This window comes from Vulpes vulpes, chromosome 1 (assembly GCF_048418805.1).
Source record: "Vulpes vulpes isolate BD-2025 chromosome 1, VulVul3, whole genome shotgun sequence".
NCBI lineage: Eukaryota > Metazoa > Chordata > Mammalia > Carnivora > Canidae > Vulpes > Vulpes vulpes.
The window spans coordinates 130850465-130922553 of NC_132780.1; the positions used below are offsets into that span (position 1 = coordinate 130850465).

Genomic DNA, 72089 nt, shown 5'->3' on the forward strand with positions numbered 1-72089 from the left:
TCCTGAAGGAGACTTCCCACCTATGAAGCTGTCACTTTTCATTACTTCCTTTCCTCAACCCTCGGAAACCACTTATCTGTTTCTTGTCTGTATGGCTTGACCTATTCCAGATATTTTATATAAATTTCATTGTACCATATGTGACCTCTTGTGTCTGGCTTTTTTTACTCAGCACACTGTTTTTGCTGGGCATATAATTCATTCCACTCCCCTGATGGATTCCTTTTTTTTTTTTTTTTTTTTTAAATTTTTATTTATTTATGATAGTCACACAGAGAGAGAGAGAGAGAGGCAGACACAGGCAGAGGGAGAAGCAGGCTCCATGCACCGGGAGCCTGACGTGGGATTCGATCCCGGGTCTCCAGGATCGCGCCCTGGGCCAAAGGCAGGCGCCAAACCGCTGCGCCACCCAGGGATCCCCCCTGATGGATTCCAATTCAGTCTCTACCTTTTCTTGCTTACATGGTTTCTGACAAGAAGTTGACTGCAATTCTAATCTTCATCCCTCCATGGGCAATATGTTTTTCTCCCGTAACTTCCTTTGAGATTTTCCATTTGTCTTTGGTTTCATGCAGTTTGAATATAATGTGCTTAGGTGTAATACTTTTAGTGTTTATCCTTTTTTGGTATTCTCTGAGCTTCTGGGATCTGTGCTTCCATATCTGTCAAATAGTTTAGGATGTTCTCAGCCATTATAATTTCAAATATTTCTTCTGCTTTCTCTCTTCTTCTGGTATTCCAATTGCACAGATGTTACATCTTTAGATAGTGTCCCATAGTTTTTGAATGTTTATATTTTGTTCTCTTTTTGTCATTCTTTCTTTTTTTTTTTTAACATTTTAGTTTAGGAAATTTCTGTTCATCTCTTTTCAGGGTCACTAACTCTTTCTTGGCCATTTTGAGTTCACAGACAAAAAAAATAATGCTGTCAAATTTCTGTGTCTGCTTATGTGGCTTATCTGGTCTTGCATGTTTCCTTTTTTATTTCTAGTGGAGATCTTTTCATATTATTCATAATTATTTTAAATTTCCTGCCTGATAACTACAACTTCTGTGTCATATCTGAATTTCATTCTGATGCTGAATTTGCTTCTTCAGTTGTTTTCTGTGTGTGTGTGTGTTTTGTTTTTGCCTTTGGCATGCCTTGTAATTTTTTGCTGAAAGTCATAAATGTTGGATGAGGTAATAGAAACTAAAGCAATTAGGCCTTTAATAGAAGGATTTACATAAATCTGATTAAGAGTTGGGCTGTATTTAATGTTTTCCACAGCATAGGCACTAAAGGCTTTAACTTCCTCTACTGTCTTTGTTTTTGTCCTCCACTTGACATTGGGGTTTCACTATGTACTGTTTTTTAAAGTTTAATTCTAATTTCCTTTTTTATTGCTTGTTTGACCCAAGGTTTATAGAAGCATGTTCTTTAGTTTCCATATATGTGGGGATTTTTGCAGATATCTTCCTGGGTTGCTTTCTAACTTAAGTTTACTGTGAACAGAGAAGATACTTCTTATAATGTATCTTATAATGAATCTTTTTTAATTTATTGAGATACAGTTTGTGGCTCAGAAGATGGTCTCTCTTTGTAAATATTCTGCATGAACTTGAATAGAATGTGCTTTCTTAAGGGGAAAGGAGAGAAAATGAGTGGGAAATATCAGTGAGGGTGACAGAACATGAGAGACTCCTAACTCTGGGAAATGAACAAGGGGTAGTGGAAGGGGAGGTCGGCGGGGGGTTGGGGTGACTGGGTGACGGGCACTGAGGGGGGCACTTGATGGAATGAGCACTGGGTGTTACGCTATATACTGGCAAATCGAACTCCAATAAAAAAAAGCATATCATTTATGTTTATTGTAAATGATTATTGTTATATAAACATTTAGTATTATAACGTTCTTATGATGAATGATCCCTTTATTGTTATAGAATGACCTTCTCTATCCTGGATAATATTCTTTCTTTGTTCTATAATCTACTGTGATGCTAATAGAGCCATTTCAGCTATCTTTTCATTAATGTTTGTATAATATGTCTTTTTCCATCCTTTTAATCTTAACCTATTTGTATTTTTGCATTTAAAGTATTTTTCTTGTGGGCAGCATATATTTGGCTATTTATTTTCTTAACCAATCCAACAGTCTGCCTTTGCATTTAATGTCATTATTGATATAGTTCAAGTCTATCATCTGTTTATTTTCTGTTCTATCTATACTATCTTAACTTTTTCCTCTTTTTCTGTTTTAATTCATTGATTATTTTTGATGATCCATTTTCTTGCCTTTTCTGGCCTATTAGCTGTAATTTTATTGTTATTTTAGTGGTTGTTCACAGTTTATAGCATTCACATTTAACTTACAACATTTTAAGCTTGACTGCTGTTACATTATTTCATGTCTAGTAGGAGACTCACAGCAGTATATTTTCATGTTTTCTTCCTGGTCTTTGTGCTATTGTTGTCATACATTACATTTTTTTCTTCTGTTATAAATCCCATTCTTCATTGTTACTATTTTTGTTTAAAAAGTCTCTTATCTTTTAAATTTTTGAAACAATAAAAAGATATCCTTCTATAATTACCCATACAGATATCCGTTCCCAGTGCTCTTCACTCCTTTGCATAGATACAAATTTCCATTAGTTACCATTTTCCTTCTGCCTAAAGGGACTGTTTTAAACAGTTTCATTCATTTCATTTCATTTATTTCATTTCATTTCATTTCATTTCTTGTAGTGTAGGTGTACTGGTGATGACAAGTTTTTTTTCTGCTTGTCTATAAATAAAAACATTTTTAAAAAGATTTTATTTATTTATTCATGAAAGACACAAAAGAGAGGCAGAGACAGAGGGAGTAGCAGGTTCCTGAAAGCATCTTTATTTCACCTTTGCTTATGAAAAATTTTCACTATGTATTAAATTCTATTCTGATGATATATGTTTATTCCAGTACTTTATGATATTCCTCCACAGTTTTCTCTGTTTCACTGCTTACAATGAAAAATATTCTGTCATCTTTACTTTTGTTCTTCTATACAGAATTTAATTTTTTTACTCTGGTTTCTTTAAATCTCTGGGCTATTATTTTAAAAATTTACTTATTTATTCATGAAAGACACACAGAGAGAGAGGCAGAGACACAGGCAGAGGGAGAAGCAGGCTCCTCGCAGGGAGCCCAATGCAGGACTCTATCCCGGATCCTGGGATCATGCCCTTAGCCACCCAGGTGTCCCTAAATCTCTGGTTTTAAGTAATTTAATTTTCATGTGCTATGTGTTTTCTTTACTACTGTGCTTTGAGTTCATTGAATTTTGCTACAGAGTGAATGTTTGTGTGTTCCCAAAATACATATGTTGAAGCCTAATCCCCAAAGTGATGATATTTGGTATTTCCACATTTGGGAAGTAATTAAGAGATAACAATGGAGCCCTTAGAAATGGAACTAGTGTCCTTGTAAAGGAGACCCCACAGAACTCCATCAACCCTTCAGCCATGTGAAGACACAGTGAAAAGACAACCATCTACAAACCAGGAAACTAGCTCTCACTGGACACCAAATCTGAAGACAACTTCTCAGCCTCCAGAATCATGAGAAATAAATTTCTGTAGTTTATATACCACTGAGTATATGGTATTTTTGTTAGAGGAGCCCAAACAGACTAAGACAGTTTTTTGGGTCTGGAGTTTATAATGATCAAATTTAGAATATATTTTTGGTTCTTATTTTCTCAAATCTTTTTTCTGTCCACTCTCCTCTTCTTTTCAAGGACTTCAGCTGCCTTTGTATTGGGCCATTTGAAGTTTTCCCATGAATATTGATAGGCTTTATTTTTTTTCAATTCTTTTTTTTTTTTTTTTTTTTTTTTTTTTTGCATGTGTGTTTTATTTTGGATAGTTTCTGTTTCTATGTCTTCCAAGTTCACTGATCACTTATTTCTGCAATGGTTAATCTACTGCTAGCCATATTCAATATAATTTTCATCTCACACATTGTCATTTCCATCTAAAGAAGTTAAATTTGTTTTTTTTTAAATGGATATCTCTAGTGAATTTTTTGAGTATCTGAAATATAGTTATAACTTTTGTTTTCATGTCCTTGTTTGTTAAATCTAACACCTGTATCAGTTCTGTGTCAATTTCAATTTATTGATTTTTCTGTTCAATTTGAGTTGGGTTTTCCTGCTTCTTTTCAAATCTGTTAATTTTTTATTGGATGTCAGACACTGTGAATTTTATCATGTTGAGCTCTGCTCTGGAATGAAGGTAGATACTTGTAAATAAATTGATCCTTTTGAGTCTTGCTTTTAAGATTTGTTCATCCGTATTGGATATTGGATCAGTTTTTAGTGTAGTGCTAATTATTCTCTGCTACTAGGGCAAGATTTTTCTGGGTATTCTACCCTATATCCACAGAATTTACCAGGTTTTTCAGTCTAGCTCATGAAAGTACATTCTCTTCTTACCCCTGTTTAAACCTTAAGTACTATTTCCTCTAATCATCTTATTAGAGGGGGAAGAAGGGCCTTTCCTTACTTCTACTGGTGAATATACTTAGAATTCCCCAAAGTAGTCATTTCCCTTATTAATATCTTTGGCAAAGCAATAAAATGTCTTTCTTTAAATACTTCAATATATTCTCTCCTCTTTGGTTTTCCTAGACCTCTACCATGTTGACGTCATCATATTTGTTAGAACTGGTTTGTGCTTAGATATTTGTCTTTTTTAAATTTTTTTTTTTTAAGATTTTTATTTATTTATTCTTGAGAGATAGAAGGAGAGACAGAGCCAGAGACACAGGCAGAGACAGAGCCAGAGACACAGGCAGAGGGAGAAGCAGGCTCCATGCACCGGGAGCCCGATGTGGGATTCGATCCCGGGTCTCCAGGATCGCGCCCTGGGCCAAAGGCAGGCGCCAAACCGCTGCGCCACCCAGGGATCCCCTTTGTCTTTTTCTTTCCTCAAATTATCCTTGTATTTAAGATATAGCTTAGCATGTATCAAATTATAACTTTTCTCCAACATTTGAAAATAGCACTATTTTGTCGCTTTTATTTAGCATTGCTATGGAGAATTGGGAGGAGGCTTTTCTAATTTTTACTCCTTTGAATACTGCTTTAACAGTGCTACTCAAAGTGTTGTTCACAGACCAGTGAGCTATATTAACTATTTCTTACCAGTTCTTTATGAGACAAATACAGAAATAGAATATTACAGATGTTTTCGAACAAATCAACAGAGAAATTTTAAACATATTGAATCTAACAATAAAATAAATACAACTTGTAATTGTATGCATGTTTTTTATTAACTTCATATTTCTAGTAATTTATTTTAGAAAATAATCAGTCTTTGGGGATCCCTGGGTGGCTCCACGGTTTAGCGCCTGCCTTCAGCCCAGGGCATGATCCTGGGGTCACGGGATCAAGTCCCACATTGGGCTCCCTGCGTGGAGCCTGCTTCTCCCTCTGCCTGTGTCTCTGCCCCTCTCTGTGTCTCTCATGAATAAATAAAATCTTAAAAAAAAAAGGAAAATTATCAGTCTGTGATATATTAAATATAAAGCAAGAAACAGCATTTATAACAATAGCAACTACAGCATAAAAATTCTTCTCTGCAATTAAGAAATACTGCTTAATATAGTCAGGAACTGTGTTCCTGAGGACTTATGGAGCCTCAGCCCGAGAGGCCTCATAACCAGTGAGGCTGAGGTCACCGATTAGAACTGGCATGCTAGGGTTTACCGAGAATGGGCTATTGTCTTCACAGTATAGATTCTTCCTGTAAGTCACTTAATATTGCAGAGATGGGAATGCTCCATGCATTTAAGGTTGAAGTAAGGATAGACTGACCCAGAGAAGTTTGTCTGGGTGAAGGAAAAGATGTGGGTACCCTCAGTCATGTCATAGAAAGAAATGTCATTGTCTTCATAATCCAAAAAAATCACAATCTTTTGTGGACACTTTCCTATCTGGAGACAGTCATCCTGGGAAATGTTTGGGGGGCAACAGGTGAGAGTCCGGTATTCACTTCCTTTCTTCTCTAAGACTCTGAATTTCTTGTTTTGTAGATCTGTGGATAGCTCACTCTTGTCTGTGAGTTTCTCATAAACACCGAGAGTCCACTCATCAATGTCTTTAATAATTACTTCCCAGTAGTGTTTTCCTGAAGTGAAGTCTTCCTGATTAAGTGTGATAAGGTTGCAGTCTCCTTGCTTATCACTAAGAGACAGATCCTGTGTTTCCACTCTAAAGTTCTCATTTCTCTCTGAGTCAGAATTATTCTGATGAATGAATTCCATGTTCACAGTCACATTGGCTGGGGAGAAAGAAAAGGGAAAGGAAGGGTCAGTATTATATATTATATATGTTATATATATATTTCAGAAAGCTGTTGTGCTGGTGAAACCTTAAATAAATTAATCAAGTAGTGAAAGAACCCCTGTCCTCTGAATGTGTGTGTAATGGGAAAGGTGGAGCTGTGGAGTGCTCTCACCATGGGTTCATGCTACTTAGCTCATTTTATCTTACCTATGCTATTATCAGTGTCTTGGCAGAGTATCAGAGTGAGCTGGGACTTGCAGTATTTACTTGAGAATAGTGTTCTTCCCAAATTCTCTACAAATTCCGACTATGTTCTTCAATTAGTAAAGGCTCCATGTCAGCTGGCCTCTTTTAAAAGAGCAGCTGTGTTACTCATCATTTTGAGCACTTTTTACTCAGTTGGAGATCTCCTCAACTGAGGGGCTATAATTTCTGTTCAGAACCAAGTGCCCCCACCATCACAGGTGAAAAAGCATGGCCAATATGTGAAGGTGGAAATATAACCAGAGTAGCTAATCCTAGCAGCAATTTTCATTTGAGGCCAACAATTAATGATCTTCACGTTCTTTCCTTTCTTTGCCTCTGTCTTTTTAACTAGGAGATAATGTTGAGAGGGAAAAATGGGATAACAGAAGGCAGGTTAGAAAGGGGTCAAAAAGATTAAAAAAAAAAAAAAAAGAGCTACTCACCACACTGGAAGTGTTTCTTCCTCCAGTCTGAAAAAGAGCAATACAAATTGAACCTGTGATGGAAGCATGCCCACAGAATGAAAAGGAGGGACACACTTCCTTTCCTATCTCTTCTCAGCTCTCTTTTCCTCCTCCTTTGAGCCCTTTGAACTCTGCAGTGTCCAGAAACTACAAGACAAAGGGTATACTACCTGCATGTGTCTCAATTAGAAATGATCCCCTCATTGGGCAGATGCTGAAGGAGTAAGTCTGGAGAACATCTAGAACAGGGTCTAGTGTTCTAGGCACCTATGCTTTTAATACTTTTGTGGCACTCCTCATTGAGGATGAAAGCCATACGATGTCCTTTCATTTTATTTTATTATTTTATTTTATTTCAGGGTTTTCCCAGCCAGTGACCACCTCAGAGTAGAGTTTAAGCTTATAACCAGGGCTTTTAAACGGTCCTTGTAATCACATTTTTAATATTTTTCTCCAGAAATTTCTTCATGAGGAATAGAACTACATCTGCTTCTGCCTGGACCCACTTTTCTTATGACAGAACTTGTGACTTTATTTAAAGACTGGATATTCTCTTAATGTCTTGGGGCAATAGGCAGTAAGAATTTATCCATAGGGATGTCTGGGTGGCTCAGCGGTTGAGTGTCTGCCTTTGGCTCAGGGCGTGATTCTAGAATTCTAGAATGGAGTCCCACATCGGGCTCCCTGTAGGAAGCCTACTTCTCCCTCTGCCTATGTCTCTGCCTCTCTCTGGGTCTCTTATGAATAAATAAATAAATAAATAAATAAATAAATAAATAAATAAATCTTAAAAAAAAGAATTTATCCATAATTCTTGATGGTCTTTCACTGAGATGCTTCTTCAAAGAAGGGTAGCCCTCTATACATAGAATTGATGAATATATAAGGAGGCTGAGATCAGGAAAGCAAAAAATGATTAAATTCTTCAGCTGTGATGGAGCTAAAACTAAAATCTGTATGTCCTCATCCTTACTATACTTTGTTCTCTCCTCTAGAATCATGGGAACATTTTTAAGCATCTTCTGAAAGAAAACTCTTAGTAGAAATTGCATACTGACTTTAACCCTTGGGAGGGGCACCTTGACCTATCTTATCAAAGTACTTATCACGCTGTGAGCAGTTGGCTGGTTCTTACCTTACTTCTTCCAATGGATCTTAATTTCTACACAGTCAGAGATTATGGTTTATGCCATCAACATCTAGAACAATAGTGAGCTTATAAAAATTTCACAACTATATATTTAAGGAAAGACCTAGTATGCTTTTGAGGTCTAACTCTGTATTGCACATGCACACACACTGTCTTAAACACACACAGTACATGGACCAGAGATTAGAATACATAAAATAGCCAATTCCCTCTACCATCAGACAAATATATCTTTACAGTGGTAGTAAAATACTTTGAAAGATTGTTTTTCAAACTTTTGCAAATATAAACCTTGTTCCTGTATATTGAACTTTCCCTTCCTTATTTCAAATAGGTAAAATAAATAAAATAATAATTAATATATTTTCCCAAATAGAAAATATAATATATTATCTGCTTTTTAAAACTTTATTGAGAGTATAGCAATGCTGATATAATATAGCGTATTCTTTAGTCTTCTTAAATCTCATCAAAATCACTCTGAGTTCATTCCTTCCCTTCTCCATAGTGGATGGGTTAACAATTGATGTTGAGTCATACTCAATAATATAGAATTTATAAGTCAACAGTTATTTCTCCTTTAACCATAGCTATAAAAAACAACTGAATATTTGAGCTTCCAAATACAAAATACTATAGATTGATACCAAATAAATCTTTACAACTTGCAAGTAGATGTGTGTATGTGTGCTTATATCTCTATTTATTGCACTCAGAATATCAGAGACACATAGCAAGATCTAAGTTACTTACCAGGATACAGCAGGGCCTTCTTCCAATCTAAAACATAACAGATCCAGTTCAGACAAGGCAAGACATCCAGAGCCTCACATTCTCCTCCCTCCCCCTTATTTTTTTTCACTAGTCAATCTTAAATCTTTCAGTCTTTCCCTTTGAAGAGAGGGAGCTAAGAAAGTGCTAGACATCAAAACCTTGAGTGGTGAGGAAAACCCAGTCTCTTACCTTCAAGGTATAGTGCCTTTCGCTGTTCTGAAAGAAAGAACATTCAGTGAGTCCCAGAACAGATGTAGAAAGGGGAGAAAATTCTACACAGGGCATGAGAAGAAGTAAGACTCACCAAGCTCTGCCTTGAGTTTCTCTGAAAGAAACGATATAAAATCCATCAAATTGGGTTTTGGCTTCTCTTGAGTTCATGGAGTAGCTGAATGAATTCAATGTGGCCCTCCCTCAGAGGTCCCATAGTTAAGTAGGTGAGAACAATTAGCAAACACACATTCAGAATCTAAAATGACAAGTGCTAGGAAAAGTTACATGGGAAACGTCATAAACTCATTGAGGAAGGAGTGCCCATGCTTCAATGGGAATTCAAGATTTCTTAGGTGTTTAAGAAGCTTATTCTTGAAGGAAGAATAGGAGGAGAAGACAGGGGAAGACATTTCTACAAGGAGACATAACAGCACAGTTTGGGTACAGACGTATGAAGGCCATGGTGTGGTTTGAAGAGCTCCACCTTAGAGGCCTGATAGCCACTGTCCACAACTATCCAAGCTTCTCACATGGTTTCCTCCTTTTCATAGGGCTCCAGCTTTATGGAATTTGAATTTATGAAACAAGGGTACTCCATGTTTCCCTTGGGGTCCTTTGGCAACCTTTTATTTCCTCGTCTGCCTTATACAACCTGTACCCCCAGCTTTTCCATGAACCCTATTTGCTCTGCTTCCTCGATTTACCTGTGGCCTTCTGTGCCATTTCCTTTTCATTTTTCATCTGATCTCTTTCATTAAATTCTCTCTTCTTTTTCTTTATTTCCTTTTCTTTGGCTTGATGTTCTCTCCAGCCAGTGTAGCTGATTCCAATGAGGAGGAGCATCAGCACAGGGACTGTCCCAGCCAGAGCTGCCTTCCATGGGTCCATCTTGGGGAAGAAAGGCTCTGACACAGGCATGTGAAGACACAGTGAGGACTAGCCTGGAGGCCATCCTGCCCTTTCCCCAAAGCTTCCTGAGCCCTCTTTCCCTCTTCCCTTCCCTCATCACACTCCCAACTCTGCTTTTGGGGTTTGTACCTCATTCACCTGGGAGGAAGATGCATGATACTTTCTCTTGTCCAGAGAGGGGATTCTGGATGGAACAGGTCACATTGCCCAGAGAGCTGTCCATGACCACAAGAGATGCTTCCACATGGAAGAGCCCATCTTCATCTTGGGTCTGAGACTCAGAGAGGGACTGTAGATTCACTCCCAACATGTCATTCCACTGTACCTTGGGTTTTGGAAACCAGCCATCTGAAGAGCATAGCACTCGGATCCCACCATCCTCAGGTCCCATCATGTGAACCTGAGGCACAGAGCCCAACCCTGAGGAGATAAGGCATGTGTTTAAGGACTGTGGTCCTTGGGGCTTAGGAGTCCCTGAGGCTGAAGGTTGAAGTGCCCTCACTATACTGATAAGTAAACTGAAGCTCAGAGGTCAATAAACCTCTCACAGTAAATGTTAGGACAACCTGTGATTCAATTTTGAAATCTTGAAAACTTGATGTCTTTGCACTATACTTAGACTAAGAGAGCTTGGGGTCATTTCAAGGAGAGGAAAAAAACAGGTACAATTAAAGTTAGAAAAAGAAGCTTAATTCTATAAATTGTCTTTCTCTACTGATTGGGTGAAAACTAATGTCTGAGGGTGTCAGTACCTGTCTGAATTAATACTAGTCAATTAATTTTCTGGGGTCTTTTAGGATACCAAAACATATTCAGAAATATTGCCTTTTTTGGTGTTTAAAGTGAATAGAGTATATAGTCTTATCCTCACTGCACAGCTTAGAAAATTGATATTCTGCAAGGTAAATTAAGAATATAAGGATGATCATAAGAAATGCCAAGGTAGGAATCCAGACATCCTCATTTTTCTTTTTGCTTTATACCATGATATATACATTCTATGCCAAGTTAACATACCTATGACATGCAGCTCCACAATAGCCTCTTGGGAGCTCTGACCATCCTTAAAATGACACTGGTACTGGCCATGATCAGAGGCACGAACATGTTGGATCAGCAGGGCCACACCTCCTCTGTTGATGGAGTCCCTCACCAACTCTGTCCTGCCATGGTACTCCAGCATTTGCTCCCCACCGTGTTCCTGTCCATTCTGGTACACAAACACAGCTGGAGAGAATTGAGTTCGGTACCACCGAATGTGCATGTCAGCTGCACTCTGCTCTGGGGACAGCTGGCAGGGCAGAGTGGCATTTGCCCCTAGCAGAACCATGATGGGCTCAGCTGGTCCCTTCACAGAAAACCCAGACACTGCATGAAAATCAAAGACAGATTAGGGAAATGAGTGAGGGGGATAAGACAAAAACACCCATCTTAATTTCTTTCTTATTTGCATTGTTTCCCAAAAAAGTTATATATGTCATATATATATATATATATATATATATATATAAAACCTAACTTCTTTAACTATATTCTCCAGAAGTAACAACTACTGATAGTTTGGCATTTGAAAGGACAATTTTTCTATGCGTTTACAGATAGTATTTGTATGTAAATTATGTAAAACCTATATAAAAGAGATTTATTTAGAATTAAATGTGGCAAAGTAGTTCATTAAGCAATTATCCCTTCTTTTGGTAGGAGAGGAGTAGAAGGTACTTCTCTCCACACCCATCTCTTTCTCTCCCAAACTCTGCTCCTAGGAGGATAATTAGTCATTTCTGATCTGAAGATTTAGGTTACTCTGTGCTGAGGAGGGAAAGGATTAGCAGTGTTTTTCATCTCAAAGTGAAAGGTAGAATTTATAAGGTTAAGTTGCTTTTTTTCTTAATAACTGAATGCTTGGAATCTTAAAGAATAATTTTTCATAAAAATTATTTTTTTGAGAGGACTTAGAAGCCAGTAGTTCCAGGTGGTAAGAGCAGAGCAGTCTTTACCAGAGAGGATGGTTGGATTCCCTGGGGCAGGGAAGGAGGATGCTGCAAGCTGAAAATGAAGACTTTGCTTAATTATGGAATAAGCTCCTTTGTCAAGTCACTTAAGGCATCTGCTTGAAAATTACTTTATTTTTAAAAAAAGATTTTTATTTACTTATTTGAGAGAGAGAACACAAGTAGGGTAGAGGGTCAGAGGGAGAGAGAGAAGAAGACTCCCTCTGAACAGGGAACCTGATGATGTGGGGCTCCATCCCAGAACCCTGGAATAATGACCTGAGCCAAAGGCAGACACTCAATGGACTGAGACTCCCAGCTGCCCCTGAAAATTACTTTAGTACAGAAATCAATCATAACTAAAAGGTGACTGATGTCCCCTGGGCAAAACTCGTACTGGCAGAGGCCAAAGATGTGGCTTTTTTCTATGGTTAAAGCTTAAAGGCCCACAAATACGGTGACTCTGGAGTGGGAAGAATTCAGAAAGGCATGGCTATGAGGGGACCCAGGAGTGTTGAGCACCAATGGCAAGGCCACATGAGCTTAAAGGAAAAATCCCATGGCCAATCTGTCTTAGAGAGGGTGGACTAGGCTAGGCAAGGAGCATGACATTGGCCATCAGGCTGGATGAAGGCCATGGTCTCCCTTCTCTCCCATTCCTATGTAAAACCCAGAGTACTCAACAGATACGTGTTCTTAGTTAACACAGAGCTACTGGCTGTACATGTTGTATGAGTCATTTAATTTAGGGAAAGATATTTGACATTACTCATAGCCACAATGTAGTGTAAAAGTTATTTTATTTCTCTTAAATAGAGTCATTACATACCAGTTTCTGTAATAAGGAACATCTAATAATTTTAGTACAGATAGTTTAGCTCTACCTATTGTTTTTGACATAGCATATAGCATCATGTTTAAGTTTTTCCTGTATCAGTGTAAATATTTATGTTGCTTCCAATTTATTATTACTATAAACAGTCCCACAATAAACATTTAATACATATGTACATATACACATGGGAGAACCTTTTTTTTTTAAGATTTTATTTATTTATTCATGAGAGACACAGAGAGAGAGAGAGACAGAGACAGACAGAGACAGAGACAGAGGTGGAGGGAGAAGCAGGCTCCATGCAGGGAGCCTGACGTGGGACTCAATCCTGGGTGTCCAGGATCACGCCCTGGACTGAAGGCGGCGCTAAACCTCTGAGCCACATGGGCTGCTCCAAGGAGAACCTTTTTTATGATAAATTGTTGTATAATTACTGAGTCAACATGTATGGACATCAAACATTTTAATACTCCCTGCTAACTGACATCAGATTAAAGAGATTTTAATTTAAAAATCTCATTACTGTAATCTCATGGTTGATTTCTCTCCAAACTCTAGTCTGAAAACTTTATCCTGAGGGTCCTTTCTATTTTATGAAAGAAGGACTCAAATCCCAGAGGAAAACAAAAATTATTTTTCAAAGATCATAGCCAGATAGAGCCCAGGGTTTCCAAATTCTTTGTGCTCAGACTTGGGTTTTCCTCGCAGTGGGGAATGTTATAAAGTATATTTAACTGATAATATTACATTGAAATTAAGCAGGTTTAAATCACCCGAAATCAATAAATAAAGATTTAGATAAACATTGTAGCTATGAGTTTTATAAGATCTATCCAGAGTAATAAGGGGTGTTGATATAAAGACCACTCCCATTCTTGGCCAGAACCTTCCAGTCTGGAAACACAGTCACAGTTTTCTCCAATATAAGTGCCTTGGAGAGGAGGTACATGACAACTGATACATGATCTGAGTTTTGTCATCATCTAAGAAGAACCATTAAAAACAAGCCAATAAAAAAAGAGGAGAGAGAACACTGACCTGCTGAGTACCATGTAGACACCTCAAGAAGGAGGAGAGGGAGGAGGAAGCCAGCAGGAGAATAACCAGGAGAACCCACCATCTTCTTCAGAGCAGAAAGTGAAAGGACAAAATGTTTCCTCTGACAAGGAAGTACTGTGTAAGACAAGGTGGTGAGAAAGCCACAAGAGTGAAAACTTTCAAGAAAAAAAAATCCCCTGTTCAAAAATTTACTTTTATACACAGTTTTGGCCTGTTCTTCACAGACCACTACCAACTTCAACCTCTCCCAATGCATTTTCCTTCCTTCTTTCTGAAAACCAACTATTTCCCCAGCAGGTATAGAAAACTATAAACCATTGTCTTGTGACCCACGGGCTCTCTTGAAATTGAAAAGCTCGAGTTCATTTTGAGAAATAAAGGCAGACACAAAATTAACTCCTATTAGCCAATCTAACTTCCTCTTTCTTGCATTCATTCATTGATTCATTCATACATTCACATGTTTATTTTGACCACAAACACTCTTGTGGCTTAACTCCAGAAAGAGAAGGGAGTTTTTTTTTACCATGTGACCAGGATCCCAAGCCTTTTTGTTTTTACGACCTACATCTCCCACAGACACATCTCCACATCACCACACATTTCTCTCTCACCATTCAGATTGAGCCAAGAGACTTCCTGGAAGTTTCTGATCTCCTCAGACTACAAGGTCCAGCTCCAGACACAATTGGTACCTGGTTGCTCTTGTGGTCAGCATCCAAAGATATGGCTGGAAGGGTTGGGAATAGTAGGTTTCTAACCCATTCCTAGACTGGAAAAATGTCCTTAGGAAGGGGGTTACAGGCACTGACATGTGAATGCCTCTCCTAGAATGGATCCAGTGAAAAAGTCACAACCTGTCTGCAGTTCTTGCAGCTACTTTGAAAGTGGAGGTAAGAAAGGTCATCCTAGGGGACTTTGGACTGGTGGGGCTATAGAACAATAGTGTGCCTTGGTTAAAAAAAAAAAAAAAAAAAAAAAAAAGCTCAGTGTAGCTTCCTCCTCCTACCTGCAAAGGGCTGAAATCACATTATTCAGGAAGAGAGAATCCTCTTCCTGTGTGATATTCAAGGATGTTGGTCATCCCAATGTTGAACTCACAAAGTTAACCGATTGAGGGAACAAGAATAAGAGATACAGGCTTCTTCCTACCATACCCTAACTGGCACTGAAAGCTGTGCAGGGAAAAATAAGAGTTGGAAAATAGAGGACTTTGTGCTCTGTAAAGCTTAGGGCTGTATTTCCAAAATCTTTAGGGCTCCCCAAAGTAAAATGGGAATAATAATACGGTTATATGGTCTTAGACATGGAATGGGCTCAAAAGGCATTTCTTACTACTTCAATTCTTTCCACATCCAAGTCATGTTTTTTCATGTCACACAAGGCTTACAGATAATTAAGGACACAAATAGCAGTTGCATAAATATTAGTATGAAAACCACTAACAGAAAGATGAATGGATAAAGAAGATGTGGTCTATGTATACAATGGAATATTACTCAGCCATTAAAAACGACAAATACCCACCATTTGCTTCAATGTGGATGGAACTGGAGGGTATTATGCTGAGTGAAATAAGTCAGTCAGAGAAGGACAAACATTATATGGTCTCATTCATTTGGGGAATATAAAAAATAGTGAAAGGGAATAAAGGGGAAAGGAGAAAAAATGAGTGGGAAATATAAGAAAGGGAGACAGAACATGAGAGACTCCTAACTGGGAAACGAACAAGGGGTTGTGGAAAAGGAGGTGGGCAGGGGTGGGGGTGACTGGGTGATGGGCACTGAGGGGGGCACTTGATGGGATGAGCACTGGGTGTTATGCTATATGTTGGCAAATTGAATTCCAATTTAAAAACATATGTAAAAAAAAAAGGAAAAGAAAAAAAATAAAAAGAAAAATTCAAAAAAAAAAAAAAGAAGAAAGAAAGAAAGAAAGAAAGAAAGAAAGAAAGAAAGAAAGAAAGAAAGCCACTAACAATCTGGCCAAAGGAATACCAAGATCCTAAATAAATATTCTCTAGAAACAGTGAGGTACATCTGACCTTTTAGAAATCAAATTTATGGAGATATAATTTGCATACAGTGGAATGCATGGTTTTGAAATGTACATTTCAATGAAGTTTACAAATGTTTACACTCATGTAACTACCACTTCCCTCAAAATATGGAACATGTCCGGGCATTTGGGTGGTTCAGTGGCTGAGTGTCTGCTTTTGGCTCAGGTTATGATCCTGAGGTCATGGGATCCTGTCCCACTTCAGGCTCCCTACAGGGGGCCTGCTTCTCCCTCTGCCTGTGTCTTTGCCTCTCTCTCTGTGTCTCCCATGAATAAATAACTAAAAACTTAAAAATATATATATGGAATATGTCTGTCTCTTGCAAATTTCCCTCATCTCCTTTGTCAATTCATTCCAGGAAAAACAAACAGTACTCTGATATAAATCATGATAGTTTAACCTTGCCTATTCTAAAACTTCAAAAAAAAACAACAACAAAAAAGAAATTATACAGTATGTCTACTTCTATGTTTGGCTTTTTGGGAAAAACAATGTTTTTTGAGATTCAACCATGTTATGTTTATCAATACATGTAAAAGTTTTTTTATTGCTGTATAATATGGCATTTTTTGACTATAGTACAATATATTCTTCTGCAGTTGTTTTCAGGACTGACTCCCCACCTCACTCATGCCCTCCTGGCCCAATCAGCCCTCCCCACTGAGGCCCTCTGTCTCACTTGGCCTCTGACATCCACTTAATAGTTTAGGTCTGAAGTATTTGGGAATGGGAAGAGAACACTGAAATAAGAAATGTAAGGATTAAAGTTACTACTTGCCTCTTGTTTACTTTGAAATTTGTGAATATGCATGTGGGTATATTCTATTCCAAAATGTAAATAGTTTAATATGCATTTCCAGTAAAGCTAGAAATATAAATGTGAAAAATTCATATAAAAATCTTAGATAGTTTTCCCAATGATAGAGAATTATTTGAGGAAAGTCCATTAATTTGTGGAGAATACTTTAAGGGAATTATGTCTATAAGAATGCTCACACGTTTAAGGAGGAAGAGGAGAGGAAGGGAAAAAGCACTACAAGATATTATTGATTTCAAAAAGTAGTTTGATTAAAAAATTTTTTATTGTTTCAATATTATTCTTTATTGTTTTTTTCCCTCTCTAGATCCCAGCCCAGGATCACATGTTTCAACTAGTCATTATTGTCTCTCTTGATACAGGAACAGATTTCTAAGTTTTAGTTGTCATTAGTGGCATTGACAATTTTGAAGAATAAAGGACAGCTATTTTTAGAATATTCATCACTTTGGATTTGTCTGATACTGTCAAAAAGCAGTTTTAAAATGGTATGAACAGTATAATCTTATTTGTGTAAGAAGTACGAAAGGATAGACATCAAAATCACAAAAAATGATATGGTGTGATATGACATTTTTTTCTGAGTGATATGATGTTGATGTTTCTGTTGTTTTTGCTTATGTCAAAAATTTAGATTTCTCTCATGAAAAAGTAAAGACTAATATGTATATGAAGATTTTTTTAAATACAAATGTGAAACACAATAAGAAGGATTCATTTGTAGAAAATGCAGGACTAGGGATCCCTGGGTGGCGCAGTGGTTTGGCGCCTGCCTTTGGCCCAGGGCGCGATCCTGGAGACCCGGGATCGAATCCCACATCAGGCTCCCGGTGCATGGAGCCTGCTTCTCCCTCCGCCTGTGTCTCTGCCTCTCTCTCTCTCTCTGTGACTATCATAAATAAATAAAAAAAAAAATTAAAAAAAAAAAAAAGAAAATGCAGGACTAAAGAAATAATTTGCATTCTTGGGAGTGGATAACTGACTTAAAATAGAAACCAACTAGCACAGTCAGATATTAGAGTAGACACGTCTAAAGTCAAAATATTGGGGTAGAGCACTGAGTGTTGCATGAAAGTGTTTAATCACTAAATCATACACCTGAAACTCACATTACATGTTAACTAAGTGGGATTTAAATTAAAACTTTAAAAATATATATTTTTGGGGCTAGAAAAATGGAGTTACTGGATTCTTCAAGAATATGATATTTTAAATCAAAGAGATAATATCTAAGAAACATAAGTTCAAATAAGCACATCAGATCCAGAACTTCAACATTCATCTAATAGGTAGGTTTTCTAAACTGGGAAGCATATTAGGAGCAGAATCAGAAGAAAGGGCACTTTATAAAGAGTTCAATTATTGGAAGAAAAAAATGCCATTTATTTGTGAATTTTTTTAAAGTTTTAGAACTACAAACAAACAAAAGCCTCAAAGCTTCTACAGTCCAAAATACCTGTTATGTACAAAAGAAAAAAGAATCAGCTTCCATCGTACATTTGTCACGTTGAATGTAGTCTTTACATTTCCTAGTAGAAATAAGAATGATCTAAGCAACAAAATGAACATCTAAATGTCGGGGCATAGGAAAGAAGTTTCTGAACAGGCAAAGAATTAGAAGTTTCTGCCTCAAAACTTTTCATATTTAAAGAGTAAGTGTTGCAGGTTTTGAATGCAGGGGCTTGGAGCAGGGAGAAGGTTTTGGAGCTACATCCCAAATTCCATTTATTCCACTTTGGGTGGCCACTGTTATTTGAGTTGGAGTAAGGTGGAAGGATAGATTTGGTAGATATTGTCTATTAAAGTTAGTTACCTAGGAATGGAGAAGCCACATGCTGACTATATCTGTTTTCCTTTTTCTGGTAGCCTTTCTCAATAGAGTAGACCCCTCCAAGGGAGATTATGTGGTTTTCCTTGTGGTAGTGATTTACTTCATGAATTTAAATTCAAGTATCATTCATATGCATGTCAAATCCCTGACTGTTTAGAAAATGTGAATCCAAATCTCTATTGAGATTAAATACTTAAGCAAGTTGCAAAAAGAATCCTCGAAATAAGAAGATAATTTTGGTATTTATTTATAAAAGAACACCTGGGAAAGGTCTGGCACTCCCAACACAGTGTAGGAAGGGGTTAGGTAAGTGTCACACTGGGTCATTTCTACTAATCCATCTTAATTACCTGCAGTGGATGTATATTAATAAAAAATTAAGAGAAATTATTGGATCTCATAAAGTCACAAAGATTTGGCATAGCATAGTTTATATAATTTAAAACTTCTATAACTTCATTTATATGTTCTATAATGATTCTGTTCATTTCTGACTATGACTATAACTTTCTTTTGGAGTTCCCAATTGATTTTGCATTATTCAATCCATCTGTATGTCATTAGCACCACTTGAAAGTCCATGTTGTTAATAAAGGTATCTATTTGAAACGGCAATTCTGTTTCTTTGAATTATTTCTCTCTGAATGTTACTTTTATTTTAAAGTTAATAGTACCATATCTACAATTGTATAGAATATGTATGGTTTGTATTTGTTTACTTCTTGTTTTGCTATGTCTCTTATAAACCATATATAGATATTCAATCTTAGATTCAGAATTTCAAAAATGTAGATTAGAATTTTTAAAATTTTTTCAGTCTCTAACTCAGAATTTCTTTCGGTCATTCTAAGCAAGAAACAATTATTCTAGAATTCATAGAACTTGAAGGCTCTTTGAAACAAAAATAATTTATGTAGATAGGGGACAGTAATCTCATCCTTACTCCTTCCATTATTTGCAGCACCGAAGGAAGATGAGAGTCTCAGAATAATTTGGGGAATTTTATATGGTTTTTCTTTTATCCTGGTTGAGATGGATAAAAGCCAGATGTCAGTGGGGAAAATTTCCGTCTGGGAGAAGAGTCAGAGAGTGTGAATGTGCCCATGTCTTCTCAGTTCATTGCCTAATGGAATAAGGGGTCCAACTGGGAAATGAAGATTCATCATCAGAATGGCAGATATATTGTGGTAAGGAAGACATTAAAATAAAAATTGCTAATGGCCTACACACAATTTATAAGTTATTGATACTCTTCTAAGTGCTTTAAATACATTCATATGCTCTTCACCCAAAACTTAAGGTAGATACTATTATTCAACCCATTCTCACATGAGGAAACTGAGGCACAGAGAGGTTGTATAACTGACTCAAAATCTTAAGTTGTAAATAGCCTCACCAGCATTTTAACTCATATTTAACTCTTCTATATCTATGCTATTAATCTAGACAATATACTTCTCAGAAAGAAAGAAATCACTTGCTTTTGATCCTCTCTATACTTTATTAAGTATGTAATTATTAAATAGACTTATTATACATGACAGGTCAAAGTTTGCTTTCTTTAACTTATTTTACTTTCAGTTTTGAGTGTGTCAGGGTGGCCAAAGAGACGTGTACTGCTGGGAGATTCCCGTGCCGTGGGGTGTCTTTCTCTCAGTTGTTTGAACTACCTTAAAAAACTACCCCAGGCTTCCTCCTGGGCTCCATGTTTTGTAAAGTCTGATATCCTGTGGGCATTTTGGAGAAAGTCTCACGGGAGACACCTGTGGGCAGCCAAGAACAGGTAAGTGGGAGGAATGGCAGAGAGTATTTATCCCTGGTGCCTGTGGCCATAAGTCTAGGAAGTTTCAGGATGCCTTCATCTCTGTAAGAAGAATTTAAAAGATGTGAGTGTTGCATTTTATGGGTGATGGGCAAGAGAGAGAGAAGTGAGAGCATTTGGGCAAGGATCCTAGGGGTTGGCACAGAAGAGGCCACGTTATATATGCTCACATTCTAGAATTCTAGGAAAGTGGGGAGAGTGGAATTCATTGAGGCCAAATTAATGTTTGTGCTAAAGTCATCTGTTTCTGTGATTGTTCACTGCCTCCTCACTGTCTCTTTGTCTCTTTATCCCCTGGACAAAGTGTTCTTGAGTTAGAAAAAGAGTTCAGGGAAATTGTGGACAGATTTATCACTGTAGAACATGGCTGTTGAGATGAAGACTGTTTCCTTGAGAAAGGGAAACAAAATGTATTTTTTTGTGACTGTTAAAACTTCTGTAATATTCCCTGGGAGAGACACACAACAGATGTTTGAGAGCTTCTGGAAGCCATTTCCTAGAATCACTGTGAACTGCCTGAACTGTGATTGTTTTTACTTTATGAATCCCATTTTTGTCTTCAGTCCAGCTATTTTCAGACCTTACTCTGTGTCATACTGTTGTCTACTCTGGGAAAGATGGTGAATTCCCTGGACTCCTCTCTGCTAAGAGATTTCTTCTCTATCCTACTTCTCCAGGTATCCATGTGGGGCTCCGGTAAGAATATTTAGGATTTTATATTATTAGATTCTCTTATTCTTAAACAGAAGGATTAAATTACTCCAGCACTACTCATATATGCCTAGGTTAATTCTAAATCCTTTATTTTGGTATAATGATTTATCTGCCCACACACGAGGGCAAATAAGTCATTATATGGTTACTTTAGAGAGAAGGAGGAGGTGGAATTATTTCACTAATTTCTTCTAATTCACTCAGGTCTCTGCTTCATGGAGAATGCATTTTCTGATGCCCAAGACCTAATTAAAAACTCTGGTTTCATGATTTCCCAGCATTATTTCCTCCTCCTTCATAGAATTTATCACCATTGCAATTTAAAAAATCATTTGTCTAACAAGAGGTTACCCTATTGACTGGGTGGAGATCCTTTTTGTCTTGTTCGCTGCCATCTTCAGCCTGAATGTGTGCTGCAGAGAAGTGGCGAATGAATGGCAGAATGTCTACGGGGTTTACTGGGCCAGTAATGCTGCTGTGTTCCAAAATGCCTGGGCAGTTCATTGATATTCTTTTCACTGTGGCTCTATTCCACAGATTCATTCTTGGTTATTGGCCCCTCCGAGCCAATTGTGGCCATGCTGGGCACTGACACGGTGCTGCCCTGTCGTGTGTCCCCAGCCCTGAATTTGGAGAGCATGGAGCTGAGGTGGTTCCGCTCCCAGTTCTCCGAGGCTGTGTATGTGTATAGGAATGGAATGGAGCAGGCTGGAGAGCAGCTGGTAGATTTCAAGGGGAGAGCAGAGCTGGTGAAAGATTACATCACTGAAGGAAGAGTAGCTGTGAGAATCTACAGTCTCCGGATCTCAGACAATGGAATGTACAAGTGTTTTTTTAAAAAAGACAGTGACTTTGAAGTAGCCACTTTGGAGCTGAAGGTGATTGGTGAGTAATTACCAGAGAATACTGATCACTCTACAGGAATGTAAGTGTTCTGCATTTGATTTCAAGGGAAAATGATGAATAGGACAGAGATGAAAAGGCAGATATTCTTGGAGCTGGTCAACATCCTTGACATGGGATTTAACCTGAAATTCTCCTAATCTATTTATACATTTATTGTACTGTAGTTTAAAATTCAACGACTTCCATAAATATCTACCATAAAAATAGATCATTTATTTCCCTGGTATGTCTCTCCCTGCACATTTTGAAGGAAGGCACCATGATTACCAAAATGTACCATTACTCTCAGAGACCGGAATCCCAGTTGGCTGCTGTGATGGACAGAGGTTCAGCTGGGAATGTCAATGGTAGAGTCTTGAATGCACTGTTTGAAGGAAGTGACTGTGGTGGTTGTGACAGAGTGGACTGGGATTGCAGAGAACAAAAGTTGTCATCAGAGGATTGAGGCCAGAAAATAACCAATGCACAGTGGCTAAGTGAAGCAGGAGTAGCTTTTGGGGAATAGAAAGGTTCTTGAAGAGAATGGCCAGTGTGAAAAGCTGGAATGGACTGAGATTGGTCCACAGGACACTGACTTGGCCACTCTAAGGTTTATCATCATTGGTATTGTTTCATTTTTAATTATAATAAAATTATAACTCATTGGCTTGAACTCAAACAATTCAGAAACATGAAATATAAATTGATAATCCTTCATTTCCCTTCAGTATTCCTTTTTCTACTCCAAAGTAACTATTAATACCAAATTGTTCTATGTCCTTTCAATTATCTCTCTTTTTAATATATTTATATAAAGATATCAATAATTGTGTATTATAATATAATAAACATATAATATTATTATATATTACATAATATCTTGATATATAATATATATCAATATCATAATATTATGTATTTATGTAGCAGACCTTAATCACTGTCCTAAATCCATCTTTAAAATGCTTATATTAACTTGTTTAAAGACAAAATTGAGTCTTTGAGCCCTCAGCCAATCAGGCTAGGGTGAATTTTTGTCTTAGTTCTTACTGGAGCTTCCAGATCCTCTCCCCATGAGTAATAACTGTGCAAAGGTCCTATGTAGCCCAAAGCATTCAGGAGTTAGCTCCAGTCTTCGGCCCTCTCTGGTTGGTCCTAGGAGGCTCATCGTCCCAGGTTTTGTTACATCTCTCCCGTTGACTCCAAAGATTAAGTCACAGATATTATTAGACTTACAAAAAAAAGATTTTATTTATTTATTCAGAGAGAAGAGCCCAATGCAGGGTGCCATCTCAGATCATGACCTGAACTGAAATCAAGAGTCAGATGTTTAACTGACTGAGCCACCAAGACACCCCTATTAAAGACTTAGATGCAACACATCAAGAAGCACCTGAGGATCTCTATCTCTTTATTAGGTTTTGAGAAATGTCTCATTGTTATCAAAGCTTCCTTCATTGACATGATTTCCCCACCTGTATTACACAATTGCTTTCACTAATTTGTACCTCAAAAAAAAAAAAAACAACATAAAGACACTAGAGAATCCCTTATTACAGAGATAAAAGAACTAAAATCATGTCAAGCTGAAATTAAAAATATTATAACCAAGATGCAAACAAAAATGGAGGCCATAAAAACAAGGGTGGAGCAGAGGTTCGAATAGGTGATATAGAAGATGAAATTAAGGAAAATAATGAAGCGAAAAAGAAGAGGGAAAGAAAGGTAATGGATTATGAAGGTAGACATAGGGGACACAATGACTTCGTAAAAGATAATAATATTTGTATTATAGGAGTCCCAGAAGATGAAGAGGGAGATAAAGAGACAGAAGGTTTATTTCCACAGATTATAGCTGAAAACTGCCCTAATCTGGGGAAAGGTACAGACATCAAAATCCAAGAAGCACAGAGAACACCCACTAAATTCAACAAAAGCTGGCCATTGCCAATAAACACCATAGTCAAATTCATAAAATAAACAGACAAATAAAGAATTCTGAAAGCAGCAAGGAAAAACAGATGCTTACTCTAAAAGGTAAGGCAGATGAGATTAGCAGCTAATCTCTCCACAGAGATTTGGCAGGCCAGAAAAGAGTAGAAGGGAATATTCAATATGATAAGTGGGAAAAATATGACACCAAGAATTCTTTATCTAGAAGGCTGTCATTCAGAATAGAAGGAGAGATAAAGAGTTTTCCAGACAAACAAAAACTAAAGGAGTTTGTGACCAGTAAACCAGCCTTGCAAGAAATTTTAACAGGGGCTCTTTGGAGAAAAAAACAAAAACAAAAACAACAAAGATAGAAAGGACCAGACAACATCACTAGAAACACTAATTCTATAGGTAAAACAATGGCACTAAATTCATATCTTTTAAAAAATACATGCAAGTAAATGCAAATGAAAGCATGACAGTCCAAAACCAAAACCAATGCTATTTTGGGATACAGCAAAAGTAGTCCCAAGAGGGAAGTATATTATAATATAAGCCTATCTCAAGAAGCAAAAGCATCTCAAATACACAAACTAACTTTACGCCCAAAGGAGCTAGAAAAGGAGCAAATGAAGCCTAAAGTCAGCTAAAGAAGAGAAATAATAAAGATTAGAGCAGAAATAAATTATATAGACACAAACAAAAACCAGTAAAACAGATAAATGAAACTAAGAGCTGCTTCCTCAAAAGAATTAATAAAATTTATAAACTCCTACCCAGACTTATCAAAAAGAAAAGAGAAATGACCCACATAGATAAAATCACCTATGAAAAAGGATAGATCATGACCAACACCAAAGGAATATAAACAAATAAAATATTATGAAAAATTATATGCCAACAAACTGGGCAATCTGGAAAAAATGGACAAAGTCCTAGAAGCTTGCAAACTACTAAAACTGAAACAGGAAGAAATAAAAAATCTGAACAGACCCATAACCAACAGAGAAATTGAGTCAGTAATAAAAAATAAAATCTCCCAATAAAAAGAAGTCAAATGGCTTCCCAGGGGAATTCTACCAAACATTTAAAGAGGGGTTAGTGCCAATTCTTCTGAAACAGCTCCCAAAAAATAAAAATGGAGGGAAAACTTCCAAACTCATTTTATGAAGCCAGTATTACCTTGATTCCAAAACCAAAGACCCACTACAAAGGAAAATTACAGATGAATATCCCTGGTGGACATGGATACAAAAATTCTCAGTAAAATGCTAGCAAATCAAATTCAACAGTACCTGGAAAGTATTCACCATGATCAAGTGGGATTTATTCCTAGACTGCAAGGGTGGTTCAACATTTGCAAATCAATACTGTACTATACCATATTAATAAAAGAAAGGATAACAACCATATGATCTTTCAATAGATATAGAAAAAAAACATTTGACAAAATACAGCATCCTTTCTTGGTAAAAATCCTCAACAAAGTAGTAATAGAGGGAGCATACCTTACCATCATAAAGTCCATATGTGTAAGACCCACAGCTAATTTCATTCTCAATGGGGAAAAACTGAGAGACTTCCCATACAGGCAGGAACAAAACAAGGGTGTCCACTATCACCATTACTATATAACATAGTACTGGAAATTCTCAGCAATCAGACAATAAAAGGGGAAAAGAGCATCCAAATTGTCAAATAAAAGGTCAAACTTTCACTATCTCCAGACAACATGATACCCTATGTATCATGAAAGACCTACCTGAAAGACTCTACCAAAATATTGCTAGAACTCATACATGAATTCAAGAAAGTCACAGGATATAAAATCAATGTGCAGAAATCTATTACTTTTTTATACAACAATAATGAAGCCACAGAAGAAGAAATCAAGGAATCAATCCCACTGTTTTTGATTTGCACCAAAAAACAATAAGAAACCTAGGAATAAATCTAACTAAAGAAGCAAAAGTTTTGTACTATGAAAACTCCAGAACACTAAAGAGGACACACACACAAAAATGGAAAAACATTCCATGTTCATGGATTGGAAGAACAAACATTATTAAAATGCCTATACTGCCCAAAGCAACCTACACATTTAATGCAACCCTATAAAAACACCACCAACATTTTTCACAGAGCTAGAACAAACAATCCTAAAATTGGGATGGAACCACAAAAGACCCCAAATAGCCAAAGCAATTCTAAAAAAGAAAAACAAAACTGGAGGCATCACTATCCCAGATTTCAAGCTATATTACAAAGCTGTAGTCATCAAGACAGTATGGTGCTGGCATTAAAAAAAAAAAAAAAAAAAAAAAAAAAAAAAAGACTCGTAGATCAATGGAACAGAAAAGAAAACCCAGAAATGGTCAACTAACCTTCAACAGAGCAGAAAAGAATTTCCAGTGGAGAAAAGATAGTCTCTCCAACAAACGGTGTTGGGAAAATTGGACAGCAACATGCAGAAGAATGAAACTGGACCACATTCTCACACCATACACAAAACTAAATTAAAAATGGATTAAAGTTCTAAATGTGAGACAAGAAACCATCAGAATTCTAGAGAACACAGGCAGAAACTCTTTGACCTTGGCCTGAACAACTTATTAGACACATTACCACAGACAAGGGGAACAAAGGAAAATGAACTAATTGGGACCTCATCAAGATAAAAAGCTTCCTCATAGCAAAGGTAGCAATCAATGAAACTAAAAAGCAGTCTATGGAATGGGAGAAGATATTTGCAAATGACATATCTGATAAAAGATTAGCATCCAAAATCTACAAAGAACTTATCAAACTCAACACCCAAAAAACAAACAACCCAGATAAAAAAAAAATGGGCAGAAGAAATAAGTACATACCTTTTCAAAGAAAGCATCCAGACAGCAACAGACACATAAAAAGATGCTCAGCATGACTCATCATCAGGGAAATACAAATCAAAACCACAATGAAATTCCAACTCACACCTCTCAGAATGGCTAAAATTAACAACACAAGGAACAATAGGTTTTGGTGAGAATATGGAGAAAGGGGAATTCTCTTACACTGTTGGTGGGAATGCAAACTGGTGCAGCTGAGGGATAACAATGCTGAGATTCTTTAAAAAGTTAAAAATAGAACTACCCTACAATCCAGCAATTGTACTACTAGGTATTTACCCAAAGGATACAAAAATATAGATTCAAAGGAATACATGCACCCCAATATTTATAGCATCATCATCAACAATAACCAAACTATGGAGAGAGTCAAATGTCCATTGACTGATGAATAGATAAAGAAGATGTGGTATATACATACAATGGAATATTACTTAGCCATCAAAAATGATGAGATCTTGCCATTTGCAGCAATGTGGATGGAGCTAGAGTGTATTATACTAAGTGAAATAAGTCAGAGAAAGATAAATACCGTATGATCTTATGTATATGTGGAATTTAAGAAACAAAATAGATGAGCAGGCAGGAGAAGGAAATGTAGAGTGAGAGAAAGGGAATCAAATCATGAGAGACTCTTAACCATACAGAATAAACTGGTGGTTGATGGAGGAATGTGGGTGGGGGGTAGATAAGATGGGTGATGAAAATTAAGGAGGACACTTACTTGTGATGAGCACTGGGTGTTGTATGTAAGTAATGAATCACTGAATTTTACTCCAGAAACTGTTACTGCACTCTAAATTAACTACTTAAAATTTAAATTTAAAAAATTAAAAACAATTTTAAAAATGGAAAAAAATAAACTGACTTTGTTGAGGGTATTGATCATGAATGGATGTTGTACTTTGTCAAATGCTTTTCTGTATCTATTGAAATGATCATATGGTTCTTTATCTTTCTTTTATTAATGTGGCATAACATGTTGATTGATTTTCAAATATTGAACCACCCTTGCAACTCAGGAATAAATAGCACCTGATCGTGGTGAACAATTTTCTTTAATGTATTGTTGGCTATGGTTTGCTAGTATTTTACTGAGAATTTTCCCATCCATGTTTATCAGGGATATTGACCTGTAGTTCTCTTCCAGTTGAGTCTTTATCTGGTTTTGGTGTCAGGGAAATGCTAACCTCATTGAATGAATTTGGAAGTTTTCCTTACTATTCTATTTTTGAAATATTTTGAGAAGAATAGGTATTAACATTTCTTGAAATGTTTGGTAGATTTCACCCATGAAGCCATCTGGACCTGGACTTTTGTTTGTTGGGACGTTCTTGATTACTGATTCAATTTCTTCGCTGGTTATCAGTCTGTTCACGTTCTGTTCTATTTCTTCCTGTTTCGGTTTTGGTAGTTTATATGTTTCTAGGAATTTATTGGCAAATCGTTTTTCATAATGTTATTTTATAATCATTTGTATTTCTGTGATGTTGGTTATTATTTCTCCTCTCTCATTTATGATTTTATTTACTTGGGTCCTTTCTCTTTTTGATAAGTCTGGCTACAGGTTCACCGGTTTTAATTTCTTAAAGGAATCAGAACCTGATTTCATTGATACATTCTATTGTTTTTTTAGTTTCCATATCTTTTTTTTCTTCTCCATTCTTTTTTTTTTTTTTTTTTTGAGAGTGAGAGAGAGAGCACGTGGGGGAGAAACAGAGAGAGAGAGAGAGAGAGAGAGAGAGAGAGAGGATCTAAAGGAGACTCCATGCCAAGTGCAGAGCCCAATGAGGGGCTTGATCTTGACCCTGAGATCATAACCTGAGCTGAAGTCAAGAGTCAGATGCTTACACCACTGAGCCAACCAGGTTCCCCTGCTGTATTCTTTATTATTGCCTTCCCTTTACTGTCTTTGGGCTCCATTTTTTTCCCCTTAGCTCCTTATCATATATGGTTAGGTTGGTTATTTGAGATTTTTCTTGCTTGTTAGGGTAGGCTTGTATTGCTATATACTTCCATGTTAGGACTGCTTTTGCTGCATTCCAAAGGTTTTGAACCATTGTGTTTTCATTTTAATTTGTTTCCATGTATTTTTTATTTATTCTTTGATTTCCTGGTTGACCCATCCATTGCTTATTAGCATGTTGTTTAAGCTTTGACTGCTGCATTTTGCTCGTGACCATTTTGCTTTTTTTTCCTTTGATTTGTGGTCTTTCCGGATTTTTTTCTTGTGGTTGACTTCATTTCATAGCATTGTGCTCAGAGAAGTTGCACGGCATGACTTCAATCTTTTTGTATGTGTTGAAGCCTGATTTGTGACCTAATATGTGATCTATTCTGGAAAATGTTCCATATGCAATTGATAAGAACATGTATTTTGCTATTTTAGGATGAAATGTTCTGATTATATCTATTAAGTCCATCTGGTCCAGTGTGTCAATCAAAGCCATGGTTTCCTTGTCCCAAACCCTTACATAGTTCAATGTGGCTCTCATCTCCCTTTAATGATGGAGTTTGTTCTGTCATCCTTCAGGTCAATTTCTGGGGTATTTAGGATGATTTAATAATTATCTAGTTGTATTCATGGGACAAGGTGAGCCTAGGGTCCTCCTACTCATCTGCCATCTTCTTCTTTCCAATGGAAGTTTGTTCCTCTTAATCTTTTTTACCAGTTTCTCCCATCCCTTCCCTTCTGGCAACTGCCAGTTTGTTCTCTGTATTTATGAATTCAGTTTTTGTGTGTTTTGTTTATTTCTTCACTTGTTTTTAGATCCTACATATAAGTGAAGTCATGTAATATCTTTCAATTGTAGAAGTTTAGAAGTATTACACAGTCTTAACTATCAACATTACCTTTTATGTCTTTTTAGTTTTTTAGTGCTCTTAGATGTACACTTCTATACCAACATAACAAAAATATCTCATCTTCCTTTCTTCTAATATCTTTTCAGCAAATATACTGAAATATAACATATGCAGAGAATCTACTACTGATTTCAAATGTAACACATAATGAATATTCACAAAGTGAACACACCTGAGAAACCAGCACCCAAATCAAGAAAGAGAGTTTAGTTAGAATCTAGGAAAATCCATTTTTTTTCCTTTTCAATATGATTTCCTCAAGGGTAATCAGTATTTTGATTTCTAATTTCATAGATTAGTTTTTGTCTGTTTTTGAATTCACATATGTGGGCTTTTTTATGTCTGGCGTTTTTTACCATTATATTTGTGAGACTTTTCTATGTGGTTAAGTGTATGTAGTTTTAGTTCATTTCTATCTCACTTTTATTGCATTGATTTTTACATTTAGATCTTTAATCTATGTAAGTATTATTTTGGTATTAAACTTTATAGAATGCTCAAAATATTTGTTCCTAATTATTTTCACTCACTTCTATGCTATTAGCAAATGATGTAGAAAATCTGTACTGATTTACAAATGCATATTTTCCATATACTCATAGATATCAGGGAAAATTATAAATTATCTATGTGTTTATAATTTATCTGTTTATTTCTTTGACAGTATAATAGTGTTTCCATTTTTAAAACTTATTCTCTGCCCAAACTTCTTATTTGCAATGTTTTTCTTCATTTTTGCATATGTTAGGCCTATCTTAAATTAATACCTCTGATTTGATTTTATCTGACAAGATATCTATAGGCTTATTTTATCCATCTTCATTATGATAAGAAGAATCTAAATCTAGTAGGTCTTGAAGGAAAGAGTAACAAACTCTCCTGAGCCGTTACTGTGATCTCACTCTAGTATCTTTTAAGTAGGAAGTCAAAGCTTTCACAGTTCCAAACATGGCTTCATAGAAGTCATGCTATTTTTTCAGTACCTTTCCCATAACTGTTCATTGACCAATGGATTTAAAGTCCAAAGTTTAGAAACAGTTGGTTGATTGTATATCTAGACTTACCTTCTGTTCAGTTAAACTTTGCCTAGTACAGCTGCTTCTATGCTCAGGAATGAGCATGCCTTTCTGTTCCTCTTTTTCAACATAGGTATAGTTTTTGCTTATTTCAACTTGGAGATTCAATGGTTATATTCTTCCACGAGACGCAAGGTCTATTTTGTCTAATAATATTTGCTTCCTAAGCTTTGACTGCTGCATTTTGCTCATGACCAGTTTCTTTTTTTCCCCTTTGATGTCTTTCTTCCTATTTTCTCTTCCAATTTCACCCATCCCCCCACCCTTCCCTTCTGGTAACCATTAATATGTTCTGTATAGTTAAGAGTCTGTTTTTCTCATGACAAGTTTCACTCACTTCTATTAATTTTCTTTGTTCAAGAGATTTGGCAACTCCCTTAAGCAATTCTGAAGACTGTCTTTTAGATTGTTTTCTGTTTTTTAGAAGTGTATCCCTCCCAGGCAGGTTGGGATCTGATAGTTTAAATTATTAATTTCATTATAATTTTTAGCCAAAAAAAAAATCTCTGAGGGTTCTAAGATATTTTCTACATCTGAGTGATCAGAGTAGGACTGAGCCAGGTCTAATAGGATCCATGTCATGAGATATTAAGTTTAAAAAAGACAAAATAATGGGATCCCTGGGTGGCGCAGAGGTTTGGCGCCTGCCTTTGGCCCAGGGCGCGATCCTGGAGACCCGGGATTGAATCCCACGTCAGGCTCTCCGGTGCATGGAGCCTGCTTCTCCCTCTGCCTGTGTCTCTGCCTCTCTCTCTCTCTCTCTCTCTGTGACTATCATAAATAAATAAAAAAAATTTAAAAAAAAGACAAAATAATATATAGCCTTAAATGCCAGGATAGTCATTATTCTCAAGGAGAAATTGGAGTCTTCTAGCATTCTAGTAATATAATGTTTTAATATAGGTGCTGGTGACATGGATCCACTAGTATACCCACTAGTAGACTGTGCAAAGTTGAAGAGAAGAAATATGAAAAGAAATAAATGAGAGTGGAAAAGTTAAAAAAATATATATATATATCCCTCTATGGAATAACTGCACCTGGCCACCTTCATCTTTTAGATGTTCTCTACTCAGAGGAACAAAGTAAACTTGGAAAACATTACAAAATGAGATGTTTAAGGTAGTGATTACAAGACTCAACTGAATCACAGAAAAGTAGTCTTCCTTAAGGCTTCAATAAGTGGAATAGATAGATAGATATAGGATAGATATAGGTATATTGGTGTTTTCCTGAAAGAACATAACATTGGTAAAATTTACTCCGCCCTTTTCCTTTTATGACCAATTGCAGGTGCGCGTGGGTAGAACAGGTGTGATAAGCATCACTATGGAATCCTAGCATCAGCTTCAAATTTCTTGATATCCAGCTACAGTTACACATTTATCTCATGAGAGAAGAAAAGAAACTTTCTTCCCACCAAGAATGATGATGCTTTGTCCATATCCCCACACTGATGTTACTTTGTAAGATTAGGGACTCTGGACCAAAAGTGTCCAGGTTTCAGATGAATGACTTTCTCCTCTCCAGGTCTGGGTTCTGGTCCTCATGTTTTCATGGTGGGTCCAGAAGATAAAGGAATAAGGCTGACATGCAGAGGCAAGGGATGGTTTCCTCAGCCTGAGGTACAATGGACAGATGCGAGGGGAGAGAAGATACCATCTCTCTCTGAGGATGAGACCCAAGATGATGATGGGTTGTTTCAAATAGAGGCATCCCTCATTGTGAGAGACAGTTCAAAGACAGAAGTATCCTGCTCCATGAAGAATCCTTTCTTTGGACAAGGACAGGTGGAAACCATTTCTATTCCAGGTCAGTGTTGTTCATTCGAGGGACAGAATAAGAGTAAGGAGGGAATATTTAGGAGCTGGGATGGGACAGGATTATTTTGTATATGTTTTTAATCAGGTTTTGGGGGCCTCTGTATCAGAATCCTTCTTCCCTAGGACCTCTCCTTGGAAGATAGCATTTGTTGGGACTTTCCTCATACTTGGGGGTTTTGTGGTTGCTGTTATGTTTTTGGCCTGGAAACAACAACAGGAGAAGAGAAGAGTATGGGAAGTCCAGAAGGAAAAAAAGGAAGAAAGCAAAGCCAAAGGTAAAACTGTGAATCAGAGTTGGTGGGATCTATGAATTTATGAGTTTGTTAGCTGTGCATATGGATGGAATCTTTTGGAAAATAGAAACATGATTGGACTTACCTAGAGCCCCAAGACTTCCAGCAAGACATGAAGCCAAGGACCTTTATGAGAAAAATATTATAATATAGTCCAATGGAAAGAGAAAACTCACTGGTATAAACATGGAGTTAGAAAAAATGGTTATAGTATTCTCAGGGTGAATTTCTTGATCTAGGTATATGGAAGTAGCATTCAGGATCTGGGTGTAAGTAACACAGTCTAGAAAATAAACCTTGGACTTGTTATCTATAAAATGTTTTGTTACTTTCTTTCCTTTTTAGAACTGCTTGAAACAGAGCTTGGTAAGTTTTCTATTTTTCTTTGTTCTAGTAAATGAAATAGAGTCCCTACTGCATGCTGTGTATTTTGCATCTCACAGGTTATTATTCCTTTTCAGTCAAAAGGAAGCAATTGTATCAGCAAGGTGAGTTATATCAATGTTATAGTTGGACCAATCATCTCATCTGTCCCTCTGTCCTGATCATCTCCCGTTCACCTTGCTAGTGAGGGAAGAATTCCCTACTCTAAGTAAGATAAGGTGGTTATATACAGGACACTCAACACTGGACATATGAGCTTGACAGCAGTTTAGTAATCACCTATACTCACACTCTGGGGGAGGAGGACACTACAAGTCATGTGGAACCACATGTTGCACTTGGAAACAGAGTGAAGCAGCAGGGGCTGAGGGAGATAAGCTTTTTAGTAACAACAAGATGAGGTGCTACTGGTTTCTGTGGAAATGTGTGACTGGCTTGTTTGAGTAATTTTGCAGGCTGACAGGGAAGTGAAACTCATTAGTTTGAGGACCAGGGCGGGTTCAGCTGGCTTGACTGATGGAAAATTAGTTGAGTGTGAAGTTTTTCCTGCTGAGTGGAGACATATCTGGTGAAAGCAGGAGAGCTTACAGGCATTTAGAGCCGTTTGAGGCTTAAAGACATCAGCACATGAAATTTTAGGCTTTACAGTACACTCTCACAAAGTTTATCTTCTCCTCTCCCAAATGAATCAGAACCTCATATTTTATCACAAGTATGTTAGTGCAATGTGGAAAATGTGAGAAATAGAACAGGAGATTAAAGAAGACAAATACCCCAGAATTGTCATTGAGGTGATGAACACAAAAATATAGCACTGTCATACATCTTCATATTTTAGAGGGTTGTAGCAGTTTAATACCCTAGAGTGAAGGTACTATTAATGGGAGAATCTAATTCCTTTTTTTTTAATTTCAGACTGGAGAAAAGCAAAATTATATGCTGGTGAGTAATTGATGTTGTCTTAGGACTTCAGACACCTCAGAATTTCATGAGGCATATCCAGGGCAATTTTCAGAGATGTGCTATATTCTGGAAATTTTATTTTGAAGGTAGGTAGGAGTCCAAAAAAATAAGGGAATAAGAGTAAAGCATCCAACTAGTTGAGAAGACATGTTTTTGATATAGTTTCCCATATGATTTTTTTTCTTTTTAGACTGGAGAAAGGAACAATTCAAAGTAGGTGAGTGACCTTATTATTTTGTCCCACATAATCTCTTCTATACAAATGAGAAAATCTTACATTTATATAAACTCCCAATAAAACCTGGTTGTGTATTCATTTCATGGCTTTCAGTTCAGTCTCAATCTCATGCTGAAATGTGAATAGATTTCTTACTTTTCTGGTATCATTCATTCATTCAGCATTAATCTATAGAACTATTTAATTAAGGCCAAATAAATAAAGCAGATCTGATTTCTCACTTCGTGGGAAAGTACATGTACAAATTGTGATGAAGGTTATGAAGGAATAAGAGATTTCCATGAGAAAAAATGGTGGATTGAAGGAATTTCCCTGAGGAACTGACTTTAATCAGAGACTTAAGTGATATATATGGATTTACTCCTGTGAATAACATTGTGAACTGCAAGGGCAGTTCAGTCAGAAGGAAGTCTGTTACACCAACCTGAGACAAAGAAGCTTGTTGTATCCCAGTGTAAGTGGAAAAATCTTAGAGTCTTTCCATAATTAATTATTAGTGGATTATCAGTTTCTAGTGCATGTTACCATAGGAGATATGTGGATGGACACAAGACAGAACATAAATTGTTTTACCTCCTCCTTTGTGGCTCTCCCTCCTATTTTCTTTCATTCTCCTTTCCCTGTATTTGCATCTTTCCTAAGGCCACTGTGATATGACCTGTATTCCCCCCTACACCTGCAGCTGCTATTACTCTGGATCCAGACAGCGCTCATCCCAATCTCATCCTATCTGAGAATAGAAAACAAGTTTCTTTAATGGAAAATGTTCCTCAGAACTGTGATGCCTCAGTATACCAAGGGCAAGAGGAATGTGAAGCTGTCTTCAGTGTTCTGGGCCGGAATCGCTTTAACACAGGAAGACATTACTGGGAGGTACAAGTCAATATAGGGACAGTAGCTGGACCTGTAAATAAATGGGCTGTGGGTGTTTGCTCAAATACAGTAAGAAGAGAGGGGTGGTTTGTAGAAGGTCCAGAGAAGAATATCTGGGTGGTAGCGTATGAGAAAGGAGAAGTCAAGTTTCCTACCTCCCCAGAGTCTCTGTCACTGAAGCAGCATCCTCAAAGGATAGGAGTTTTCTTGGACTGGGAAGATGGAGATGTGTCATTTTACAACATGGCTGATGGGTCCCACATCTGTTCCTTTACTGGACTTACCTTCTATGGGACCCTCTGTCCTTATTTTAGCCTTCGGGGCACTGGCACATCTGTGACCATCTGCTCAGGTTTAGATTACACTGAAAATTGTCCTGATTCTTCTCCAAATACCTCTGTAACTCATTTAAGGAGTTGTGATACAGGTGCCCCCCAAGAAGCTAAGCCTCTATTACTTCCATAAGAAGTGTCAGCACATGTGCTCAGGCTTCTAGTGGTATGTTCTCCAAGAAAGCTGTCCCTGTGTGGAGAGTAGGTCAGCTTCACTAAGTATGATTTCAACCCCTTCCAGAGAGGAAGAGGCAGAAAGAGGAATGGGACAACTGCAAAATGTCTGAGGGAATGTCCTCTCGTGTTATTTTTGGGGATATACAGCGTCTTTTTGAGTAGCAACAATTTGTCCCAAGAACATTCCAAACAAATGCATGATCTCTCTTCTGTTCTAGCACTGAGTGTGTATTGAAATAAACATTTTTTGAAATAAATATTTTTAAAGGTACATTTTAAGAGAAATATCTCTCTTCTTACTATTTTCATATGAAGGAGGGATGGTGTTTGAAGGGAAGAATCATAGTTGAGTGAATTCTTAATACATGTTACCAATGTTGGAGATACACAAATTTGTTCAAGTCTTGTGAAAATTAATAGTTCAGTTTGCCTTTCTTCAGGTCCATGCCCATCAACCTCTAAACCTAGAGTTTGCCATGGAGTGGGCAGGATGGATGTAGAACTATAAACCATTTGATCAGAATCCCAGGCCTTCTGTAAGGGAAATCACACACACACACACACACACACACACACACACACACACACACACACATATATTTTTAAACAAAATCTCATTGGTTAGTAAGTACTGAATTGTGTCCTATATGAACATATGAATGAAAAAGGAATTGATGGAACACCTGGGTGGTTCAGTGGTTGAATGTCTGCTTTTGGCTCAGAGTATGATCCTGGGTCTGGGGATTGAGTCCTGCATCGGGCTCCCTGTGAGGAGCCTGCCTCTCCCTCTGCCTATGTCTGCCTCTCACCCTGTGTCTCTTATGAATAAATAAATAATCTTTAAAAAAGGAAAAGTAATTAATGTTGTTTGTGGTTTATATTTTCAGGGAAAATAGTCAAATATGTATGAAGAAATATTTGCAGACTTCATGGAGAAAGTCATTGCTAACACTGGCATATTTTTTTTTCTTTCTGACCATCTTCTTCTCACTATTGAGAGTTTCTTTGCCTTTAATGCAACTAAGGCTTCACTAAGTTTATGTCTTCAAGGATATAAAATATAAGCTTCTTTTGTTAAATGAGCCCCCTCTTCCTGGAGCTAGAAGGACCACTTAGATTTTTCTACACTTTTAACAGATCTTCAAACCACAACTCCCATTATCAATCTCTCTGGGAAAATATATCTTCTTAGCAAAATTTCATTGACAAACTTAGAGGTAAAACCAGTATTGGAACCTAGGAAGAATGAAACCAGAGCCCAGAATATTAATTTTACAGACAGTAAAGGGAGGAGTTATATAACAAGTAAGCAAAAATGAAGGCAAGACAGAGGTAAATGAATAGTGGACAAATGTTAATAGCTATAATCAAATGGATTTAGTGGATGAGAAGGGATTTCTGGACATGAGAACCCTTTACATGGAGATAACCACAAAATAGGAACAAATGGGATTGGAATGATATAGAACAGAAAGGATAATGGGTTCCATTTTGGATATTTTACTTTTGTTACATACTCAGAACAATCAGCATGAGGTTTCCAAATGAGCTTTTAAATATCTCACCTGAAGAAACTAAATCCATATTTTGTTCTACAATGAGATTCCTTCACCTGTCATTCCTCCACTCATTTTTTTTTAGAAAAGTCAGCATAAACACTTTTATTGTAATTATAAAACTTGAAGCACTTATATAGTGTGGGGAGGTGTGAGATAGACAGCAATAATTTCTCTCACCAAATCACTATACAGGACAGCAAAGAGGTGAGAGGGGGACAAAGAGCCAGAAAACTGAGCTCAGCAGGGAAAGCTGAACATCAAACATCAAAAACCAGGAGATGCTAAAGCTGTGATGACCAGCATCATTTTCTCAAGACGACACTCAAGGATTTGTCATGATGGCTGGGCTTTCATTGGGTGTCTACAAATAGCACCTTCAATGTAAACTTTCAATTAAAGTTCTTAAAATTTGGGAAGTGAAGCTTGGATACCTATGAGATTATAAAAGTCTCCTAAATATCCATCAGAAAAAGCACAGAGTGGATAATAATAATAATAATAATAATAATAATAATAATACATCAGGCCACAAGGAAGGCTTCAGAGGGTCCTGCTGGCCTGGGGACAGATACCTGTAGTATCCAACATCTCAGTGAGAATGATCTACTTTCAAAAGGCATAGGGTTTAAGGGGAGGCTGGGAACAGTCAGCGGAGGCAAAGCTTCTTCCCCTCTCCACTTCAGTTTCAAGTAGAGCTTTTAATTAGACCCAAGGACATCCCTCAACTTGGAGAATAATTTGGCCCTCAATAGCACCTCAAATTTGCTATGAATTTACTGTGCAGCAGCAAAAATGTTTAATATATAATAGATAAAATTTTCATCCAATAAAATAAAATATTCTTGCCTCCTCCCCTCCACCATCACCAATTTCTATCCTAAAGTTAACCCATTATTTGTGCTGTTAATACCTTACCAGTACTTAAGTGGAAACCTAGATCCAAAAGATTGAAACTGAACCTTCACCCCAAAACAAAAACAAAATAATATGATAAACTTAAGGTTTTGGCATATAGTTTAGTGTCGACACATAGAAAGGAGAAAGGGAAAGAGCAAAGCTGAGTGTCAGAACACATTCAGTCAGTGTCATGTTTATACAAAGAGTGTAGTGGAAAGTCAGGAAAACCTCCACAGGATTCATGCATGTGTCTAGATGCACCAGATCCCTCCAGGCACAGTGAATGGGGAACTCAGGAAGGAGGCCATTCTTGTCATTCCAGTTTCAGAAGCTCTACGTCAAAGAGGAGAGTGGCATTTGGTGGGATGATGACTGGGTTCTTGGTGGCATCACACATAGATGTAGTCTAGGGATATAGTCAGTTTGGCTCTCTGACCCACACTCACGTGGGTAACCACTTCTTCCCAGCCTCAGATCACCTCCTGCTGCCTAACATAAACCTAAAGAGCTTGTTTCTGTTCTTGGAAGAATCAAATTTCTTTCCATCTTCAAGTATCCCCAGGTAATGCACCATGTAGGTCTGACTGTGCTTGGGGAAGGTGAGCCCAACTCTGGGGAAATGGTCTCACCTGCACTCCCATGGTGCCATGGTGGCAGACACTGATCAGGCATACTGACGATCAGGTGACCTGGAGGCGGCTCCTTGACTCTCAAATGTTGTTGTTGTTGTTAAGTAAGCTCTATGCCCACTGTGGGCCTGAAGTCAGGACTCAAAGATCAAGAGTCCCAGGCTTCTCCAACTGAGCCAGCCAGGTGCCCTTGCTCCTCCATTCATTTTAATGGGTTTTGCTCTTCTAAGCTTCGAGACTGGAGATCAAAAGCTAGAGGTGGGCAATGAAATAAATGTTAAGGTTGATGTTCCATTGGAATCATAGTTGTAGAAATACCAGGGATAACATCATCCATCATATCCTTATCTCTCAGGATGGGTAAATCAACAAGCAATGAAGGGTCTCCAAGTAGCCCACAGTTCCTCACAAAGTAGTGACCATGAACTCACCACTTGACTCCATTAATTAAATATTTACTGCTGGACTGCTCTGGCAATCCCATTCTGAGTAAGCTCTATAAGGGAATAATAAGACATTCAAAAAACAAAAAGAAAGACTTTACTAGAATAAAGAACTATATTAGAGCAGGAATTATGCCTTGCTATGCATTTGATCTCTACAGTCCAGCACAGTGTATTCCAAATATAAAATATTAAATAAATATCCTATTTATGAATCTACTCCTCTATTTCATAAATGTTTATTGATCAACTAATATATGTCACTCTTCTACTTTGTGATGATACACACACACACAAATATCACTGCCCTAATGGAACTTAATGTCTACTAACAATGGGGAAAAAGTTCTGCAGAGAGGTTAACAAATTTGGTCTCTGGTTTCCTCTAGTCCTTTCCTTTAAACTGAGCTGCATCCAATCTATACATCTTTTCTGAGAGTCGCCATGCTTTGCATGACTGCAACCAGCTCCCTACGCATTAGGAGTGACAGGGAGCTGGATCCTTGAGGGGCCAATCCAGTCACTCATCCATCAGGCATAGTGACTGCATCAGTGATTGGAGTGTCTTGATCAAGCTACCAACATTCTCCTTCCTCATGGTTTTTCTTTTTTTTTTTATGATTTTATTTATTTATTCATGAGAGACACCCAGAGAGGCAGAGACATAGGCAGAGGGACAAGCAGGTTCCTTGCAGGGAGCCTGATGTGGGACTCGATCCTGGGACCCCAGGATCACGCCCTGGGCCAAAGGCAGGCACCAAACCACTGAGCCACCCAGGCACTCCCCGCCAAGGTTTTTCTAATTGACATTGGAACTGAGAAATTAAATTAATCCCCTATTTGGTGAGCTAAAGAAAAACATATTTCTTAATACATAGTGAAAGGATTTTACTGATAAACACAATTTTTTTTGAGACCTTCCTAGGGAAAACCTATATATTTATATATTGGGCCTACACAAGCACATAAAACTAACATGCAAAAAGTTAGACTGATCATGAAGGAAGACAAAAAAGAGGGGAGGTAGTTAACCTTCAGATTTTATCAAATAAAACATTTTTAGTTCATTAAATCAAAATAGAATAACATTAAAAATATTTTAATAAAAAATATTTTAAGGCAAAGTCAACACATTTACTAATAAATTTGACTTCAAAAATATAAAGGACATATAAGGGTATATTAATGTACCAAAAGTGGTAAATCATTTGTCAAACTTCACAGAATGTACACACAAAAAGTGAACCTTAATATGGACCCTATACAGAGATTATAGTTGAAAATAATGCATCAGTATTGGTTCATCTGTTGGAATAAATGTACCATAACAAGGCAAGGTGTAAATAGGAAATTATGGGGAGAGAGAGAGAGGAGGGATATGGAAATGCTCTGGATTTTTCACTAAATTTTTCAATAAACCCAAAACAGCTCCTAAAAAATAAAAATTGTTAATTAAAAAAGGAATAAAGTACAGTACATGGTACAACATGGATGAACCTTAAAAATATTAAGTTAAAAGAAAAGCCAGACACAGAAAATCCATATATTTTATGTTCTATTTATATGAAATAACTGGTATAAGTAAATTCATAGAGACAAAAAATAGATTAATGGTTGCCAGGGTCAGGGGAGAAGAGAAAAATGGGTAGTGACTGCTTAATAGTTTGGAGTTTTCTTCTGGAGTAATATTCTGGAACTGGATGATGCTGATGGTTGCACACTATTGTGAAGGTATATATACCACTGAATTGTATACTTTAAAATGATGAGTTTTATGTTATATATATTTCACTACTGAAAAAATTTAAAACTAAGTCAAAGAAACGTAGGAGAATATAGTTTCAAACATAAACATATGAGTTTAAAAAATAGGGAAAAAATGCAGTGAACCAAAAGAGACACTACAGGGTGTGATAGATGAGTGATTTTCGAAGGACAGTAATGACTATCATGTTTACCTCCTAGAAAGCAGCAGTGTGATTAATAGGAATTCTTAATTCTCACTTCAGAAGATTTCAAGACTTTTCCAAGCCTTTCTTTTCCATATTCTTTCTTCTTCTACAGTTTCTCTTCTTTAATTCATTATGGCTTTAAAATATTTTTACTATGTGTTGTATTTATTGCTTATGCTTATTTATTTTATAATTATTAATTTTAATTGCGCACTTTTTTGCTCTAAAAATAAAATTGGCATCTTCATATACACAATACAAAATTTTCTCTTTTTTTCCAGTTTTATTGCAAAATAATTGACATATATCACTATATAAATTTAAGGGGTGCAGCATGATGGCTCAAGTTGCAAATATTGTGAATTGATTACCACAACAGATTTAGTTAACATCTATCATCTCATATAGATACAATGAAAAGAAATTAATTTTCTTCTTGGACTAGAATTTCTTTTTCCTTAAATTTTTTTTATTTAGGTCAACACACAATGTTACATTAGTTTCAGGTGTACAACATAGTAATTCGACAAGTCTAAACATTATATAGTGCTCACAAGTGTAGCTACCATCTGTCACCATACAACACTGTTATAGTATTATTGACTATATTCCCTAAGCTGTACCTTTTATTCTTGTGACTTATTCATTCCATAACTAGAAGCCTGTACATCCTGCTCCCCTTCACCCATTTTGCCCACACCCCTACTCCATCCCTTCTGGCTACCATCAATTTGTTCTCTGTATTTATAGTCTGATTCTGCTTTTTGTTTGTTTATTCGTTTGTTTTGCTTTTATAGTCCACATATAAATAAAATCATATGGTATTTGTCTTGGAATATAATTTCTAAAAAAAATTTCCACTCCAAGTCTCCACTTTCTGAAAAAGTCAGGCATAGGAATTCTACATTTCATATGATATTCAAGATTATATCTCAGTGATCAGATTTCCTCCTTCTATTCAGCTTTATTTTCTTTTACTCTTTTTTACCTGTATTTTTCACTTCCTCATACCCACTTGGAAAATTGTCAGCTTCATAAAGAAACCTATCAAACAGTCTAGGCCTAATTACATTTCCCATTGGATTTTCTAAGAGTCTTTGATCGTCATATATCAGGTTGTGATTAGTGGCAGCCTATCAGAGAGCTTGGGATAGGATATTTCTCTGAAGGGATCAGTCTCTAGATCAGATTTGAAGCCAGAGTAACATTAAAGCATCTTGATTTGATAGCTGGGTGATGGTGTGAGCCCGTTCAAGCAGCTGGTAAAAGAAGACTGGGTCTTGGAATACAAGCTTTGTTTCCAGAATCCAAAGTTATTTTTTTCCCTTGGAGATGTTGCAAAATCTCCTGGGTGTAGGAAAGTTGTCAGGAGAACCTACATTAAGGATCAAAAAATGAAGATGTATAGAGTTTAAGAAAAGAGAAGTGTAGACAGAACACTTGTTGGTCATGTTATAAAAGGAAAGGTGTCCAGAGACTAGTCAAGGAAGATTCTGACCCTTCTTAGAGCCATTTTTATGGAGAGGATGCATGGAGGAAAGGTAATGGCCCATTACTGGTTTCTATAACAACTCATTGTCTGAACACATTCTCATATGACACAGGTATGACTCCCTCCCTCCTTATATAGTCCTTGGCAATACATGAGACCCATACTGTCTTGTCCCCAACCTCTATTTCTCAGTACCATCTCCCTGACATGAACCCTTCTTGGCCTGGCACACTGAGCAAGCTGTCAAATCTCTGTAGGATGTATGGCTACATGAATGTTCATGGGTCACATGTTTGTATCCCTCAGAAAAGATCAGTCCTGAGTGAGTGGTATTTAGATACAATGTCATATTTGCTGTAGAGAAAGAAAATCCATTCTGATAATAACCAATGTGGGGAGTATTTTAAATATATTCCATGATACCAACATCCAAACAAGCAAACCAAAGTTATAGTGACATAAGAAATTTGAAGTGAAGGAACTTTATAGGGCACACAAAACAACCTATCACACATAGAAGTTCTTCTTCCACAGAGCAAGAATCCTCAATAAGCAAGTTACCATATTTTTAAAGATCTTTGTGAAATATTCATACCAACAGAATCTCAGTCGAGTCTCAACTCTCAGCCTTTAAAGAATGGATGGCTATGCTACTTTTTTCTTCTTCTCCCTTAACTAGGTAACTTGGAAATGTTAACTGAGGGATCAAATTATTGTCTTTTAATACTTTTGCTTCTATTATCACTGTAAATTCTGATATCATTCAGCACTGATATTCCTTGAATGTAAGCCATGGACTCTCATGTTTCATTAATTGTTGAATATTCACTGAATTCCTCTCCTATGTGACTGCTGAAAAGAGAAGTAAGGGAAAGTGCACAGCAAGGCTGCTCCTACAAAAGGTACTCCATACTTGACTATTTACCTAACTTACCTTTTTTACAGCTTTTTCTCCTGACCAGGCCCACAAGTGCAGCAAGAAGTAATACCAAAATAAGCACTATCTTCCATGAAAAATTCATCATGGGCTCTAAAATGGAAAACCCAGAATCCCATTAAGTCATGAAACTGGAAAAATTCCAAGATCATTCTTTTTATCTAAGCAGCTCCTGAGTTAGAGGGTGAGAAGTGGATCTCTCAAGAAGGAAGCTGATCTGTCCCTCCCTACTCTGCAAAAGCTGAGGAAAGACACAAGGTTTATGCTAGCTTTACCCTTTGCTCCTGTAAGAAATACACACACATATAAATACACACACATTTCTTTCCCTTCTCTTTTCCAATTATATCACCACCATCACTGGAATGACAAGAATAGCAAAAAGATAAAATTATTTAATCCACAAGCATGAAGATGGTATTAAGAAAAACAAGTTTCTAATCCTGAAGACAATTCACAATAAAGAAAAAAAACCCCAAAGTGATATTGGCTTCATATCAGAAAGAGAGTTTATCCTTACAGTGATGATAGAGTAAATTCTTAGAAGTTAGTGTATGTGTAACAATAAAACCTGAGGGCTTTAGTCAAGTCAAAGGAGGTCAGTAGGATCTCCAGGTGTCCTGATGATCAGTTTTGTAAGAGCAGATGGTTTTATCAGAGAGAAGAAAATAAAAATTTAAAAATAGTAGAGCAATAAAATAAGTAAGTTTGGGGTTGTCTTCATATATATTTCCAAAAGTTGAGAGAAACACATGGAATCACCAACCTGAGAGAGAAAAAGTTGCCATTTTCTCCTCATCAAGATGGGGGTTGCTAATGGTACAAGTTACATTCACAATAGAGCTATTCGTGACCAATAGAGATGTCTCCACATGGAATAGCCCATGGCTGCCTTCAGTCATAACCTCTGAAAATGCTGGTATTATCTTTCCTTCCATGTCCTTCCACTTTACATGGGGCTCTGGGAACCACCCTTCTGAACTGCATATCAACTCTATTTCTCCGTCCTTTTGTTCTTTTATGGTGATCTGCGGAGAAGAACCCAGACCTGCGGAGTGGAGATCAAGGAACAAAACCCAGAGTGTCTAATAAGAGGTTATATAGTCAGTAACTTCACTGAGAAGAAAGAGGGGGATTCAAAGGCTTGGTTGAGAGAGCAAAGCTTATAGGGGAATTAAACTCCACTTAGGGATGAGACTAGCTGGAGTTGTTTCTAAGTTTGTTATGTTCATTTATTTTTATTTTTATTTTTATTTTTTTGTGTGTTCCTAAAGTCATCCTCAGAGTCAGAGGAACAATAAATTTTTTTTTTAATTTTTATTATTTATGATAGTCACAGAGAGAGAGAGAGAGAGAGGCAGAGACATAGGCAGAGGGAGAAGCAGGCCCCATGCACCGGGAGCCTGATGTGGGATTCCATCCCGGGTCTCCAGGATCGCGCCCCGGGCCAAAGGCAAGCGCCAAACCACTGCGCCACCCAGGGATCCCGGAACAATACATTTTAAATCCAATCTTTTCTTTTCTGTATCTGAAAACAAAATAGCTTTGACCAAGACATGAATCACATGGATAGGATGAAAGAAAGTGAGTAAAAGAATATTCTCAAATATCCAGATTTTATAAATATGTGCATCCAGCGGCAAAAAATGATAGAGTCCATTTAACTTCTCAACATGTGCCCCTGTGGATATTTCATGAATATGTTTATGATTGAGATCCAAAATCAGTGGGAGAAACAAATCAATTATGCAAGATGTTGGCCTTATTTGCTAACCTTGAAAAGTCAACTCTTATTCACAAATATAAACAGGGGGGGATTATGATGCAGGGAGCAATTTTGTCTTTCTTCTTCCAACCTGCCAGTTCTGTTGATACTTATTATTTTTGCTTGTATGTGAATGCAGTCTAGTCTTCACATAATTATTCTTCCTAGTAACTATATACATTGTCCAGAATTTTTTTTTTCATTGTCCAGAATTTTAAGAACACCCTGTGAAATAATGAGTTCTGTGTAAAGTTCGGGAGTAAAATTCTCAAATTTCACTAATTGTATGGTCATTTTACAGAGATCTGGGGGGAGTGTACAAGTTCTACACCCAGAGAATTAATTAAATCTGGCCCAGTTAAGCCCACTAAGTACTGAACTTTAAGTATGTACTACAGTTTCTATGCATATAAATTTGACAAGCGAATGGACATTCCAAAAATTTCAAGTGCCAGGGGAAATTTCCAAGGACTAGCATGTTAAAGCAGTAGGAGCAGAGGTTGAATCCAAAATATCTGGAATCCTTACCTACTACCTTTAGATCGAAACTGGCCTCCTGATAGACACCATCTTTTTCAAAAAGGCACCGGTACTGCCCATCATCTGACACTGTAGCATTGTGTATCTGCAGAGTCAGTCTCCCCTCCTCAGCGGCATCATTCACCAACACTGTCCTTCCTCTATATTCTGACATCTGCTCTTCAGTCACGTGTTCCCCATCCACATACACATACACAGCAGGATAACGGTGTGATTGGATCCACCTCACCTCCATGCTTTGTGCATTAGTCTCAGGGGACAGATAACAGGTTAATTGTATGTCTTCTCCCACTCTGACAAGGATGGGCTGGGAAGGTCCAATCACTTTTAAGGAAGCTGTGAGATACAATAGACAAAACACAATAAAGACACAACATGGAGTAAATAGTGTCATCAGTAAGAACATCTCCAGTGGGGTTTAGACTCATGAGCATCCCGGGGAGCTGTGAGGCACCAGGTCATCCTGCAGAGAGAGGGAGGTTTCAGGGGAATCAGGATAGACCTTGTCCCTGAAAAAAGGAACTATTAATAGAACCCACACCTGCCTCTACCTATTTTATTCAGATTACAACCCAATAAAATAATTTTGCAGTTAATACTCCTAGAATAAAATTAACATTTTATCACTTCATATCTGTATGACCACCTTAAACTACTTCTCAATCTGTATATACCTCAATTTCTTAAACTGTGAAATAAATATATTACCATCAAAATCATAAGATTGTTCTGAGTTAAACAAAATAATCTATATAAAACTTTTGGGTGACTATACAGTGTGAGTGAAGGCATGCAGACCGTGAGACGTGAAGGCACAGAAACCAATCCCATTGTCTTGATAAAGAGAAGGGATGATGATGAGTTTCAGGTGAATTTTTAGTAATGAAATATGAAGAAACCTTCCCCTGGTTTGATTTTTATACCTTATAAGTCAGACCCAACTACCATATTTTAGTTCCCTGAAGTCCCACGTATGTGGGCTCTCAACATACACCAGGTTCAATGTGCTTAGATTATTTTGAGAAACATTGTAAGAGCAAGAACTGGGGATGTTGCCAAAATACAAAACACAAAACAATAATGAATACATAAAAAGTCTAATACTCCCATTGTGAAAATTGGAGATTTTCTCTGATGTCTTTCCTGGACCCCAAACTATGTTACGCTTCCAGTTCATCAGTCTCTGGCCATGCTAGTTTTTCTCTGTTCTAAATTGAGAGTCATCCTTCTCTATCAAATGATAAAAATGCTTTCACATAGGTTATGATAATTTCTAATAGGTATATGGGCATAAATTTGTATATTGTTACATGGGAGTAACCAAAGACAAAAGACAAAATGACCAAAGACAAAATGTAATTAGATAAAATCTGCTAGGTACTTCTTTAGAAAGAAAACTTACACAATCTTAATTTTCAGATTATTCCCTTCTATTCTAGCTAAAATTTGACTCCCAACTATTTCCAGCATTTTGTTTGCTTTATCTTTCAATTTTACATAAAACAATATCTCCATTGCAAATGTATCCATTAAAATCTGAAGATGAAAGTAGGATTCAGAAAAAATTCAACTAGGGATTAGTCTGCTGCTATTTCTCCTTCCATATATTTTACAGTAAATTACTTAGTAAAATAGACAATTTCCTAATCTCCATCACCCATATAAGTAGATGCATTATAGATATATGAAACTCCTGTTATTTCAGAATCCAAGTAGAAAATAAAGTTTAAGGTACAGGGAAAAAATCATGCAACTCAATCTGCTAAAAATTGATATTCTACTAGAATACAAGCTCCTTGAGATAAGCTCTGAATAATCTTCTTTAGATACTTTTATTCATAGCCTTCCACACAGTTTATGCTCACATTTATTGCTTTGTTTTATTTGGGGGGTATTATATGTATGTTACTGAAGTGCCCTGAATGTTACTGAAATATTCACTGAAAATTAAATCCTTTCTGGAGTGTGCAGTTTACTGAATAATATACCAATTCTTTGAAACCTGATAATATCATCATCATGTCATACAATCCTCTTTCAAACAGCATATTCAAATAAGATGGCTATCTCATTTCCTCAATATGCTATATTTTTATATTATATAATATTATATTAATTATATCATAACATATCATATCCAGAGTTTTAGAGCCTGACACTACATCAGAGATTAAGTTAAACATGGAGGTTCCTCAAGAAGTTAAAAATAGAACTATTCTATGACTCAGCAATTGCGCTACTGAGTATTTACTCCAAAGATATAGATGTAGTGAAACTCTGGAACATCTACACCCCAATGTTCATAGCAGTAATGTCCACAATGGCCTAACTGTGGAAGAAGCCATGATGCCCTTCGACAGATGAATGGATAAAGAAGATGTGATACACACACACACACACACACTATGGAATATTACACAGGCATCAGAAAGGATGAACACTTACCATTTGCTTTGATGTAGATGGAACTGGAGAATATAATGTTGAGTGAAATAAGTTAATTGGAGAAAGACAATTATCATATGGTTTCACTCACACATGTAATATAAGAAATAGTGAAAGGGACTATAAGGGAAAGGAGGGAAACTAAGTGGGGAAAAATTAGAAAGGAAGATGAACCATGAGAGACTCTTAACTCTGAGAAACAAACTGAGGTTTGCTGAAGGGGCAGTGGGTGGCAAGATGAGGTAGCTAGGTGATGGGCATGAAGGAGGGCACATGATGAGATGAGCACTGGGTGTTATATTTTGGCAAACTGAATTTAAATTAAGAAAATAAAAAAAATTAAAAAATAATTAATGTTAGAAAAAGAAATAATCTCTGAAAAGCATTTAGCATCACACCAGACATATAATTAATATTTTTAAATTAGTCATTATTTTTATAATAAGATTACTTGATAGAGATGAGTGGGGGATGGGATAGGTGAGTGATAGTTATGTAGGAAGGCATTTTTTGTGATGAGCACTGGGTGTTGGATATAAGTGATGAATCACTGAATTCTACTCCAGAAATCAATATTGCACTGTATGTTAACTAACTAAAATTTAAATTTAAAAAGAGATTATTTGCCATAATGGGACTTCTACAGCAAGCTTAGTCTGCCAGCAGCCACCTGCAGTGGGACCTTATGTTTGAGTTCTAATTCATGGATTAACACAGTGGTATCTGTGAAGCTCCTGGTGTCCTCAATCAACAGCCCTCAAAGCTCCTGAGGGTGCAGCCCTGTATCCCCCACCCAACAGGGAGCCAGGGGGAGCTCCATATTTTCATCGTGCTTTACTGTGGTCCCAGAAGGTCAGCACAACTAGGAACAACACATCAGATTGTACTTAGCATGCTGGGTCTCCGATGGACCTGTCAAATTGGTTCAAATAACTCAGAGTGACTCTTCACCTAAAGTCTTCCTGAGGGACAGAGCCATGTGTCCACTTGCCCCAAACACTGGCTCGACATTCTGGTCTGTAACTAATAAGTTCTTCTGGTCAAGGTTTCTGTCTTATTATAAGCAGATGCTGCCCAGGCAACAGGGGATCTGACTTGGAAGGTACAGCTTACTGGGGTGCAGCTGTCCATGGATTGTGGAATTACCTTTGACCCTCCTGAGGCCCTTCTCTAAATTTATCTTTATGGCCTAAAGGGGTCGAAAGTGTCACACTAGAACTCTGGCAGAGATTGGGATGTGTTTGCCACCCTGATTTTCCTCAAAACTTCCTACTTGGGCTGAAGAGTATGCTCAAGCTCACCTAATGTGCACATAGGTATATGCGCACACACACATTTCTGTAACCAGTGAGTGAAGGGAGAGCAGGAGATTAGTGGAAAACAAGTGATACAAGGTCATATGTATCTGAGCAGGAAACAGGCTGGTTATCATGGGCTGGGAGAAGAGGTCACAGAAAGGAGGAAGTGGTAAGGAGGCAAAGGAGAAACTGAAAGAGGCTCAAATATCAGTTGGTTACTTTTTAAACCACTTATCTTTACCTTAGGTACAGTAAAGTAATACTGTAGTCCAACTGTTAAGTAAAGAAAGAAAAAGAAAAACAGGAAAATGATTGATTGCCTCAGGCAGTGTTCCAGGCTACATCTGGGAAAGTTATGGCTCCCTCCCAGTAGTGATGAGGTTTGGATCCACTGGGGTGTGCAGAAACCACAGCAGGGCCAGAGGGTTGAGGTGACAGGTGGGGAACTCTAGTTACCATGATGACACTGCCTTTACACTAGAAAGATTTTAAAAGGGCTCCCAGAGTCCCACAGTCCATCCTATACCATCCCTTACACACACAGGTAGCACCCTTTCCTCCAGCCAAATAGAGCAATGATTATGTCTGTGCCTTTTATAGGTGTCCATCTGAGGCTTACTGGGGTCCCCGTGAACACTTAGTCATGAAGTGCAAAGGTACCTGAGGGAGCCTGTGGAGGGCTGTGTTTTGTCAGTCCCCTCTGATACTAACTGAACTTGACTTGGTAAAGTCATGCCTCAGTTTCTCTTCTGGATCATGAGTTGTCATGGTAGCTCCCACTGGCTTTGTCTGAGGTTATTGCTTCCCTTTGGGGCAAGCAGGGTCTCCTCTATACTAGCACATCCAATATCTACTTACCTAGCTCATTCTGGAATTTCTCTGGAAAAAAAACAAGAATAATATATTAAGGAATTTGATCTAAGGGAAAGGAGAGAAAATATTTAAAAAGAAAAAAGTTCTAAATTTTATTGAAAAGCTCAATTCATAAAATGTTTTTTTAAGATTTTATTTATTTATTCATGAGAGACACAGAGGCAGAGACATAGGCAGAGGGAGAAGCAGGCTTCCTGCAGGAAGCCTGATACAAGAATCAATCCCAGGACCCCAGGATCATGACCTGAGCCAACAGCAGAGGCTCAATCACTGAGCCACCCAGGTGCCCCCGTAAAGAAGAAATTAAACACAGAAAAATATTCCTTCCCATGGATCACCTAGTGATCCAGCTGTTTTTCCTTTTATTTCCAATAAAAGCCTCTCGGTTCTATTACCCCACCATAGTTTATTTCTGCTGATATTTAACATATTGATATTTAATATCTTGTCAAACTGATACATATTCTTATAAGTGCATAAAAGCTATAAAAATATATGGACATAGATAATTATCACTTATAATTCCAAATTGAGAGACAAAACATATATAAAGCATTTATATAATATATATTCAGCTGCTTTTAACATTCACATGTGATGTTTTCTTTAAGTTATTTAGTATATCCATTTATATAAGTAAGAATAACTAAATCTCTATATCTAAATATAGAAGATATACCAAAAGTCTTAGTGCAGTTTTAAGTTATTTTTTTTTTCAGTTTTAAGTTATTTAAAGCCATTATTCCTTATGTGATTGGAAATGTTTATAGATAGATACATAGGTGGGTAGATAGGTAATAGATAGATGTAATCTTTATATAAATAGTCCGTCATGAGGATTTTTTCAACCATTAAAATCATTTGAAAACAGCATGTTTCATCAATGCTATAATTTATAGTCACATAAGATACTTAACACTCCACTGTTGTATTGTGTCTTTTTAACTGTTGTTTTATTGCTATTTATAAATGAGGCTATAAGTAAGATACTATTATTTAATAGCTGTCTCCATCTCTGATTATCTTCACATGACAGGTTCTTAAAAGTAATTGGCACAATGTGGTACAGGAAAGCATTTTAATTGAAAGAATATAGTTTTATTCTCTATCATGTAATGTATATTTGTGAGTAAAGAAAATTAATTCAGAAAGAAGAAAAGGTGGAATTTGAAAATAACTAAACAAATTAACAATCACTATTTAATAAAAATATAGTATATATTTCCAGTCATAGTTTATACTTTTTAATACATATTACTAAATTTTAGATATTTTCCTTGATAAAAAAATATTAGGTGCTATGGAACTGTCCTTTGAGACTTTCCTGCTAATCTGAATACACTGGTCCTAGAGACAGAGCTCTGACCTGGAATGGAGATGACTGAGCTCTTCTTCTCATTGAGGATGGGGTTGTGGATGAGACAGGACACATTCTCCACAGAGTCATTCCTGACCACCAGAGTGGCTTCCACATAGAACAGGCCATTTTCATATTGGATTAAATGCTCAGAAGCAGCCAGCAACTTCTCTCCTGTGATATCTTCCCAATAAACCTGAGGTTCTGGGAACCAGCCTTTTGCAGTGCACACAAGTTGGATTCTACTTTCAACAGGTGCCTCCATGTGGATGTAAGGGGCAGACCCCAGACCTGTATAGGAAAGACACAGCCCTGAGGCCTGGAGACCATGGAAGCACAAATCACAGAAACCAAGATCCCAGTGAAATCGCCCATAGGGAGAGGGTAGGAGTTCATGGGTCCAGGGAACAAGTCATCCAAAGGTCTTCTTCCCATTCCAATTGGATTTCATATACACTTTGCTTGTTCCCCATTCTGGATCTTTAAACTTTAGCATATGAGCAGTATTTTTCTTCAGATCCAGACAGGAAGAGAATAAGAGAAAGGGACATAATGACATTTTGCTTATGTCACTAGAACTGCCAGCAAAGATGTGTTATAAATTTATTCATTGAACTTTCCCATGCTACAAACTCTCTCTGGCATTTTAGATGATATCTTGACTCTGATTAATTAGAATGTTTACTATAAAGCTAGAAATCATCTCAATGGGGTGAGATGATTTAGGGGGATTACTAAAAGGGGATTACTCTTCACTTTTTTCTGTTGGTGGTTGTGATCTTAGGGAGCAAGCAGATAACCTGGGCATGTAGAATGAGATGCCCTTGAGGAGCCTTGGTTTCTAAATATTCCTTACAATCAATGGGAAAATGTTCTTGAGAAATCCTAGTTTCATGAAATTCTTTCCTTATTCAAAATCGCTCTCAAACCCAAACAAAGGGACTATATTTCCCATAGATGATAACTCTCTCTATCACTTGCTGAGGGAAAGAGACTCACTCCCTTCATCTACAGCCTTAGAAAATGTGTGGTTTATTTTCAAAGGTTCCTGATAGTGAACAGCTGCTTTCCTCTCTCCACACCTCAGAAATACATAGATTCTTCCATCCATCTTCAATCACCTAGAACATAACAATAATAATCATGGGTGTTAAGAAAAAATGGTGTTAGGGAGCAGCCTTAGTCTGAGTCAGAGATGGTAATATCTCTAGAGAACTATTTCCCTGAGAAGATAAATAGATTTGCCTGTTTTTCTCTTTAGCATGTGGGGGAATTATTCTTGCCAGGGAACCATATGATTATTTACTTTTCAGATACGTGTTTTTCCCCTAGGACAAATAGTTTTGTAAGTCATCCCCTTTTTCTTAACTGTTTCCCACTTTGCTAATACAAAAACATCAGACGAAAGCCTGTCATTCACAGTGGGGATGTCCAATTGCATCTCAATAAAAACATAAAGTTCTTAACCTCTTTGTTCCCAGCATTAGCTTTCTAACTGGGAGCATTCCACAAAGAAAGACAATTTTCCCATTTAGTTACTGCATATTGGAGGGTGGGTAGATAACAATGCATTCCATTGAGATATGGTTGCTGGGCAGTTAGCTGGACTCACTCACTCTGTGATTGACCTGCCCTAACACACCAGCCTGATACAGCACAAATTTGTGCCTCAGTAAAATTGCTAATGACCAGATGTCATGGATTGCAATTAGTGGTCAAGAATAGTCAGAATAGTCAATACTGTGTAAGTAAAATTCGAGAAGATTGTTTATAAGTGAGCTTGCTTTGAAGACTTCAGAATCACTTGCCTTCAAAGGAATCAGGACAGAGGACTGGTCATTAGGAATTACCTGGAGGATTGAAAGGGAATTTTTCAACGTATTTCTCAGTTCATTACCATAAGCTTACCACAAAGTAATATACTTCTCCCTCCAAGACTCTATGTCTTTTCCAAGATATTCACCTGTAACTTTAAGCAGCAAGCTTGTTTCTTGACAATAGTTATTCTCTTGGATACAGCACCAGTATTCCCCATTATCAGATGGCTGGATATTCTTTATCTTCAGAGTCACTTTTCCCTCAAGAATGCCATCCTTTATCACCTCTATCCGGCCTCTGTACTCCTCCATCTGCATCTCGGTCACATCAGCTCCTTCCCAGTGTGCAAACACAGGTGTGCTGGGCTCTGAGCGGTACCAGGTCACCTTCATGTGCATTGCGGTCCTCTTGGGGAGGAGCTGACAGGTTAGTAGGGCATCTTCCCCAATCCTGGCCAGGATAGGATGTGTAGGACCAATCACTCTCCAGTTTTCTACAAAACAGAGTGAAAAAGAGGTACCAGAAAATGCCAATTGGAAGATTAATATGCTTGCTTTGGGATGTCCAATCTATCAAAATGGAGGCATCTGGAGGAGGGAGGACTTTATTTTCAGTGATTTAGAGAAATCTAGCACAATGCTTTGCACATTTGGCTGTTAAAAACACAATTTTGTGTACTTAAAATAGCATGCAGTTCAAAAATTTGAGTGTTAGTGCTAAATCTGTCACCAGCTGTGTGATTTGGGGGGACAAACCCATTATTTTCAGTGAGGTCTGAGATTTGGAATCTCAATTTCTTCATCTTTAAGGTACCAAAGCCACCATCTCTGGGTTGTTTTTATTTTCAAAGAAGTTAATGTTTAAATTGATTTTTTTACATTGAGAACTTTGTTCGTGTTTTATATTTTATAGTAATTTATTTTATAATTAATGATTTCACTTTATATTGTTAGTGACTGATTTCATAATCATTTTTCCTAAAATAAATTTGTTCGATTTTTCAGCTTTTCAGGAGTAAAGTTCTAGTTAAGAAACTGGGATTATTTTTTAACTTGAAAAGATTTTTGGGTCCGGGGCGACAGAACTTCCATCCTGGAATCATGGCCCAGTTCATCCCGTAACCTCGCTGAGAAGGCTCCGGTGCTGGTGAATGCTGCTGTGACTTACTGGAAGCCTCGATTGGCCACATTTTGGCACTATGCCAGGGTTGAGCTGGTTCCTCTAACCCCTGCTGAGATCCCTACAGCTATTCAGAGCTTGAAAAAAATAGTCAAGAGTGCTCAAACTGGTAGCTTCAAACAGCTCACAGTTAAGGAAGCTCTGCTGAATGGTTTGGTGGCCACCGACGTGTGGATGTGGTTTTATGTCAGTGAGATCATGGGCAGGTGTGGCATCATTGGCTATAATGTTTGAAGACCAATCTTTAACATCTCTTTCTATGTGGCTTATTATTTGAGTGTTCTTGGACCATGTGTGATCAGACTGGTATTTGAATAAAATAAGGTATAAAAACAAAAAAGATTTTTGGTCTGGAGTAGGCAAGACTCCAGTTACTGGAGCTTTATATGTACAATGCTGTTTTTGCGAAGCTTTTTTTTGTGATGGATTAAAGACAGCAGTTTGTCTAGAGAATCTGTGCCTTTTAATAAAATTTTGAGTCATGTTTGACCTTTTTGTCATTATCTGCAAATCGAAAGGATATTTAATAATCCAGGTGTTATGATGTTTAATAATCTCATAAGTCATAATATTATATTCTTTCTCTTCCTAAAATGCTCCAGGGCCACTTGCACTTGCTCTGCCACACCCAATCATCCCAAGAAGGAACTTCAACTTGCTCCCTTGCTGATCAATATCAAACTGATGTTGGTCAACAGCTCAGTATAGAACTTACGGGAGGCCCGCTTGCATTCTTCATTTATGGAATCTAAATATGAAGCTAAATCTGAAGCTAATCCATCTGATTAACTTCTTTTACAGGTTAGGAAATTGATTTATACAGAGGGCAGGACAGCCTCATGCAACATCACAAAGCTTCTGGCAGCCCTCAGTCTGGAGCCTGCGCTTCTGGTCCCCTGTCCACTGTTTTTTCCACTTCTGCTTTGCTGTACTTTTCTGGGGACTCTGATATTTCCCTCTGACACTGAATTTTCATAATCTTTTTATAAGGTACAATTCAGCCAGTGAGATTTCCAAGAAATGGAAATTTCTAATTTCTTGTTTCCAAGTATTTTTATGCTGCTTAATTGATGGTAAGAAGCAGCCATTTTTCTTGTTCCCAAAGTGCTGTCCTGCATGGACACAGAAAAATACATGAGCAACTTAATGTGTTCTAAATACTACTTCATGTGCAGCCTCATTTAATTCTAAAGCCTGTCCTAGCCTATAAGACATAGGTATGTTGTTATTCTTATTGCAAAGATGAGGAAACTAAGGCAGAAGGCACTCAAGTAACTTTTCAAAGGTAACACAGCTGGAAGTTGAGGACCCTCTGGAACACAGATGCTTTGGTTCTTGGACACTCAGTCCAATATTGTCCTATCCCTTTTGATCTGGAACTCTGCATGTGGACTGTATTGCTGGGGCATCGGGGTATACAGTAAAGAGAAGACCGGCATTCTACCTGGCTGTCTCATGGTGAGCAGTACAAGGAAGAAAGAGGCAACTGCACCTGACAGACTGTATCCTGGAAAATCCACCATTCTCCCTGCAACAAACACAAGAGAAAAATATGAGTACACCCAAATGAGGCTATAATGGAGCAAGCTCACTTTGTGGTTTTCAACAGCTACATAACCACAACGAGGAATCAACAACATCAGCACCTCCACAGTCAAACAAGGAATGGATTTGGCTCAATTTCTCTATGGTTACGGATCATTTCTGACTGTTTACTTAGTAAGAGTTGTGAAGTAGTGAAGTACACTAAGTACTTACTTAGTGTGTTGTACTTTGAACTATTTTTTAGGCCTGAGGGAAGATTTCTGATTGAAATGAAAAGCCCTCCTGAGTTAAAGCGACAACAATATTTATTTGTTTTTAAAAACTTTCTAAGGTCCATTTATTCTGAGCAGGCAGAAATTATAGGGTAGGATTCAGATATTTTTTTCTTGCCCTCCTCCCAGCCCCTCCTGCAAAGTTCTTCATCACTACCCTCTCCTAGATGTACAGGAAAGAGCAAGAAGGCTCTGCATCCTCACTCTTCCGCCAGGAAGCCATCACTAGTGCCTTGGGAGAGGCCAAGGTCTGGGGTTCACCTTGGAAAGGGAAAGAAAGAGTGATGGAAATGGTACTACAGTAAGATACCTCCAAGGAGACCACCCTCAATGGCCTTTCAGTGTCGTCTTGAAACACCTAGGAATGAGTAAAAGAAATAGCCCAACTGCAGAGATTGGCAAACCCAACATGTTCATTATATCAGCATTATAAAAATATTTCCACACAGCTAAAAAGTTTTAAGACTACCAGGACAGAAATCACATGCCAGCTTTAATTTCGAAAACTGAGAAATGCAGAGTGAAAGAAGCCTAAGACTCAATCCATCTGAGTGTCCAGGATCTTACTGTCTCTCACCAACTAGAAGGACTTGTTGAGGAGCAACGATAAGCTGATGATTGTTTCTCTTTCCCCAGAAGCTAATGCCAGTAAGATTCCAGAGGGCAGGGGAAAAGCAACAGTCACTGAAATAGAGAGTATAAACCAAGTGATTCAGGAGATTATTTATAACTGTTTTTAAAATGAATGTTTTCATCTAAAATAGCTCTAGGGAAACTGATACAAGCCCAGTCACAACACCTAGATCTCAAAGGCCGTTCAAATATCAATATGAGGGCATCCCAGCTGGTGCAGCGGTTTAGCGCCACCTGCAGCCCGGGGTGTGATCGTGGGGACCCAGGATCGAGTACCATGTTGGGCTCCCTGCATGGAGCTGCTTCTCCCTCTGCCTGTGTCTCTGCCTCTCTCTCTCTCTCTCTCTCTCTCTGTGTGTGTGTCTCTATGAATAAATAAATAAAATCTTTAAAACCCCCCACAAATATCAATATGAAAATAGGACTGAGCGTTAGGAGACAGCATAGACAGCCTGTAGCTCACCACTGGATACATATCAGTCACTTCCCCTCCGAATGAAGGGGATTGACAATGCCTCCTCTTGTGAAAAGCAGAAACCTTTCATTCCACCAGGTAAGAGCAAATAAAGCCTGCAAAGTGCATCCCAAGCACCACTACTCAGTCGTGTGAACTAAGAAGGACGCACATTTGCTACAAACTGGTTTATAGATAAATGTGTTCCTTTAGGTCTTTCATGTTAAAGCAGGGGGAAACCTACAAATGTAACTTGGAAAAAAATTGCTCAAATTAACAAAACATTTGAAGAAAGTTGTGAAAGTGCATCTTAACCTTCATTCGTGCTCAGAGACAAATTCATGAGCAAGCATAAACGGGGGGAATAACTGCCTTCGACTAGGGTTCTGAATGGGAAAATTGATAGTCTTGCCCTTGGAGGATCTTTAGCAATTTCTGCAGAAGTTTTTGGTGGTCATAACTGGGGTAAGAGGGCATTCAGTGTGCTGCTAAATATCCTACAATTCACAGAAAAGCCCTTAGATCAAAGAATTATCCAGCCCAAAGTGTCAATAATGCCAAGGAATAACACAGATCATAAATAACATAGATCATAAATCTATGATGAAAACTTTTGGCAGATCTTTTGTAAATAAACAACTGGACTTATATTGCAAACTTTAAATTAAAACATTTTCATTACAAGGCTTTTGACATTTCTATTTTACCATTTGAACATAGGCTGAGAATCAGAATATGGTAAAGTTGGGTATTGTCAAGAAATGTGATCTAATATGTATATATATCATCGAATGTTCAAAAACCCATGTTTCATTTAATTTTCTGGATAAAGTCTAATATTAAGATGGAATGGTGAGTGATAAGCGGTAGCGTGTGTTGAGGTGAATAACAATTCTGAATTCCAAGGTCACTGTCACAATTACTACCAAATAAACTTACAAATTACTATATGTCATGGGTCATTAGAGGTGGGTTCTTTTTCCAGTAAAAAACCTCAAATGTTAAATACTCAAAATGCCAAGTGACCACAGTAATAACCTGGTGAGAATAAATTTATTAAGTTCACAAAGTTTGAAGTTTATGTATCTGTATTAATTTTAAAAATAGATATAATTGATTATATGTTAACACATTTTTATAGAGAGAAAGCAAAGTAAAATAAGAATTCTGGAAGACAGGTGACTTTGTGTTTACTTCTGTGACCTGAGAATCTCCTTTTATTTTCTTGAAACTCTCCTTTCCCTCCTCTCATCCCTAACATTTTCTCAGCTGTATCATCACCACATGACACACAAGCGAGGCCCAGAGACACAAGCACAACAACGTGCATGACAAATGAATAACATGAGCCTACTTTTCTGAGTTGTAATCTAGTGCCCTCACCCCTCCCACTGCACAGCAATACTATAAGGATCACATAAGCTATGGCAGACTTTGAAAAACATGGAGTGGGGTACAAGTATCTGATGAAAGTTGGAAGGTATAATGGCAAGTAGTAGAGTTTCCTGTGGGTGCCAACTGTCCACATGCTCCACTTCCTCATCTTAGTCGACTTCCCCAATTTCCCATGGTCATCAGCTGCCAGGGACTCATCAAGCCACTCACGTGTCTCTTCTCTCCTTCAGGATAAAACCAGAGGCTGCTGGGTCTTCTCAGTGGGTCTCAGGTGTACCCTTCATCCATGCAGAAGGTGTCCAAAAGCAGGTCAGGGTCCTGAGGGTGCTGACTGGCGTGAGAACTGAGAGACAGCCAGATGGTGTGGAGGTAGCTCCCGGTGACCCCTGGCTTTGGGTGAAGGGAGACTGTGCTGTGTCACCTAAACTAGCACAAACCTAGTCCTGGAGGCCCACCCTGAACATGAGATTCCAAAAAGAATAGTGTGTTCACCTCCTACTGACTGTAATCCTCAGAAAAGTGAAACTCCGACAAGTGGACTTTGACTGGGTTTCGTTATGAGTTCTTCAGGCTTGCAGATGAAATTGTGACATTAGCACTCCTCATCAGGCCCAGAAAGCCAGGGCACTAACACTGGGCCCAGTTTGACAACTAGTATGTGCCATCTCCAACTGGCCCTCACACAGCACCTAGTAGTGGTGGTCTGTCCTCAACCTTTTCTCCACCTCCCACACATCAAGGGTCCCCCCACCTACTGTCGAGTTTGCTTCTGAATGCAGTTTGCTAGGGATTAGAGTTAAAAGCAAGACTGAAAAGCAAATGCCCCATCTCTGCTTTTACTGGTGAGAAAACAGGCTAAAGAAAGGAATTACCCTCCCCAACATCATGGCACCCAGCTAAGGTCTCATATGTGCAAGTTTATTGCTCTTTTTATCTTGATTCTCTATCCCTCTTTGCTGAGTCAGATATTGACTCTGAGATACTAAGAAAACTTAATAAGCTTATCAACCAGATGTTTGGGCACAAAAATAATAATGATTAAAATTACAGGCACTTTTTTTTTTGGCATGTGTTTTTGTTTAGGTTAGATTTTCCCTTAAATTTCCCTTAAGTCAATTTTCTTGAATCAGAGTGCAAGTCTCCCTGGGTTCCGCAGAGATGTTCTCAGGGATTCAAGAGTTCTCCAGAATAATTTAAAATTTAACGTTAGATGTTCATTTCAATATAGAATATAAGCATTTGTGATATTATGATGTGATATGGTTTGAGTTTATTTTTTTCCTGAAGTGTCTTCACTTCACAATCTGAATGATAAGCCCATATTTGGGCACCTAACTTGAAGCTCCTATTCTTAATGTAAGATTTTTTCCCTTCATCTTTTGATGTAGGTGAAGACCCTTCCCACTGTGGAGAAAGAGGATTTTGAAGAGGAGAGAAAATTAATTAAACATTGTTGAGCATCTCTTGACTCTTTCTCTCTCTCAGTTAGGTAGATGAGGCAAGTGCTCCACTTTACTTCTGATTCCTAGAATGGCTGCAGTGCCACATACTTCCTCTCCCACAATAACATGAAGGCAGCAAAGGAAAGTCACCCAACGTAAGAAGAGGTGGACCTTGTAAGGCTCAAATGCTGGAGGGAAAGTTTGCAGCCCAAAATGCTGGTGTGGAATGATACAGCAAGAGGATGTTGTGAAAAGAACATCAGCACCAATGTGGGAAGGACAGTGACCACTAGGAGGCAAGATGTTACCAAGGCGTATAGTGGGAGTCAGGGGTGGAAATATGAGGACAGCCTTCCACAGCAACCCTGCATCATCCCTACCTTAGAAATAACCCTAGGCAGAGGGATGTTTTTAAATTATTAATTGTTATGAATGCCACTGAATTTCCCCAGCAATTACTAGCTTAATTCCTCTGCCAAAAGGCATTATAGTGCTTGACATAAAAATTAGGATCAGTAATAGGAAAATACAGAAAATTTTTTACACTTAACTTTGTGGTGTGAAACTATTCTACCCGTTGCACATATTCCATATCATCTCAATTATATAGGATGCTGGAATTCTCCCAGAAATCTTTAGTACCTACCTTTGCATTTTATTTCTGGTCAGTCACAGTAGTAGCAACTGCCCACTTAAGGAAGCTCATTTAAATTTTTGTACATCTCTTCTCAAAAAGCCCTTACATATACTTTCTCAAGGTGTTCCAGTTTGGAAATAAGAACTCTGTCCTGAATTATGCTATGAATTACAGATGTCCGGTTTTTTGTAGGGACATGTTGACTCGTGGGAGAAAAAGGCAGGAGATGCTGAGGAGACCAGGCAGGCGGAACAAGGATCTGAGAGAAGACAGAAGGGAAGAAGAATCATGTATTTACATGGTCACTAGAGGGCAGCAGAGACACGCTCACCATTTGGCCTTCACTGGCTTTTCCCCAAGACCTGATTCACTATTTCCTCCTCCAAATACTGCTGTCATGCATGACACATTCATGACTCCCTCAGCCAGTATGACAAAAGGAATCTTGAGCTTAGGATATCTGAGATTTTAATTCTAGTTTTGCTATGAATTTAGGTAAACTTTACTTTGAATAAGTTTATTTGTAGGGCTTTAATTTCCTTAGCTTTAAATAAGGATAAGGCTAATATATGCAGTATTCATATTAAAATGTTCCTAAAAGGTAGTGTGAGAATATAATCATGACACAAAATTCCTATTTAGGTATAGGTTTCAGTAATGGGAGTGACATTGTGGAGAGAAGGGTGACTAAAATAGAGTAGATAGGAAATGGCAAAAAAAGACTTGGCAAGAGGAGTCAGGAGCCTTGCTAACAATTTGGAGAAATTCAGGTGATGGCCAACCATTATACATATATAACATCCTCTTTATCCATTCATTTGTCAATGAACATCTGGGCTCTTTTCATGTGTTGGCTAGTGTGGACATTGCTGCTATAAATATTGAAGTGCATGTGCCCCTCCAAATAACTATGTTTGTATCCTTTGGATACATACCTAATAGTGCAATTGCTGGGTCATGGGGTAGTTCTATTTTTAACTTTTTGAGGAACCTCCATACTCTTTCCTAGAATGGCTGCACCAAGTCTACATTCCTGCAACAGAGGGTTCCCCGTTCTCCAAATCCTCACCCACATCTTTCATTTCCTGAGTTGTTCATTTTAGTCATTCTGACTGGTGTGAGATGGTATCTCATTGTGGTTTTGACTTGTAATTCCCTGATACTGAGTGATGTGGAGCATTTTTTCATGTGTCTGTTGACTATTGGTTGGCCTTCTTTGGAAAAATGTCTGTTCATGTCTTCTGCCCACCTCCTGATTCAATTTTTTGGGGGATTGGGGTATTGAGTTTGATAAGTTCTTTATAGATATTGGATACTAACCCTTTATCTGATATGTCATTTGTAAGTATCTTCTCCCATTCCATAGACGGCATTTGAGTTTTGTTGATTGTTACCTTTGCAATATAAGAGCTTTTTATCCTTATGAAGTCCCAATAGTTCATTTTTGCTTTTGTTTCTCATGCCTTTGGAGACATGTCTAGCAAGAAGTTGCTGTGGCTGAAGTAGAAGTGGGTGCTGCTACCATTCTTCTCTAGGATACTGATGGATTCCTGTCTCACATTTATGTCTTCATATATTTTGAGTTTATTTTTGTCTGGTGTAAGAAAGTGGCCCTGTTTCATCCTTTTGTATGTGGCTCTCCAATTTTCCCAACACCATTTGTTGAAGAGATTGTCTTTTTTCCAGTGGATATTCTTTCCTGCTTTGTCAAAGATTAGTTGACCATAGAATTGAGGGTCCCTTTCTGGATTCTCTATTCTGTTCTAGTGATCTATGTGTCTGTTTTTGTGCCAGTACAATACTATATTGATGATTACAACTTTGTACTACAGCTTGAAGTCCAGAATTGTGGTTCTTCCAGCTTTGGTTTTCTTTTTCAACATTCCTGTGGCTATTCGGGGTCTTTTCTGGTTCCATACAAATTTTAGGATTGTTTGTTCCAGCTCTGTGGAAAATGCTGATGAGTATTTTGATAGGGATTGCATTGAATGTGTAGACTGCTTTGGGTAGCAAAGACATTTTAATATTTGTTCTTCCAATTCATGAGCATGAAATGTTTTTCCATTGCTTTGTGTCTTCCTCAATTTCTTTCCTAAGTGTTCTATAGTCTTCAGAATACAGATCCTTTACCTCTTTTGTTAGGTTTGTTCCTAGGTATTTTATGGTTTTCAGTGTAATTATAAATGGGATCGATTCCTTGATTTCCCCTTCCTCTGCTTCATTGTTGGTGTATAGAAATACAACTGACTTCTGTGCATTAATATTATATCCTGCGACTTTGCTGAATTTCATCTGTTCTAGCAATTTTTTTTGGCAGAGTCTTTTGGGTTTTCTTTATAGAGTATCACATCATTGCAAAGAGTGAAAGTTTGATTTCTTTGCTGAGTTGGATGACTTTTGTTGTTGTTGTTGTCTGATTGCTGAGGCTAGGACTTCCAGTGTTATTGAACAATTGTAGTGAGAGTGGACATCCCTGTTTTGTTCCTTACTTTTAGGGGACAAGCTCTCAGTTTTTCCCAATCAAGGATGATATTCGCTATGGGTCTTTCATGTATGTCTTATGATGTTAAGGTCTGTTCCCTCTATCCCTACATGGTGGAGAGTTTTTTATCAAAAAATAATGCTGTATTTTGTCAAATGCTTTTTCTGCATCTACTGAGAGGATCATATGGTTCTTGTCCTTTCTTTTGTTAACGTGGTGTATCACATTGATTGATTTGCAGATGTTGAACCGCTCCTGCAGCCCAGGAATAAATCCCACTTGGTCATAGTGAATAATCCTTTTAATGTACTGTTGGATTTGAATAGCTAGTGTCTTGGTGAGAATTTTTGCATCCATGTTCATCAGGGATATTGGTCAGTACTTCTTTTTGGTGGGGTCTTTGTCTGGTTTTGGGATCAAGGTATGGGCTTGGTATCTGGCATCATGCAATGGGCTTGGAAGTTTTACTTCCATTTCCATTTTTTGGAACAGTTTCAGAGGAATGGTATTAATTCTTCTTTAAATGTTTGGTAGAATCCCTCTGGGAAGCCATCCAGCCTTGGACCCTTGTTTATTGGGAGATGTTTGATTACTGGTTCAATTTCTTTTCTGGTTATGTGTCTCTTCAGCTTTTCTATTTCTTCTTGTTTCAGTTTTGGTAGTTTATATGTTTCTAGGAATTTATTCACTCCTTCCAGAATTGTATTTCTTCAGGGTTGATTGTGATCTCTCTTATTTTGTTCACAACTTTATTTATTAACTTCTTTTCTTTTTGATAAGTCTGGCTAAGGGTTTATCAATCTCATTAATTCTTTCAAAAAACCCACTCCTAATTTTGTTGATCTGTTGATCTCTTTGTTGATCTGATATAGAAATTAAATTTCTATATCGATTTCTGCTCTAATCTTTATTATTTCTCTTCTCATACTGAATTGAGACTATATTTGCTGTTCTTTTTCTAGTTCCTTTAGATGCAAGGTTAGGTTATGTATTGGAGACTTTTCTTGCTTCTTGAGGAAGGCCTGTATTGCTATATACTTCCCTCTTAGGCCCACCTTTGTTGCATCCCAAAGGTTTTGAACTGCTGTGTTTTCATTTTTATTTGAGAAGTCAGTTAAATTTTTTAAAAAGGCAATAGAACTTCTGCAGAGTGGTACTTGAAATACCCAAACATCTAGGCATGGGGAACTGAGGTATATCCTGGTTCTGACAGACCTACAGTCTGAAAGGAAGAGGTCTTTGTACTATCAGATCCACACTCTCAGAATCCAAAACCTATGTGACAGTCCCATTCCTCTCAAATTAAAAAAAAAAAAATAGTGTATTTTTAAAATTAAATTTTTACTTATTTTACTTTTAAATTTACTTTTATGAAAAAATTATAAAAGTTTAAAAACAATCACTAATATCAACCATGATTTTTTGAAAATGGCAAAATTAAAATAAATGAATTCCACTGTGGGTGCCTGTAGGAGTCAAATCCTGAGAAGAGATACAAGCACCAATGAAGCTCGCACTAGTTGACTTGCAAACCAGCATTGATGCCTCACTTGGGGAATCAGAAAAATTACAAATGCTGTTAATGCCTTTCCATTCTTCCCAGGACCCGAGAGAGTGCACTCACAGAGATAGTTAGGCATGTCTTGCACTGGAATGAGGAGAATCTTCTGAATGTTAAGAGAAAGAGTGTTAAGAGAAGCACATCATCCTACCGAACCCCTTGCATTTGCACCTGCTTGCCCTGCCAAACTTCTAGGTTCTTGCCCTGCCAAACTTCTATATTCATTTTCCACTCTCTACACCACCTCCAAGAGGGTTACTGTAGTTCCTCATGTGGCCAGTAGATGACAGGCTTGTCCACTGAGTTTTAAGTAGGCACCATGACTTCAGACTGAGTTGTATCCTAAAACGTCCCAGATCTTAACTTTCAACCTCTTCTTTTCATAAATTGTGGAGAATGGGGCAAGTATAGGAAAATTACTGCGGTCCAGTATGCTTCGGTCTCCTCAGGGCCTTAGCAGAATTGGTGACTGAACCACCTGGAGATGAGGATGGGAATCATGAAGAAACATCTCTGTAAGCAAAGATTAGCAATGGAGGGAAATCCAAAATAGTTGACAGCTCTCCATAGTAAGAGATATTTTCCTCCAGTGTTCAGGTACACTTTCTTTCTGGAACCAGTTCTAGCTTCTGACTTCTGTTGCAGCTTCTGCTGCTCCAGTTACCAGTAGCTGCAAAGCTTGGCTTAAAGTCCTTTATTTGAAGACCTCTCTGCTTCACCTCCCTTCCCTCACTGGTTACTTTTAACAGGTGCACTGTGCTGCATTGTGTGGCTGTACTCCATTTGTTCAACCAGTCACTTTTAAAGGGCATCTGGATTTTGTTTGCAGTCTTTTCTTATTGTACATAATTTTGCATGAATAGCTCCAGATGGGCCTTGGGCAACTTTCACTGTGGTAGCCTGAGAAGCAATAAAACAAAATAAGGAAGAAGCATGGCAGAAACCTTTGTTAAGAAAGTATTGGAGCCCCTTTGAGCCCTGGCATGCACCCTAGAATATTGGAGCCAAACTTAGGTCTAATTTTTTGTTGTTGTTGTCAAAATGCATTTAATTTTCAAAAGTCAACATACAATTAACTTTAAATCATGTTGAAATACAAAAAAAGCCATTTTTAAAAATGGATTTATGGACTGAATTTCTGCACCAGTATTGCTCTAACTTGCCAAAGCCATTCACCTTAAGATTTGCTGAGCATGTGGGTAGTGCCACTTTTCTTCTCAGATTTTCAAGTGTGAGAGATGCCTCTAGAACTTGGATACTATCCAAAGAACAGGCCTCTCAGGGAAATGCACCACAAGGTACCAAATCCTTCACAAAAGAAAGAAAGAATGTATGTCTGAGTCTCCTACCTCTTCTCCAGTGTCTCTTGCATTGTGGTACTGGACCTCTGGTGACACCCATCCTTAAAATTTCAGATTTGAGTTCTGAATAGCCTGGGTAGAGATGGGAGCCATCAGCAAACCTATCACCTCCCCTCCATCCTAATCTTGCCACCAGCCACAGCACATTCATCCTGACACCTTATCTTCACACCTTCATTAGATGGGAGCCAGCATAAAGCAGATACTCTGACTCTGCAGTTTGATTAAGTACCTGATTATCGCTTTTGGGTTTCCTTTTGGTCTCCAGACACACGTACAAAGCTCTGCATAAGTGGTTTCTAGCTGCTGGCCGTGACCATCCATTGCTTTGCTGTCTCATCTATGGCAAAATATAGTGCTGTAGCTGGATATGTTGACTTATTTTCCCACACATAACATCAATTTCACAGAAGACTGACAGAAATTCTACCCAACTGCAACAAGAAAGGAGTGCCACAGTGTCATCATCCAGTGCCTGATTACTTAATGATGTGCTGGTTGTTTAGTGAGTACACTTGTGCATGATCCATGTGTGGCATGATACAGCAGAAATCAATGGAACATGCCTCCACTATTCATGTGGGGTCAACCAACAATGATTCCTGATGCTACTGAAGCTCCTACTCAAGACTATATCCTCCAAATGATGGATAATACATGCCAAAGGGTTAATGTGGTAACCCTTCTCTCACTTTTGCATGGAAGACTCCCTGCTCACTGTATCCCCCACCTCTTTCCCCAGAATCTCAGGGATAGACCCAGAGCCCAAGTGAGGATCAAGCTATGTAAGGGATGGAGGTACCTTTTGCCCATATCTTGTTAACTGAGGTCAAGAGGGGCCTTTAGGGAAACTTACAGCTTTGTACTAGGGTAAGAGGCTACAGCAGCTCATCTCCCTGGCACTGGGCATCAAAACATTGCACACAGGATAGCACCAGAAGAACAGGTGCTATGAACACTTACAGAGTAAAGATAATCAATGTTTCTTGCAATCCACATATATTGAAAACCTCAATTATCCATCCATATAGGAGCAAAGCAAAGTGGTAGATTTTCTTGATTCCAAAAGTAACATTGATAGCCAGTAGGAGTGACTTTCAGCAGAGAAATAAAATTCATTAAAGAATTTAAAGACTAGAAACATCACCCTAAGAACAAACACTGATTTTTATTTTTTTTAATTAATTTTTATTGGTGTTCAATTTACCAACATACAGAATAACACCCAGTGCTCATCCCGTCAAGTGTCCACCTCAGTGCCCGTCACCCATTCCCCTCCAACACCCGCCCTCCTCCCCTTCCACCACCCCTAGTTCGTTTCCCCGAGTTAGGAGTCTTTATGTTCTGCCTCCCTTTCTGATATTTCCCACACACTTCTTCTCCCTCCCTTTATATTCCCTTTCACTATTATTTATATTCCCCAAATGAATGAAAACATATAATGTTTGTCCTTCTCCGATTGACTTACTTCACTCAGCATAATAACCTCCAGTTCCATCCACATCGAAGCAAATGATGGGTATTTGTCGTTTCTAATGACTGAGTAATATTCCATTGTATACATAAACCACATCTTCTTTATCCATTCATCTTTCAATGGCCACTGAGGCTCCTTCCACAGTTTGGCTATTGTGGACATTGCTGCTAGAAACATCGGGGTGCAGGTGTCCCGGCGTTTCATTGCATCTGTATCTTTGGGGTAAATCCCCAACAGTGCAGTTGCTAGGTCGTAGGGCAGGTCTATTTTTAACTCTTTGAGGAACCTCCACACAGTTTTCCAGAGTGGCTGCACCAGTTCACATTCCCACCAACAGTGCAAGAGGCTTTCCCTTTCTCCACATCCTCTCCAACATTTGTGATTTCCTGCCTTGTTAATTTTCCCCATTCTCACTGGTGTGAAGTGGGATCTCATTGTGGTTTTGCTTTGTATTTCCCTGATGGCAAGTGATGCAGAGCATTTTCTCATGTGCTTGTTGGCCATGTCCATGTCTTCCTTTGTGAGATTTCTGTTCATGTCTTTTGCCCATTTCATGATTGGGTTGTTTGTTTCTTTGGTGTTGAGTTTAATAAGTTCTTTATAGATCTTGGAAATTAACCCTTTATCTGATACGTCATTTGCAAATATCTTCTCCCATTCTGTAGGTTGTCTTTTAGTTTTGTTGACTGTATCCTTTGCTGTGCAAAAGCTTCTTATCTTGATGAAGTCCCAGTAGTTCATTTTTGCTTTTGTTTCTTTTGCTTTCGTGGATGTATCTAGCAAGAGTTACTGTGGCTGAGTTCAGAAAGGGTGTTGCCTGTGATCTCCTCTAGGATTTTGATGGAATCTTGTCTCACATTTAGATCTTTCATCCATTTTGAGTTTATCTTTGTGTATGGTGAAAGAGAGTGGTCTAGTTTCATTCTTCTGCATGTGGATGTCCAATTTTCCCAGGATCATTTATTAAAGAGACTGTCTTTGTTCCAATGGATAGTCTTTCCTCCTTTATCGAATATTAGTTGACCATGAAGTTCAGGGTCCACTTCTGGGTTCTCTATTCTGTTCCATTGATCTATGTGTCTGTTTTTGTGCCAGTACCACATTGTCTTGATGACCACAGCTTTGTAGTACAACCTGAAATATGGCATTGTGATGCCCCCAGCTATGGTTTTCTTTTTTAAAATTCCCCTGGCTATTCGGGGTCTTTTCTATTTCACACAAATCTTAAAATAATTTGTTCTAACTCTCTGAAGAAAGTCCATGGTATTTTGATAGGGATTGCATTAAACGTGTAAATTGCCCTGGGTAACATTGACATTTTCACAATATTAATTCTGCCAATCCATGAGCATGGAATATTTTTCCATCTCTTTGTGTCTTCCTCAATTTCTTTCAGAAGTGTTTTATAGTTTTTAGGGTATAGATCCTTTACCTCTTTGGTTAGGTTTATTCCTAGGTATCTTATGCTTTTGGATGCAATTGTAAATGGGATTGACTCCTTAATTTCTCTTTCTTCAGTCTCATTGTTAGTGTATAGAAATGCCACTGATTTCTGGGCATTGATTTTGTATCCTGCCACGCTACCAAATTGCTGTATGAGTTCTAGCAATCTTGGGGTGGAGGCTTTTGGGTTTTCTATGTAGAGTATCATGTCATCGGTGAAGAGGGAGAGTTTGACTTCTACTTTGCCAATTTGAATGCCTTTAATGTCTTTTTGTTGTCTGATTGCTGAGGCTAGGACTTCCAGGACTATGTTGAATAGCAGTGGTGAGAGTGGACATCCCTGTCTTGTTCCTGATCTTAGAGGAAAGGCTCCCAGTGCTTCCCCATTGAGAATGATATTTGCTGTGGGCTTTTCGTAAATGGCTTTTAAGATGTCGAGGAATGTTCCCTCTATCCCTACACTCTGAAGAGTTTTGATCAGGAATGGATGCTGTATTTTGTCAAATGCTTTCTCTGCATCTAATGAGAGGATCATATGGTTCTTGGTTTTTCTCTTGCTGATATGATGAATCACATTGATTGTTTTATGAGTGTTGAACCAGCCTTGTGTGCCGGGGATAAATCCTACTTGGTCGTGGTGAATTATTTTCTTAATGTACTGTTGGATCCTATTGGCTAGTTTCTTTTTTTTTTTTTTAAATTAATTTTTATTGGTGTTCAATTTACCAACATACAGAAAAACACCCAGTGCTCATCCCGTCAAGTGTCCACCTCAGTGCCCGTCACCCATTCCCCTCCAACACCCGCCCTCCTCCCCCCTTCCACCACCCCTAGTTCGTTTCCCCGAGTTTGGAGTCTTTATGTTCTGTCTCCCTTCCTGATATTTCCCAACATTTCTTCTCCCTTCCTTTATATTCCCTTTCACCATTATTTATATTCCCCAAATGAATGAGAACATACACTGCTTGTCCTTCTCCGATTGACTTATTTCACTCAGCATAATACCCTCCAGTTCCATCCACGTTGAAGCAAATGGTGGGTATTTGTCGTTTCTAATCGCTGAGTAATATTCCATTGTATACATAAACCACATCTTCTTTATCCATTCATCTTTCGATGGACACCGAGGCTCCTTCCACAGTTTGGCTATTGTGGCCATTGCTGATAGAAACATCGGGGTGCAGGTGTCCCGACGTTTCGTTGCATCTGAATCTTTGGGGTAAATCCCCAACAGTGCAATTGCTGGGTCGTAGGGCAGGTCTATTTTTAACTCTTTGAGGAACCTCCACACAGTTTTCCAGAGTGGCTGCACCAGTTCACATTCCCACCAACAGTGTAAGAGGGTTCCCTTTTCTCCGCATCCTCTCCAACATTTGTTGTTTCCTGCCTTGTTAATTTTCCCCATTCTCACTGGTGTGAGGTGGTATCTCATTGTGGTTTTGATTTGTATTTCCCTGATGGCAAGTGATGCAGAGCATTTTCTCATGTGCATGTTGGCCATGTCCATGTCTTCCTCTGTGAGATTTCTCTTCATGTCTTTTGCCCATTTCATGATTGGATTGTTTGTTTCTTTGGTGTTGAGTTTAATAAGTTCTTTATAGATTTTGGAAACTAGCCCTTTATCTGATATGTCGTTTGCAAATATCCTCTCCCATTCTGTAGGTTGTCTTTTAGTTTTTTTGACTGTATCCTTTGCTGTGCAAAAGCTTCTTATCTTGATGAAGTCCCAATAGTTCATTTTTGCTTTTGTTTCTTTTGCCTTTGTGGATGTATCTTGCAAGAAGTTACTGTGGCCGAGTTCAAAAAGGGTGTTGCCTGTGTTCTCCTCTAGGATTTTGATGGACTCTTGTCTCACATTTAGATCTCTCATCCATTTTGAGTTTATCTTTGTGTATGGTGAAAGAGAGTGGTCCAGTTTCATTCTTCTGCATGTGGATGACCAATTTTCCCAACACCATTTATTGAAGAGACTGTCTTTCTTCCAATGGATAGTCTTTCCTCCTTTATCGAATATTAGATGACCATACATTTCAGGGTCCACTTCTGGGTTCTCTATTCTGTTCCATTGATCTATGTGTCTATTTTTGTGCCAGTACCACACTGTCTTGATGACCACAGCTTTGTAGTACAACCTGAAATCTGGCATTGTGATGCCCCCAGCTATGGTTTTCTTTTTTAAAATTCCCCTGGCTATTCGGGGTCTTTTCTGATTCCACACAAATCTTAAAATAATTTGTTCTAACTCTCTGAAGAAAGTCCATGGTATTTT

General features: G+C 37.8%; 3 protein-coding genes and 2 pseudogenes across 3 annotated transcripts; 2 read left to right on the forward strand and 3 right to left on the reverse strand.

Annotated features, from left to right (window-relative positions):
- Positions 1-5695: 5695 nt before the first annotated feature.
- Positions 5696-14017, reverse strand: LOC112913736 (butyrophilin-like protein 1). The gene is made up of 9 exons (XM_025990612.2): positions 13936-14017; positions 11089-11439; positions 10210-10491; positions 9867-10067; positions 9254-9274; positions 9139-9165; positions 8929-8955; positions 7005-7031; positions 5696-6310 (listed from the first exon to the last, which is right to left on the reverse strand). Exons 1-9 carry the CDS (start codon positions 14015-14017, stop codon positions 5781-5783), a joined length of 1548 nt encoding a protein of 515 aa, XP_025846397.1. The 3' UTR covers positions 5696-5780.
- Positions 14018-20262: 6245 nt separating this feature from the next.
- On the forward strand, positions 20263-36788 carry LOC112913737 (butyrophilin subfamily 1 member A1-like). The gene is made up of 10 exons (XM_072745288.1): positions 20263-20446; positions 21049-21181; positions 21737-22084; positions 32382-32663; positions 32782-32949; positions 33313-33333; positions 33429-33455; positions 34267-34293; positions 34505-34531; positions 35235-36788. Exons 2-10 carry the CDS (start codon positions 21103-21105, stop codon positions 35888-35890), a joined length of 1635 nt encoding a protein of 544 aa, XP_072601389.1. The 5' UTR covers positions 20263-20446; positions 21049-21102; the 3' UTR covers positions 35891-36788.
- A 1915-nt stretch (positions 36789-38703) lies between these two features.
- On the reverse strand, positions 38704-39031 carry LOC112913805 (peptidyl-prolyl cis-trans isomerase FKBP1A pseudogene; annotated as a pseudogene).
- Positions 39032-44535: 5504 nt separating this feature from the next.
- Positions 44536-59897, reverse strand: BTNL2 (butyrophilin like 2). Its single transcript, XM_025990652.2, has 7 exons — positions 59628-59897; positions 56563-56646; positions 54085-54432; positions 52131-52412; positions 50750-50770; positions 46137-46484; positions 44536-44891 (listed from the first exon to the last, which is right to left on the reverse strand). The coding sequence occupies exons 2-7, from the start codon at positions 56639-56641 to the stop codon at positions 44602-44604; spliced, it is 1368 nt and encodes a 455-aa protein (XP_025846437.1). The 5' UTR covers positions 56642-56646; positions 59628-59897; the 3' UTR covers positions 44536-44601.
- Positions 54628-55410, forward strand: LOC112913655 (ATP synthase subunit g, mitochondrial pseudogene; annotated as a pseudogene).
- Positions 59898-72089: the final 12192 nt, after the last annotated feature.

Coding starts and splice junctions, on each gene's coding strand:
- LOC112913736 (XM_025990612.2), bottom strand. CDS start 14,017: ATGGTGGGTTCTCCTGGTTATTCTCCTGCTGGCTTCCTCCTCCCTCTC. Junction 11,440..13,935: donor GTCTACATGGTACTCAGCAG/GTCAGTGTTCTC, acceptor ATTTTCATGCAG/TGTCTGGGTTTTCTGTGAAG. Junction 6,311..7,004: donor GAAGAAACACTTCCAGTGTG/GTGAGTAGCTCT, acceptor CTTTCTCCCCAG/CCAATGTGACTGTGAACATG.
- LOC112913737 (XM_072745288.1), top strand. CDS start 21,103: ATGGTGAATTCCCTGGACTCCTCTCTGCTAAGAGATTTCTTCTCTATC. Junction 21,182..21,736: donor GGTATCCATGTGGGGCTCCG/GTAAGAATATTT, acceptor TCTATTCCACAG/ATTCATTCTTGGTTATTGGC. Junction 34,294..34,504: donor AAAAGCAAAATTATATGCTG/GTGAGTAATTGA, acceptor TTTTCTTTTTAG/ACTGGAGAAAGGAACAATTC.
- BTNL2 (XM_025990652.2), bottom strand. CDS start 56,641: ATGGTGGATTTTCCAGGATACAGTCTGTCAGGTGCAGTTGCCTCTTTC. Junction 54,433..56,562: donor GCTCACCATGAGACAGCCAG/GTAGAATGCCGG, acceptor TCTGTTTTGTAG/AAAACTGGAGAGTGATTGGT. Junction 44,892..46,136: donor TTTCGATCTAAAGGTAGTAG/GTAAGGATTCCA, acceptor TCCACTCCGCAG/GTCTGGGTTCTTCTCCGCAG.